General features: G+C 38.2%; 3 protein-coding genes across 4 annotated transcripts; 2 read left to right on the top strand and 1 right to left on the bottom strand.

Moving 5' to 3' along the window:
* The first annotated feature begins 11343 nt into the window (after positions 1-11343).
* LOC128744283 (cysteine sulfinic acid decarboxylase) lies at positions 11344-27919 on the top strand. The gene is made up of 4 exons (XM_053841140.1): positions 11344-12221; positions 18097-18253; positions 18312-18522; positions 26799-27919. The coding sequence occupies exons 1-4, from the start codon at positions 11508-11510 to the stop codon at positions 27397-27399; spliced, it is 1683 nt and encodes a 560-aa protein (XP_053697115.1). The 5' UTR covers positions 11344-11507; the 3' UTR covers positions 27400-27919.
* Positions 27920-28125: 206 nt separating this feature from the next.
* Positions 28126-30584, bottom strand: LOC128744284 (brain protein I3). 2 transcript variants are annotated; one of them, XR_008412381.1, is made up of 3 exons: positions 30443-30584; positions 29878-30366; positions 28126-29813 (listed from the first exon to the last, which is right to left on the bottom strand). XR_008412381.1 is itself a non-coding variant. In XM_053841142.1 (2 exons), the coding sequence occupies exons 1-2, from the start codon at positions 30510-30512 to the stop codon at positions 29978-29980; spliced, it is 459 nt and encodes a 152-aa protein (XP_053697117.1). In that variant the 5' UTR covers positions 30513-30584; the 3' UTR covers positions 28127-29977. The 2 variants fall into 2 exon arrangements, 1 of the variants encoding a protein (XP_053697117.1); XM_053841142.1 differs by having other exon boundaries at positions 28127-30366.
* Positions 30585-36781: 6197 nt separating this feature from the next.
* Positions 36782-55663, top strand: LOC128744346 (intermembrane lipid transfer protein Vps13D). The gene is made up of 10 exons (XM_053841267.1): positions 36782-37187; positions 38026-38759; positions 38921-41055; positions 41126-41265; positions 41492-41635; positions 43617-46300; positions 46821-47274; positions 49059-49840; positions 49915-55362; positions 55422-55663. The coding sequence occupies exons 1-10, from the start codon at positions 37091-37093 to the stop codon at positions 55491-55493; spliced, it is 12690 nt and encodes a 4229-aa protein (XP_053697242.1). The 5' UTR covers positions 36782-37090; the 3' UTR covers positions 55494-55663.
* The last annotated feature ends 919 nt before the right edge of the window (positions 55664-56582 follow it).

Below are 56582 nucleotides of genomic sequence, written 5' to 3'. Positions count from 1 at the left end.
GTCAAATATGAAATGGTTCACATTCTGAACTGATTTCAACCACTCAAGGAGAAATAACCATCGAACTGTCAAATTTTAACCAAAAAGTTAAAAATTTCGCGAAATGGTTCACAGCCTAAAGGAATGTAAATATTGCAGATTGCATCAAAAACGCGAAATACATGGAACTTGCAGACAAAATGCAAGTAAAATCCCAGCAGCGAGCTGTCATTGATTCATGTCAAATTTTTGCGAGCCGTCAAATTGGTGATTGCTAAACAGTAGACGCAGAAGAAGAGTGAGATAATAGAGACGTTTTGGGATCGTTTGATGGTTATTTCGAAATATACAACTGCAAATAATTCAACATGTAGTGCAAAGTGACCTAAATTTAACAAGACATAAATTCATGTTACGAAAATTCGGTGCCACTATGTTTGTTTACCAAAAGCTGTCAGAGCTGTTGTGCTCGTATCCAGTGATGCTAAAGTTTCGAAAAACTTTGGAGTAAAATATTGCATTAATGTAACAAACATGCTCGCAGCATAACATGTGATGTTTTTAGATTCTATCACACAATTTTTGTTAAAAATATTCTGAAAATAGAAAATAGAATGGAAACAATTTGATTGATATTGTTTGAAGAAGAAAAACGGCTGATACTATTCTCTATTATGAAGCACTGCAATGGCAATTTAGATCGCAGCACTGATTGCAGATCTTTGGCTGTTTCCTTGCAGTTGCTGTGCATTTAGTTGTTTCACTGCAACCTGCAATATATGTTCTGAAGTGCGGCAAACGGAGAACACAGGCGCGTGGAACTGAAGGGTAAAGAAGCGGCTAACATCTTTTTACGCTTCCTACACGTCCGATACAAAAAGAAAAAAAGCAAAACACCAACTTTGTTCGGGCGCTTACCAATACACAAGTTAGAGCGGGCTACTCACAAACACATTTCATCCGAGGCAAAGTTTGTTGTGGGCTAGATGAGATGTTGGCTACACGAAAAATGTATGGGAATGACATTTGTGACACTGGGGTATCATTTACGAATTAATTAGGTAATCAATAGTAATCAATAGCATGCGCAAGAAATATTTATACACAGGTACTATAAACAGCCATATTGAATTTTGTGCGTGACGTATGAAAGTTCAAAAAGCCGTACACACTTAACAAAAAGCACCGAATTCGGTAAAATTTTACCGAAATCTAAACAGCTGAACAGAGATGCCAGAAGTGAAGACATGTCTTCATTTTGAAGACATTTTTGTTACAAAAAAGTGAAATGTCTTCACTTGAAGACATGTGAAGACATGTCTTCACCATGCAATTTAAATGGGCGGAGAGCCGAAAGCAGACAAATGAAGACATTTTTCCTTGATTCGTGAAGACTTTTCAAAAAATCACCTGGCATCTCTGCAGCTGAACGTTCGGTAAAAATTTCGATGGTGCCAAACGACGTTTACAGATCATTAGTAATGTTTGGTGCAATAAAAAATTTTACCGAACGTTCAGCTGTTTAGATTTCGGTAAATTTTACCGAATCGTTTAAGTGTGTACGATTGCACTCTCTGTGATTGCACTGTGAGTTTGTTATTCGTGTTATTTTTTCATTGTTTACGGATATTTGTGTTTCCGATATATTATTACGTGATTCTCTGTTCAATTTTTAGCAACATCTCACTTGCATACAGCTTAATAAGGGTAACTATTGTATATTTAAAAACGATTTTGATCTTCGGTTTCATCACAGAGAACAGATATCCAGGCTGGCATACCCAACCTGTGTAAATTTTTGTAATTTCGAAATAACCCCTCGTTCACGTTAAAGTTACCCGAAGTTACCCCTCGTATTTGTTAGTTTGGCGATTCGTTTGATGGCGGCGCCACCCGCAAGCATCTGTCAAAACTGAAATCCAATATATTTCTTTCCCTTTTTTACTTATACAAAAACCAAGGGGTCGGACACTCAGCACATAGTGCCCCGGCACTGCAGAGATATCAAACGGCACACCTCTAAAGCCTTATAAAAATAACATTTATAGGGCTTTACACACCTCCGGTTCAATTTTACATATGAAATGGGAGCACTGCCAGTTGTCAAAATCATCTCGCACGGTTGCCAGATCTATCAGATTTTAACGAATTCAACAAATCTTGCAGTTCGGCACTTTCGGTACAGCATCGGCACAGCTCGGTTCGTTTCAAGTCGCCTAACATAAAAACGGCTGTGCCGAGTGACCGACCCCTTGACAAAAACCAAAAAAAACATCAAAAGCTCATCAGTAAACAAACCGAACGATGGGAATGGTACAACGGTTTGTTGATACTATCGAAACTACTGTTTTACCTGACTCACTGCGAATATGCGTATTATTGAAATAAAACGTAACCATACGCTTTATTCGTTTATAACGCATATGCAGTTAATATCGATAACAAACGATTTTTTGTAAGTTGTGCTTTTGTTATTGCATTTAATTTGTAAAAAGTTGCATAAATAACAATTCACTTTCACAATACAATTATTGCGTACTACTGGCACATGAAATATAACGTTTAAGTACGTTATTTTTAGTGATCAAAATTAACGATATTTTCGATACAAGGGCGATATTTTTCGAAACCTTTCGAACCAACACGATCCCGCGAATACAACGCATTTCGCAGTGAGTCAGGTAACACAGTAGTGTGGTATCGATAGTATCGTCAAACTTCATTGTTACACACACGTGGCAAAATTCGGTCTTCTTTTGATGTTATCGTGTTGTTATGCTAATTAGCATTATTATTACTGTTGATGTTTGACTAGTTTTGTTCGAAATAGTATCCATCAAATCTTCGATAAACAGCCCCGTAATATCGATAGTTATTTCAAGTGTTATCTCTCATCGTTAATTGACGGAAATACTTGACGGTGATTGATAGTCAATTTGGTTTGGCGCTTCGTAGGCTAGGCGGCGTTTGATAACTGTTGTAATTTTAACGGTTTTTCGTTTGAATTTTTACACAGAAAATTACGAAATATTTGTTCTAGCTTGGATGTCTGTTCTCTGTGGTTTCATGTCTTATCTGCAGAATCGTACGTTGCGCGATTGAAGATTTGTGCAAATTGATGACAAGAAAAGGCAGTAATTACAAAGCTAATACTACATTATTCCGCAGCTTCCCACGAAATGCTTTTGTCCGAAAATTTATCTGGAAAGGTTTATGAATAGACCGTCAAATACGGACATGAAAAACAGTAGAATCAATATATATAGAATGCCAGTGTCGCTGTTTTTCTACAGGACTCATTGTGGTAAACATGATGCTAACAATCTGTATTAAGTCTGTGAATCGGGAACTTCATTGTCAAAGTTGCTCATTGTTTTTTATCTGTTCTTTATCTGTGCGCTGGTTGGTGCTGTCATCAGTGCGTTCATCCCTGTGTTTTCATGCTAGTAAAATGTTTTCAAACGTTCTTTTTTTTTTCGTCCGGATGAATTGAATCCCACAACTGCGTCCTTTTGCACCGATTTTTCAGAAATTTGAAGCAAGCGAAGTTTCCAATCGCATTACTTGGCAGCCTTATTTGTAAACTGGTTGTCAAAGTTTGACAATGAGATTCCTCTTTTGATGTATCTCAGGCACACACACATATCCATATATAATGTAAATACATTATCTATACATGTGTGATGTTTACCACGCGCACTGCAGCGACACTGGCATTCTATATATATTGATTATACTTGAAAAACATGTCCATTTGTTTCAGACATTTTGCGCCGTCGAGTTTAACACATATTCAGAAGGTATTTCTGCGGCGTAAATTAGTTTACAACGGTAAATAATAATTCTTGCTATTCGTTTTATGAACACTACATTTTGTTTTCTTTTTGCAATTGCACGTGATAAGCGGTTCAAGCGATACCAATTGAAAAACTATAGCAAACGTTCGTGAAATCTAAATTTTAATGCAGAATCTTTCAATATTGGGGAATAAATCGTCAAAATTGTAGCTACCGCCCTGCCAAGAACCATCCTCGCCAAGTTGATAAGCGTACAAACAATTTAAGCAATAGGGATATGTGTGATTTTTTGTATAAAAACTATTTGTTTTTCATGTCGATACATTCGCTGTAACATAAAGATTCAAAATATAAGGAATCGAAAATAAAAATTCTTTGATTTTATGCAAAATTTAAAAAAATGTGCAAATCTCCATATAAGCATCAGGAAAGTTGAACTTTCATACGTCACAATGGACACCAATACGTGCCAATACTAATGCACGGTCGAGTCGATAGTACCTTTCTAATAAATATTTCTTGAAGCATGCAAACGTTTTAAGTTTGGCAAAAACATTCCACTTGATGGGATGTTTTTGAGCTAGGTTTGAAGCGAGGGGCAAGACACTGTTGAAAATATATTACTTTTTCTTTTCACTAGTTGTTTCCCTAGTTCCCAAGTTGGCACAATCTTTTGACATTTATTGGACGAGCGTCGAGTTCGCCCTGACGGAGTTACTATGGATACATTCATGATTGTTTGTTGTTCGAGTGTAAAAATGTAAACATTGTTTAATTTTGTAGATCAGCTGAAGTGGAATGCACTAAGAAGCACCGCAATAGGCGAATTCGAGCAAAACTAAGAGCAACCGTTCGCTACCTGGTTGTGATTATTGGAACTACAAAAAAGTGCAATTCCCAAAATGCTTGCTGGCACCTATATGGAATTCGACTTTAAATGTAATATTTTATTGAATTGCCAACAGATGAAAATGGATAATAAAGATAAGAAAAAGCATTTCCTTTCATTTGATATATATTGTTTCTGTTTCGGGAAATTATTAGAGCTTCGCAAGTGTATTTATGTTTACGAACTGATAGGTTATATATGTTTGGTTGTTGGCGCAGGTGATGCTAATCACGAAAATATATCCGTTAGCATTTGAAAACACATTAGAATACACTAAAGACTGAAAATAATTGGTGATTCTCTATCCAGGATATGTAAACTTTACAGCTGACTCTATGTACCTTTGTTTCATGCGGTACAAAATCAAATATTAACTTTTTTTGCCATAAAGTTGATTAATTCGAATATTTTCACTTACCTTAACGTAGAGAAACAAATTTCTTCCAATATTTCGCTATCTAAAATCCTGACAATTGAAAGGGTTAATCAAAAACTGCATTTTATTTCAGCTTTTTTCAAAAATGTATGGAGTTTGACAGCGATTTTACTTTTCATCAATTTTTTATGCAGCGCCTCTAAGCGGGCGATAGCTTGTCAAAAACGCCTATAGTCCTGTACTCTCGCTGCGATGTCTACCGTATAAAAAAGCTACTTTTTTGAAAAGACCTAAGTAAGCTGATGTATTAAAGTGCATTTGCTAGACTTAGCCTTAGTCTTAGCTAAATTTAATCGTCCAATACGTTGAGAACAATAATGAGAATCGGAAGCTACGCGACTTCAATTTTTTGAGCTAATCGAAGTTTCGTGAAGCGAAACGGGTAATATTCGGAAATTTTTCTTTTTTAAATAAACTGAAAATTTCAAAAAATGTTGAAAATTAACGCGAATTACAAGTTGATATACTTTTGCTTATCCCTTGAAAGAATTGACGACTGATTGTCAGTTTTAATTTGACAACCATTTTTGACATCCAGTTTCGTTCCAGCGAAGGCCCAACTATAACGAAGCCCAAGTATTAGAGGCCCAACCAGCGACTGCTTTCGCTACATAACTGCTTTCACATGCTTTCGTGTGCATTCCCAAGTAACATTTTTGTTGTATAATAGCTTACTAGGCACTTGTTTCACGAGAATTAGCTGAACAATAGTCTAATAAACTATTATACAACAAACATGTTACTTGGGTTCGTATGCGTTCGTGTGTTTTCGTGGAAAAAAGAGACTCGCTAAGTCGCTACCGCCAGATTCGCTAGTAGCTGTAGAAAGTATCATGTACGTGTTTGGATTTCTACTTCCATTTCTGTTCTGTGGTAAACTGTCAACAACTTAGACCACTGGATATATTCGTTATGTAGGCACTAATCGATCTCTTGTGCTCTCATGGAACTGCCATACGGAAAGTTTGTGAAGATTTGGTGCAAAGTTTTGTTTATCCTTTTCACTCTTTAACAAACCTGTGCACAGACTTCACAAATAGAACAAACTTGGGAAAGTGGCAGCACCGTTTCGCGCACATAGCGAATATTGGCTTCACTCATATCGTATACAAAAACATCGACACGTCGCATCCACGTGAAAAATCATGTAAAATTCTGTACAGCAACTTACGTGAACTTCATGTACTAATTAATGGGAAAATTAATAAAATTTACCGAGATTGAACGTAAACTGGTTAGTATAAGTGCGAGTTACCAACAATTCACGTGAATGTTACATGAAAAGTGTGATGGATGAGAATTACCTATGTTTTCACGTAAACTTGACGTGCTGATTTTTTTGAGTGTAGTCTTGCCAGTCTTGGTATTGTTTCGCGTTCACAAATTTGTGTATAAGTTATTAGCAAAAATGTGTAACACGATTTTCTCCGGAACCACACAACCGATTTCAACGATCTTAGTACCAAATGAAATCTGTTGCTATCATAAAGTAGCTATCATAAAGCTTTATTGAAAACAAACAAAAGTTTAAAAGTTATGCTTAAAACCATCTTTTAACCAGGTAAAGGTGATCGCTTGTTTCTCAGAGATGGCCCAATCGATTTATGCACTATGATTTTCATCGTTATTAGAATACAGGACAATTGCAGGGCTAGTGCAACGATCCTACTGACTCTACCTACACCACCCGGACGGGATTCAAACATACGCCGATGAGTGGTTTGTTAGGGGCGAGGAGTTTTCCTTATAAAGCTTAATAATATTAATAAAAAACTTACAAAAATATATTGTTATAAATTTTGTATATTATTTACTCATGAAGAAATTGAAAATTTTGTGCGACCAAACTCAAAATAGAATAGATATTATTGACGTGGGAAGACCATTTTACTGATATTGATATTGTTTTCTCGTGATAATCCACAGCAAAATTTTATTCGGAAACTGTTATTTATTTTATTAATTATTTATTTGGAAACTAAAACGTCTGACAAAATGCTCTATTCGCAACTTGATTAACAGACAGCTAAATCTATAAATCCAACATGGAAATCCAGTAATTTTTAATATTAGTAAACAGAATGTAGCACCTAGGCTTTGCTTCGCTTCTAAAAATTATTCCCTTAGCACGATTGTAATCACGTGCGCTGAGATAATTCACTTGTTTCTCGCAATCACGAATGTGATAGCTAAATACATCTGCTAATTCAATGTTAATTCATATGACCCCATCCCCATTCAAGTCAAAAGGATGCTTACTATAAATGAAATAATTGAAGCGCCTGTGATGCTTAAACTGTAAAAAAATAATGAATATCGAATTAGGACTGATACCTACAATCAATTATACTCGGGCTTGTGATGCTTTTCCTCTTCAATTTTTGGAGCATCTACCCAGCATTTCCGTAGATTACGTAGTAAATTAATGCCCAATTTTCCGTTAACATTAACATTTTTCCGGTGAAGGATGACGAGACCTACTTGATATTAGATGGTAACGACTGGCAAAGCACTGAGTACCATACACCCCACCAAGGAAGTAGGCGATGGCGTTGAATATACCTCCCATTCAAAGTTTCCAAAGAAGGTCCTTCTATAACTGACGATCAGCGGGAAGAAAATTTCCAAGGTGGTATTCTTTCCTTCGGGGCTCGCGGTGAACGGAGAGATATGCAGTATGAAGGGCCTGCTAGAAGTTACCGCCTGGAGGACGTAGTCTTTTGGTCAGCCTGGCCTCGCCCGATTATGCTAAAAAGATCACTGGAAGAAATTGACTAGCAAAAAGATACTCGTGGTACTGAATACCGTTTACCCCCCGACGTCCTCCAGCTGCAAACAATAGAACATTTTCATCGTTTTACCGGCCATGACTAAGGTTCCGGATAACTGCAGTAAGGCCGACCGGCAGGGCGTCGAAGCATTTGTTGTAGAAAGCCTAATAGAAGTAGCATTTCAGGAAAGAGGAAAATTTATTCCACTGAATCATTTTTTGTAGTTTATTTCATCGCCGTCCGTATTTTGCAAAAAGACATTAAATTACATGAAAGAAACAGAATTATATAAGCAATTGTAAACAAATAATGTAAATAGGGTGCTGGATGGATTCGTCTACTTTCCAGACAAGAATCCAACATTATAATCAATTTTGATGCAAATAACATTCAAACTAAACCTGATATTGATATTTATGGATTTTCTCTTCGCTATTGAGGAAAAGAATATGTTATAAAATTGCTATTTTTCACTCTGTTCGAAAAATAGAAGTCTTCTTGGTTTTTATACTAGTTTTGACTATGACGAAGAGAATCTGCTGATCGCTCGGAGTAACTACTTGAAATTTTAAGCTGTGATTCAAACTATTTCCACTTTTTTATAGTAAGTGGGTAGCTCTTCCACACGGCTCAAATAATACATGCATAGATTTTTGTAAATAATTGCTGTCTGTCCATGATAAACGAAAGAAATCTTGCTTATGACGAAGTGAATTTTCGTATGACGAACTCCCGCTGGAGCATCGAGCATGATAAATTGTTCCACTGAGAAATGTAAGTTCTGAAATATTTTTTCGGGCTGAATGGGTATACGTGTACAGGAGAGATGTGTCCGATTTATCTGGTGTAAAAAACTTGAGTACTTGCTGATTAATTCTTATAAAAACTCGCAATAAAGTATGGATCGTGTTTACGTATGACGAACAGGGTCCGTAACCCTACTATGCCAAAAGACACGAATGCATCGAAACGTCCGATTTTAAGTGCCTCTAATAAATAAACCAACCAACCAACCGCATTTTGTTCATTTTTCTAATGCATACGTTATCACCACGATTTGTATTGCTGTTCTTGAAGAACTAATTTAATAAATGTGCAACTTTAACAACAAAGAACTAACAACGAACAAAAATAACACAGGTATACAGCCCTAAGGGTTGTACGAAAGGGTGACGTAGTACTATATCAGATCATAGACTAATGTACACTGCATTTCTGGTATATATATATGTTTATAAGAATCAGTCAGTGCCATTGTTTAAGTGAATGTGTGAAAGAAAGAACGAAATTTTCAGATTCAATTCTTCATTGAATCCAATGGTGGCTTTGAAAATACGTGGACGGGGGTTCATAAGTACAACGCCTGCAACCATTGAGACATAGAGATTCCTTTTAAAAATCACTTATTGTGTGCATCAAAAAGGTTGAAATAGTAATGAATGACCAGCCCACGGATTATTGTATTAAATATGATTATGCGTAGTTTGATATGTGATGTATCAATAATTTTACTTTAACTCACTTGTGGCCTTTAAAATGGTTATTGGTTACAAATAACATTAAAGCCAAAGCATGTTCCTTGTAAATATGACGTGCCATTCGAATATCCTTCTCTTTTGACATGAATGACAACAGGCACGTAAGTTAGCGACGTCGATTCACTGTCTTTTGCTCAGAGACGGTTTTACTAGTTTCCTTTCACAGTTTACCGCTTGTTACATAGCCGAAAACATGGCACATATGCAAAACTTTCTGTTTTATTTGTATGAGAGTCCTTAACCTCCTGCCACAGGGGTGAGGGGACTCAAACCATCATAAAATAAATTCATGCCTCCAAAAAACCCCACATCTCGAGTTATGAAGGAATTTGTATTTAATTTGTATGGGATCCCTCCTTCTTAAAGAAGGCAAAGCTCCTAAATCACCATGGAAAAAATCCTTCCTCCAAAAACCTCCACATGCCAAATTTTGATTCCATTTGCTTGATTAGTTTTCGAGTCATGAGGAAATTTGTGTTTCATTTGTACAGGAGCCTCCCCCCTGTTAAAAGACGGATGGGTCTCAGCACACCAAAGAAAAAATTGCTGCCTTCTAAAACCTCCACATGCCAAATTTGGTTCCATTTGCTTGATTAGTTCTCGAATTTTGAGGTAATTTGTGTTTCATTTGTGTAGGAGCCCCCCCTCTTATGCCCTCCTTAAAACTGCTCTCTTACCCCTCCATAAAATTTGCTGGTTATTTTATCTATCCAACGACATATAAATAGTTCAGTTTCGTGTAGTAGTTTAGCAGTTATTGGCATTGGAAATCTTTCATTCAAACTTTACACTTCTATTTTCGTTTTCACAATGTGCTACCCGGTCCCACAGTATAGTAAACAAAGACGTAGTCCTACGTCAAAAAACACAATAAATTCCAAAACGCAATAATGAATGTACTAAACGTATAAAGTTTCCATTTTACCAGGCGCAAATCAATGAAAACATAAAAGCTGACACCACACAGTCTCGTTATACAGCTTATTTCATGAATGAAAACCAGCTCTGGTGGGCACGACTTGAAATAGAATTGTACCTATCACTTGTAGATCAATGATTATAGATAAAAAAATACGTCGTATCTGATCGTTAAATGACCACTAGGCTCTATTTACTGAGACAGTCTTGTTAGAGGATGATTATCATTATAGTACAACGTCACATACATACAACATACCCCTATTTTTTGGAGAGAACGTTCTCACGAGGTGAACTGAAATTGAAGCCTTTGTAATGGGGTGCAAAAAAGCGCTTTGTGGGCTCTCAATCGAGACACGATCACTCTCTGCCTCTCTGTACAGTTTCAGTTCCTGCCGCGGTTGATATTAGCATTAGCGTGTTCAGATTGGTAACAAGGGTGGAATAAAAATATGATGAATTAAATTGCTGTCATGTTTAATCACTATATAAATAAACATATACATACTGGTTAAATGGAATTGGCTTTCATTTCGTAAAAGTTAAAAATAAGAATAAGTTTTTGAGTTACTTTTTGCGCATTTTTTACAACTGCGCCAAAAACTGGCTCATTATACATTTGATTTAAGTAAAAGATTGAAACATTAATTCAAAATATAACCAAGTGCAATTATATTTTTTCAGCTAAAAAAATGCATAGTTGCACAATAATCCTTTTTCAAAACGGTTAATCAAATAATTTTCAACAATCTTATTGCAACGCTTAATTTAAGGCAGAAGCAGAGCAAAAAATAGTGTAAACAAAAAATAAAGCCTTCTGAGGACGCCCGTGATAGCTAGTATACAATGGTCAACCAACCGTATTCGCGTCTGATGGGGTGTGATTCAATTAGTAGACTAGAACAAGCGCCGCTGATCTCTCGGGGGTTGCACGCGGGTTAACGCTTGGACAGATATATAAAAGCACCCTCGATGCTTTAAATCACTTTAGTTCGTTTACTTCAAGCAAGACCAGTCGAGCAGCCTACGGACGGCAAGAAGCTTCTTATTCTCTATAATCTACGATATCAAGAGTAGAGGAAGCTAGTGATATTGTCCTTGACTAGTACACTGTGTTGTGAAAGTGTCGTTGAGTGCAGTTGAATCGGCAGTGCTAGAGAGAGAACAAAATCGTAAAAAATGCCTTCCAACGGAATGTTAGACGTCGCTCTTCAGGTCACCGATGACTCTAATGTATCCAGCGGATCGGATAGTGCTGGTGTTTCTGAAGACGAGGATGTGCACTTGTTCACAACAATCGATAACATAATATCGTCGACACCGCTAACAAAATCCTCGCTGCAGAATAAGAAAGGCGAACTCATTAAAACCAGTAAATCAAACGCGAAACGTTATGCAAGTCTGCCGAATCGTGAGCAACATCAAAAATTTTTGACAGACTTTCTATCAGAAGTGTTAAATGGAGCGATTTTCAATGCAACAGATCGTGCGAACAAAGTTCTAAATTGGGTAGATCCCGAAGAACTGAAACAAATTCTCGATTTAGAGTTGAAAAACGATCCAGATTCGGACGAGAAGCTACTACAATTGGCCAAGACTATCATCCAACACTCGGTCAAAACGGGCCATCCTTACTTCATGAACCAGCTGTTCTCGTCCTTAGACCCGTATGGATTTGCGGGTCAAATTCTGACCGATGCACTGAATCCTAGTGTCTACACCTTTGAGGTTTCTCCGGTTTTCGTGCTAATGGAAGAGGTTGTGCTCAGTGAGATGCGAAATATCGTTGGCTATCCCAACGGAACTGGCGATGGAATATTTTGCCCCGGAGGATCTATGGCGAACGGATACGCAATTAGTTGCGCCCGTTATAGCTTCATGCCAGATGTAAAGGTGAGTTATATGAAACTTGAAATGATTATCTTCACGTTCTAATTGTCGCAATTGTAAACTAGAATAATTTGAACGTTCTATTGTGTTAAACCTTAGCAAGTGAAAGCAAAACAATTATAGGAACCTTGTTGGCGATATGCTTTTCTAATGCCGCTCACCCTGTTGTTGCGCGTAGTGTCTCTCGGGGCATTCAATTTGTAAATTTACTATGTACATCTGATGCCGAACATAAAACTATGTTCAACTTATTCCAAGTAAAAATTTAAAATTAATGACTCTTCTGACTTTTGCAAGTAAAACTGATACAAGTGAATAATAATATTGTTAAATATTCTTATTTAAAAAACGGTTACACACATACGCATATGTTCGTCTGTCTAGTTTGAGTTTGAATATTTAATTCTGAACAATCTTAGAATTAACCCTCTAACGGGTAAGGCCGTCTGTAGACGGCCTTCGCTTTTGGAGCTCCAGAGTTTCATGCGAAATTTGCTTTGAATGGATCATTGAAGATAGCTGGTTTTGAAGTGGCAACGACTTTCTTTTGGCGCTAATTTATTAAGACGGTTCAATGTACACTAGCGCCAGAAACAAGCATTCGTCACTCCTAAACTAGCTCCATTCATTGATCCATTGACAATATGAAAAATATGTTCAGAACAGATTTCATGATATTTTCATAATAATCAATATCACAACATTCTGACTATGCATTCAAAAGTTATCATCTTTCAAAAACAAAAATTCAGAAAAATTTCGAAAATAATTAATGCATGCTGGCTGATTTAACTATTTAGCACAGCTTTATGCTTCAGAGCTTCACAAAACGCTGCGGAAAGCCGCATCAATTTATGATAGCTGCTGTAAAGCAATGAAAAATCCAGTTAGCATCGCTGCATTAACCTTCTGTCTGTACAAAAAAAAATACTTAGCCGCTATCCGTACATTGCAATGTGCAATCCTGTAAAATGCCACAAGTAACTTTGAAGATCTCGTGTTCGCGAATATTTTTGCAGAAGGAACCATCGCTCTAGGTGGTAAGGATTTCGTGATATGAACGTCACAAATCTAAAAAAATCCGATTTTTCCAAGTTTTCTTTACTAAAACCCCTCCTTGTAAAAGGTCCCCCCGCCAAGTCGCCATGCATAATTTTATCATTTAGTCCATTAAATTATCTTTCTAAAACATCTAAAAATTCGGAAATCCGTCAAGTCTTCGCAAAGATGTTGCAGTTTGAATTTTGGGGTCAAATTAACCCCAATGTTTCATGATATTTTCATAATAATCAATATCACAACATTCTGACTATGCATTCAAAAGTTATCATCTTTCAAAAACTTACAGACAACGTAACGCAAAACGTAAGTTTTCGAAATTTTTTGATCAAATAACTTCTATAATAAAAGATCTCCGGTAGACACACCTAGTCGCGAAGGAAGTAGATTAATTCATTGAAAAAAAAAGTTAAAGGGTTAAATAGGGTGCAATAAAACTATATACGCTTAACATTACACTTAAAATGTTTTTTGAACAACTTCTGAAAAATGTAGAATCCATAACCAAATGGATTTATAACAGCAATAATAATTTTGCTTGGCTGAGGCGTTAAATAAGCAAAATCGGTGCACTGATACCCCATTTTCTATATTTCCAAAGAAAATTCAAAATGGCCTATTTTGAGTTCCGGTAGAACCGACAACGAACATTCCGTAGTGTTCAGACCGGTTCAAATTACAACCAATTGTCTACACAAAAACTCGCGTTGAAAAATCCTGTGACTTGATACCCCATTTGCCTTATTACTGCGGAAAATTCAAAATGTCCCATTTTGAGTTCCGATAAACCGAGACTATAGATTACAGAGGCGACAAGGCACCGAAAAGCCGCTAAATTTTAAATCAAAGCGGAGAGCTACCTTTATTTATGCATAGAAAACTTTGTTTATAAAATGGAAAGCAGGTAGTGTCATGAAAAGATATGTAATATCTCGCGGAGACCGCCAAACGGCGACTGTGAGCATCAGAGGGTTAAGCAGATTTCTAGCTTTATTTCATCTGCTACCTAAAACGTCAAAATACTCTGCGATCTGGAATATCTCCGGGGAAATGGAACCATAGTTTACCAACTTGTTTTTCCATTAAAGGCCAATCTAATGTGGTGCTTTTAAGACTAATCGCAAAAAATCAAATGAAAATCAGTGGAGATGGAGCCAAACGTGGAAGTGTAACGTGATGTAATTGAAAATACCTTCATTTTGATGTCGGGTACGTAAAGGTTAATGGTGCTGAGGTGTTCAGGTTGTGAGTATTTTATTTCAAAGGATCAGCGTCGCTTGCTTTCGTGCCTCGTTCGTTGCAAAAACTTTCCAAAGCCGTGACTATTACGTAATTTGAAATTCGAGCCATCAGTTTTGAATAGTAGGTTGTATTAAAATTTACAATATTTGATTCGGGTGAAGTGCCGAATGTAGGAGTCCCCGGTCGTGATAGCCCGGCGTCCAGATACGTTATTTGCTATATTTTTATTATGGTACATTCGCGGGGCAGTAAAGTTTGTAATGGAACGGTTCGTAAACGAATTACAATGCATAATTTTGATAACCTCCTCGATATCGTTATGTTGAATTTACGGACAAATATTACATCAAATCAAAACATTTGCGATAAATCGTCAACCTGATCTAACGAGACGGATGCAATATTTTCCGTCTATACAGTGGCTTCGCGCGGGATTAGTTTAAATATGTTTTACTTCCACACAGTGGGATATTGTAAGCATTTTTTCCTAAGACCCTAACGTAAACGTAAACTTGTTTCTATATAAATTTGTGCTATATATGCAATCAAAAATGTTATGGAGTCAGCTTTGCAGTAAAAACTAGACGGGTTCCAACCAGCTTATTCGCGAACAGACATTGGCTGGGTGTTTGTTATTGAATTGTTATGTATACTCTATGAACAATGATTTAAAAGCGTTCAATTTTGGTATGAAATCATAGCCTTTTCCCAATGGGGAAGAAAAAACTCCACAACCATTTAATTTTTAATTACCCCGAGAGCAAGCTTAATGGCTCGAGCAGGTAGTTGAATAAGGTTAGAACTGACTGTTCTTACTGTTTCGATTTAGGCTGAATCATGGTGCTAGTCATTATGCAGCTTGCAACTCGGCTGCGAACAGCTGGTATAATTGACTCAGTCACTTGTGGCATTCGATATGACAAACTTAGGTATTTACAGCAGTTTCTCTTTATAATTCAAAGCTACTAGCATGATTAATTATTATCAGTACGATCTTATCGTATAGTTCTAACGTAATCTATATATACTTTGTAGTTATTCTATATACGGACGAATAAATATTACTGTAAAATTTTAGGTATTAAAGATTTCCCACGTTGCACTAGATATTTATTAAACAAGCTTGCTATATTAAAAAAAAAAGTGAACCATTTCTATTGACTACAGTAAACTAACATAGAACGCATGCTACCGTTATATGAACACCACGCAATCATCTTCTCGGCAGTTTGATTCACTGTGGCGGGCGAACTACCTGCTGTTGTTTGACAGTTCAATGTCATGCGTCGTCATTGCATCTACGATACAACTCTCGATATGATCGTACCGGAACGAATTTTTGAATGGTAAACCGGTTCCTTTTTTTCAGTTCAAATAGTAAATTAATTCTGCAAGCGTGTCCGTCCACGGCAATAAAAAACGGAACAAATCAATCAGGCATAACGGACACTAAAACTCGGGGGCCTCTGTTCACTAGCAGAGGTTAACGAAACAATTTTTTTCTTCCATTTCCTGCAAATCAGTTTGCAGGAAAGTCCTTGAAAGTATAATGGTACCATAGGAAATGCAACCAATTCGCTCAGATGCAATTAATTTGTCAGAGCAGCAAATGTTGTTTACCTATACAATATTGAAGCAAAATTAATAGAATAAAGGAGCTCGGATAGGTTAGATTATTTGATATATTTTTGAGACATTTTGGCAGAATGTGCCGGAGGGTTTCATAGTATGTACGATGTTTTTTAATTCATGCAGCTATTAATAAACAGAGGCTTTTAAATCTTGGAAAGGGTTGTGAGTTTTACTAACAGACTCCAATAGAAATTCTTCAATTTGTGTTATCTCTTAAAGTACACAACTCAAATGAAAAAACAATATTAATTTTTATAGCAGTTGGCGGTAGTCTTTCCAATAGATGAAGGGGATTGGTAGAGAAAAATAACGAAACAAAGGAAATTTATAGTATTTCCACGGCAGGACAAGATATGAATGAAAAAGAGTAAAAATTACATTAGAAAGGATCACTGAAGCAGTGCGCTAAGAAAGCTAAGAGAACCGACGGTTGAACTAGGTTATAATGGGAACCAATTATAATAGGATTCGAACCCAACTTTTCTACATGGAAATAAGCGATGTTCGAGAAAATCGGAAGATTTCTCCTGAAGCTTTCTGGGAAACAACTGATCCCGTTTTTTCAAATACTATTATCGTTCATGGGTCCATGAAATTCACCATTGCAAGAAAATCTAAGATCTTTCGTCCTATCTTGTACGATGCTTTAAAAATGTCCATTAGATGTAGACAGCAGGATGTACGAAACTGAATAAATCAGGTTTGTGTAAGTCGTGATTGCATGTAGTTTTTCTTGAGTATTTACGAAATGGGGAATATCAATAGAATGGCTTATGAATATTTTGTTTATCTTATTGCACAAGGCGATCCGCAATAAACAGTTGAATAAGGCCTATTTGAAAGTTGAAAGTTTCCTGAAATTGCACAAGCTCAAAATGGTTCAAAATTAATAGTAAAATCTGAAGTATTAGTAAAGTGCACATAAAAAAGGAGTTTTACTCTCATTTACGATATGTAAAGGATAATAGGCCGTGTGAATAAAATAGTTTACTTTACTTCCTTCAGAAGATTTACCCGGGAAAAGCAAAGTAAACTGTCACCGTAATTTTTGCGTCAATAACCGAGAAATCCCTGCGAGTTCCAGATATTTTAATCTATGCATATATCTCAAAACCTCGAGAAAAGCAGGCTAAAATTTATTTGACTAATACTGCTAAAAACAGATGTACGTCGTGGAGAAAAACCATACCATCGAAATTGTTATAAAAATATCTCTCTTTTGATACCAAAATATTAAAAATAAAAAAGATCGAAGAATCGATTCTAAAAATCCCTGCTAAACAATGTTTGGTCCTAGTGGTGAGAAAGAATTACGCCATCTTTTCTAGGTACATGACAATAGCAGCATCAGTTAAACAATCTAACTAAATCGAATAGTACCGCATAGCTGAAATTTACAGCAGTCGGCTTATTAGACCCATTAGTGCAGCAAATTACCTAGAAACCGCACTTGCCACAAGCCTATCAACCGGGAACCCTAATTACAGCTAATGCTGAAAATTCTGCATATACATCAAAACACATGATTATTTAATAAGCTCTAAATATTAGAATTTCCAACGCGGTTATTACCTCTGCTTTCGTCATAGCGGTGTGATCAGCTTCCAAGTGAATGATCGCTTATGATCACGAGCTACTGAATTAATCGGAAGTGTTCAAGCAACCCCAATGAAACTAGTTCTACTCGTTTAAATACAACCATTAGGCCGGGTGGAACAACAATTCAATCACGCTTCAATCTATGAATTGCAACGAGTAAATCAAAAAATTATCTGATTACGACAATGTAACGTCACAATAATTATCAAGTGCTTTCTGATGGAAACCTCGTTAATTGGGTTTTTGCGGTTTTACATAGCTGTAATGACTAATCGACTAATGCGCACCATCAAATGGATATTGAAGTATTTCAACTTCCTGATTTCTACTTTTCATCTTTCCATAGGCAAAAGGACTGCACGCACTTCCGCGGTTAGCAATTTTCACGTCAGAAGATGCTCACTATTCCGTGAAAAAATTGGCCTCTTTCATGGGTATTGGCTCGGACAATGTGTATCCCATACGCACTGATTCTATCGGCAAGATCCGTGTAGACCACTTAGGTAAAGTCCCAGACTCACAGCAATACTCAATTGCAGTTATAACACATTTAATTTGCAGAGTCTGAAATTATGCGCGCCAAATCAGACGGAGCGCTGCCGTTCATGGTCTCGGCAACCGCAGGAACTACAGTGATCGGAGCTTTCGATCCACTGGAAGAGATTGCTGATCTGTGCCAGAAGCACAAACTCTGGCTGCACGTGGACGCAGCCTGGGGTGGTGGTGCACTTATGTCTAAGAAATACCGAAAACTACTGAAAGGCATCGAACGGTGAGTAACAATTGATAGCAATTAGTATTGAACACTGTCCGCCCAGTAAACCACAAATCGTATAATAATGTGTGAAAATCATCTTAAATACCGCTAAACAAACTCGAAATCGTACATAAAGCTTAATAGAGCGCACCCTAGTATACATTTATTCGTACAAAATGATAGTAACTGATTCACATACGATTTTCGTCACAGAATTGTATAGCATTGTGGAACTAATCATGTTGAGTCGGATTTCATCGTATACAAATACTTATGAATGTGAATTGTTTTCATATAATTTGAAGTACGTATATCGCCTCCAAAACAGTACGCATATGCTGGTTTCATGCATCGAATGCGATTTTTCTAGATATATATCGGTACATATATCATATTTGTTACTTTGATATACGTACGAAAATGTTTGCTGGGCGTGTTTTGAAAACTTGCATATAGAGTGTGTATTTTCAGCAGGTTTCTAAATTCAGCCTATTTTCCTTTTCTTTCGCTGATAAAAATACTTTGCCGACATACAATTTTAATATTATACAACTGTTTGCTCAAAACATTTAGTAATCTACTGTTTATTAAAAGAATTTATTTATTTATAAACTTTTTTTATTGGGGCTTTTAACCAGTGGTTATTAAAAGAATGTCAGAGTCACCCGTGCTTCCACCAGAACTAGGCTACAGGCCGAAAAATTAGAAGCAAACCCTTAATGGGTCGAAAATACACCCCGTGCCCTTATATGGCTACTGACAACTTAACCTACTGGTTTTTAAGAATCTTTAATTTACAACTGATGCAACAAAATATGAGCAAAAATGAGAATACATTAATTCAATTTTAATTATAACCTGCAAAATGAAAAAACAATTATAGTGGTTCATAAATGCCAAATGTTTATCCATTTGTCTAAACAATACTGAGTATATTATCGTAATCAATACATATTTTTGTATTCTAGACTCATAAAAATCAGCAGAAACAATTCCTGGAAAGTGTAGGAATACTGGTAAAATTACTCTGTATTGATATTACAAGATAATTACTCAGATAAATAACTCCTTGTTCTTGAATACTTGTAAACTACAGTCGGTCTCTCGTTGATTATTTACATTACGTCAACTCATGATTTACGACAGTAAAACAATACTTAGGTACATACTTACATTCAGTGCATTATTCAGCAACGTCCATGTTCAGCATGCTTTATGCCCACATGTTAACATGATTCCTGATTGTATAAACTGGTTGTCGGTAAACTTGAAGTAAATAAGTAAATGATGCTTCCGATGGCTATGAAATACAAAAATAAAATGTACAAGCAGACAGAACTTCCTCGTCCTAGGTTGACTAAATCTATAACCAGCACCGACATAAAGCAAGTTTTTTCGTCGATACATTAGTTATGCTACAACTTTCAATTTTTATCCGTTTTTATCTTGTCGGTAAGAAACTCGCTATCCTATACACATTAGGAGTGATCTAAACAAGCGACCCTCAACAGACCATTCAAAAATCAATTCCTGGCCAGGCCCATGTAGAATTGTGCCGAGCAATTTATTGTAAACTGCGGTTCAACAAGTTTAATGGTTGGTTGGGGCTTTAATAAAATTGAAATTTTTTTTTACAGCTTCAAGCTTCAAATTGAACACGAATTCTACAGCTACAAGCTTCAAATTTAACACGAATTGTCAATACTAAAGATCTCATATTGTGAACATCACTACACGTAAAAAATAATAAAATATACTGCAATATAGCCCTTAAAAAACTGGCGAAATTATCGGAGTGCCGATAATAGTTAATTTCTATTCTAATTCTTTACTGGTACAAAATATAATCTTAATGATTAAACTAAATGCTCTTCTACCATACATAAATAATAAATATCCCTAGGGCCTCGCCAAATTGGCGAGCGTTTTATTAAAAATTATCAATCTGCACAGGTAAAAATTTTGACCTAAAAAATCATATAACCACAAAAGTAAAGATGTCAAAAGTGTTAGGATGTACACCATTGGCAAATTGACCCCAGGCCATTACATATGAGAAACTAGAGATTGATTACTTCTCAATTAAATAATCTACTTCTTTCACGACTGGGTATGTCCGCCGGAGATCTTTTATTACAGAAGTTAATTGATCAAAAAAAAATCGAAAACTTTGTAACGATTTTACTGAATAACTTTTTTCGCACACATCGGGAACTTATAAAATTAAAAACTAGAATAACTCAAAGTAATGTCAGGTTATAAAAAAAAAGTTAAATGAGTTGTCGTTAAAAGATTATCTATAGCGGAGGCGGCTTTGTTAATTTGTTAATTTAGTTGGTGATGCATTTTAGAAAATAATAACTATACTATTAAAGCCGAGCTTACGTTGGATATCTGCATCCCAGGTATTTTTTAATTAACCTTGTATATTACTTGTCAGTTGTCATTCATTTATCCACTCATCACTCAATGGCAGTGACTCAATGATTGATAAGGAAGGAGAAAAACACGAAGCTGATCTGCTAAGAAAGATTTGCTGCTCAGTCGATTCCTAAATTTATATGGGAGGTTGCTGTGTGCATTTAATTGCCAACCATTAAAGCCATGCTATAACTTTACCACGCAAACCGGCAATGTTGTGTGGCTTAGCCCCGACATTGGCACAGAAGTGCATTACTTCATACAACCATTCACGTACTGTATACAACTAATGGCGGCACCAAAGTGTGCTCCAAAGTCAATGTCAATTACGGAAAACGTGAAGGGGGAAAATAAATGAGTTGCTAAACTAGTAACTTCCAGCTGTTGCATCAGGAAATTTGGATGATATTATTGATTTAAAATGTCGCAATTACCTTGTCATTGTCATTCAAATCGCAAAATTAAAAATTATACTAAAAATCCAAAATAATATGTGATGATACACAAACTTTGACCGGGGCTAACAAACGTAAGGCTTTACTCGTATCATTTAAAAAAGGATGGGGTAGCTATCTATGTTATAAAAGATAATGCGAACGCATCGTTTTGATTCAGAACATAATAATTATGCATTGGTGTCTCTGTTGTTTATATACTCTGTAGGAATGTTGATCGAATATAATTCCCAAATGTACCGTTAATGACCTTTACTTTCAGGATTTTTCCTTTTTACTTTGGCAACTTATATCCTGAGATGACTTCTGCAAAGTTATTTAAATTCCGACCGGATGTACCTATGGGCAAATATGTAACTTATATATAAAAATGGAATTCTGTCTGTCTGTCGGTATGTTCCTTATAGAATTGACAACTACTGAACCGATCGGCGTGAAAATTTGCATGTAAGGGATTTTGGGGCCGAGGAAGGTTCTTATGGTGGTTAGAGACCCCTCCCCCACTAGGAGGGGGGGCTTCCATACAAATGAAACACAAATTTCAGCATTACTCGAGAACTAATCAAGCAAATGGAACAAAATTTGGCACGTGGGTGTTTATGGAGACAAGAATTTTTTCTATAGTGAATTGAAACCCCTTCTGTCTTTAGGAGGGGAATTATGACTCTTCCCCCTTTAAGAGGGGGGTTCCCACACAAATAAAATACAAATTTCCTCATAACTCGCGAACTAATCTTTCAAATAGAACCAAATTTGGCATGTGGGGGTTTTTGGAGGCAAGAATTTTTTCTAAAATGAATTAGGACTCCTCCCCTTTTTAAGAGGGGGGGGCTCCCATAGAAATGAAAAACAAATTTCTGTATAATTCGAGAACTAATCAAGCAAATGGAACAATATTTGGCATGTGGGTGTTTTTGGAGACAAGAATTTTTTCTATGGTGAATTGAGACACCTCCCTTCTTTAGAAGGGGAATTATGACCCCTTCAAGAGGGAGGGTTTCCATACAAATAAAATACAAATTTCCTCATAACTCGACAACTAATCAAGCAAATGGAACTAAATTTGGCATGTGAAGGTTTTCGGAGGCAAGAATTTTTTGTATGGTAAATTAAGACCCCTCCCTACTTTAGAAAGGGGGGGGCGCTACTATAACTCGAGAACTAATCAATCAAATGGAACCAAATTTGGCATGAGGGGGTTTTTGGAGGCCAGATTTTTTTCTATGATGAATTAGGACCCCTTCCCTTTTTAGAAGGGGGGCTTCCATACAAATGAAATACAAATTTTGTCATAACTCCAGATCTAATCAAGCAAGTGGAATCGAATTTGGCATGTAGATGTTGTTGGAGACAAGAATTTTTTCTCTGGTGAATTGAGACTTCAGGAAGAGGGGGCTCCTATACAGCAAACTGAATCAAATTTAACACGTGAAGGTCTTTGGGGGCAAGAATTTTTTTCTATGGTGAATTAGGACCCCTTTCCACTCCTAGCAAGCAAATTGAATCAAATTTGACACGTGAAGTTCTTTGGAGGCAAGAATTATTTTCTATGGTGAATTAGGACCCCTTTCCACTTTAGGAGGGAGGCTCCTATACAAATGAAATACAAATTTCCTCATAACTCGAGAACTAATCAATCAAATGGAACCAAATTTGGCACGTGGAGGTTTTTGGAGGCAGGAATTTTTTCTATGATGAATTAGGACCCCTTCCCTTTTTAGAAGGAGGGCTCCATACAAATGAAATACAAATTTACTTATACCTCTAGAAAAAATCAAGCAAATGGAACCTAATTTGGCGTGGGGGTGTTTTTGGAGGCAATTTTTTTTGGAGGTGTTTTTGGAGGCAAAAAGGCAACCCCTGTGGTAGGAGGATAAGGACTCATACAAATAAAACGGAAATTTTCGCGTAACTCAAAAACTAATCGAATTCGAGGGGTTTTCCTAGGTCTACTGGCCTCTATTATTTTCTTACAGTTGGGTCCGAACGAGCGACAGCGAGTAAGGAGAGGATCACCCTTGCGAAATGGTACTTTACACGAAAAGATTTTCCGTAAAATGGTACATCCCGCGTAAGGGTTTTCGCGAAATGGGTATTCCGTGTTATGGTCAACCGAGAGGTTGTATTCCGCAAAATGGTATCCGGCGAAATGTTATATAATCATGGCGAATATTTAAATGCTATCCGCTTTATTTTATCAGGCTAAGCAATGGGGGGAGTTGTTTTCTACTTTACTGTGAGGAAAATTTCTATATTAAACCACCCATGAACTCCTCAGAAACTTGCAAAACTCGAGATTGGGACAAAGGTCATCCGAGACTCACGATTTATGTACAACACAGTTTAATTTGTGGCAACAAGAAGTTTGTCGGGTCAGCTAGTATCATATAAAAGTGATACATTTAAAAATTACTCTCAAGCCTTTATTATCTGGAGTTATCTAACTATAGTTTTTTTTAATTGAAGAAACCGGGTCAATTTTTCTAGGGGGGAGGGCTATATCTCTCCTAGAGCTTACCCTGCCCTCTCTAGTTTCCGGCAATGTTTAAAATACTAAAACAAATTTTAGAAGCAGTTTTTGGGCATAAAGCAAAAGGTATGTTTTTAGAAAAAGTAACAGACGTAAAAATTTTTCGCGCTGACATTTTTTATGTTTTTTGATAAAATTCAAATGGATTAAAATTGGAAACTAATATTTTCAGAAGGGGTTTGTTTCGGATAGTCATTGAAAGATCAAGTGTTTTAATTAAATACTCACAAGTGGAGACGAATTTGAAATATTACGAATGCTGCTATTGAAAAATGCCATAGCCAAGACCTGTTTCTTGAAATCCCGGTGGTTTGGAGCCCCTAGAATGGCAGAGTTTTCCTGGTATTTGGCAACCCACAGTCTCATCACGGTAATGGTTGGATAGCCTAGCTGAAATTCTTCCGAAAAAAATATCCCACCAGAGCAACCCGTTTCAACCAACTACTTCAAAATTTACACATTACCACCGTTTTTGAACATCAACCAAGCTAGCAACACCACCTGCTACGCCGATAGACGGAACCACCAAACCAAATAGTATGCCGGACTTTAGGTCCAGTTTAATCATTCGACTTGAATCTGCCGTTCTAATGGACCAGAAAGAAAAATGAAAGTACTGGTGAGATCGCTTTAAAACTACATTATTTTTATGTTATTTTATGCAGCTATATGGAGGCAATAAGTAAATTTATTTACTTTATTATTGCTTCATTTTGTTGTTTAACAAATTAATTAGTAAATTCTATCATGTGCGTTGTGGTTGGTGTATTTGATCTATTTTAGAGAGCGAAATAAGGCGCTATAACCTCGGCTAATAGCAGCCGGGCTTTTGGAGTAAATGCCATAAGTTCATCCGCAAGCCACGAGAGTTCGGAGTATCACTTAACCATTATTAGTAAAGATACTCCCAACGAAAACAAAGTTAAAATTACTCAGGGACGGTTGATACGAGACGTCCCCGTGGCACCCTATGTTTGTCCATATATCTATATTTTTAAGTTTATTTATTGTTGTTATCAAATAAGCAGAGGTGGGCACCGCTAATCAGCTAACCGCTAACCTTTTAGCCAGCGAGTAGTGCGTTCGCTAGGTTTCAAATCTGTTAGCGCTTTCATTAGCTTCTGATAAGTTAAAGTGTCACTAAATAAACTACTAGCCGCTAATTTTTGAAAATAATAACAAAAATAAGTGTGCGGTTTCTTACAAATTGATAAAATTGCTCGCTGCTGTTCGCGACACGAGCAAATTTAGTTCATTCATGGCTAGTTGAACTATTTCCAAAAATTATTTTCAAAAATTAGTGGCTGGTAGTTTATTTAGTAGTACTTATGTTTATCGGAAGGTAATAGAAGCGCTAGCATATTTAAAACCTAGCGAACGTGCTACTCGCTAGCTAAAATGTTAGCGGTTAGCTGATTAGCGGTGCCCACCTCTGCAAATAAGTGACTAGTTTTTAGCTGGCCCGGCATATATTTTATCCACAAAACAGTTAATGCGGCAAAAGGTTAATTTTCCGACATTTCACTCTTTGTCTGATATAATTTTTATTTTGTTTCGTTTTCTTTATTTTTGTCGCCAATTTTAAAATATATAAGCCGTTTTTCTGCAGTAACAATGAATAATTTTTGTTTCTTTAAAGAATTCATAAAGGGTTTCGATAAAAAAAAATCGCTTTTTGTTATGTGACCTATTTTGCCCCGCATTTTGAACCTTCTTGCCCCGTACTTTTTGAAAGCTTAAAATAACATGTTTTTTAAATGTATTCACAAAAAATATATAATCCTCGAAAAATCGGACTTGTTGTTTTTGCGGAAGAGATTATTAGTGACTCCATCTAAATAAATGCTAAGCTGCATAAAATTGAATTCGTAGAAAAACGCATCGGGTACTTTCCTTAGGTGACCCGTCTTGCCCCACCTGACCCTATGTATGAATAACTTATTCACACAAGATTCAATTCATATAATCGTCTTTACGGCAATACTTCACAGTTGGCCTGGCCGATTAAACATATGCGATATATCTTTGATATTTTGCAAATGTTAATACTGACAAAAAATAATTTGAAGTATTTCTATGATTAGAAATAATTAAAATTATTTCCAAGAATCCTTAATTCTGGTTTTAGTTTTCAAAAGGTCGCATAATGCATGTAAAAGGGTTGATAATGCGACCTATGCTGTGATGGTATTAATTGTATAGATAAAATAAGATAAGATAAAGCAAAAGTTATGTTTTTAAAAATGTAGAAAAGAAAATTTATATCTTCCAAAAAAAAACTGCTTTCGAAATTCATAGAATCAATGACGACTAATTTCTCCTTAAATAAATTCCTAAAGTTAAACTAGCAAATTGCTGAAGATTAATATGACAGGTCAATATAACGTTATAATGAGTTTATAATCAAAATAAAGTATATGATGCGCCACAGAGAATAAACTTGCAGGCTAGTGAATACTATTAGAATTCCAGTAGTCCTCAGAGCCACTAAAAAAACACGCAAAGAGAATTTCTTAGCTTGAGTTGTTCTCTGTGCTTAAACTTGTGTGATTGGATTAACATATATTTTAAAGACGCTCATCTTGAACATTTTAATTTAATACGCTATACTCTATTGAAAAAAATAAGAGACCGATGGAATGATCTATGTATATATTTACAAAGCGCCTCCATTAGACGTTAATGAATGGAGTGGCATGTTTTTCAATCTAGGAATATAATTTTATTATTTAATTATTGAGCTCCATATGTCATGGAAGCTGGTAGTTGACTTGTTAGCGAAATCGACCTGATCTCATATTAATAATTTCATTTTCCATAATTTATTTGTTGTACATATATTGTTACACTAGAATGAAATTTTTTTCCCTAATATTTAATTTCAGATCAGACTCAGTCACATGGAATCCACACAAATTACTGGCCGCTCCGCAGCAGTGCTCGACATTCTTGACCCGCCACGAGGGTATCCTGTCAGATTGCCATTCGACGAACGCTACCTATCTATTCCAAAAAGATAAATTCTATGATACTCGGTACGACATAGGAGATAAGCACATACAGTGTGGTCGCCGAGCTGATGTACTGAAATTCTGGTTCATGTGGCGAGCCAAGGGTACTTCCGGTTTGGAACAGCACATTGACAAAGTATTCGAAAATGCCGAATATTTTACCAACAGTATTAAGTCTCGAACGGGTTTTGAAATGGTCGTGGAAAACCCAGAATGTACTAATGTATGCTTCTGGTATGTGCCGCCCAGCTTACGAAACCTGCCGCGAGATAGTCCTGAGTTCTCGGAACGCCTACATAAGATAGCGCCTAAGGTGAAGGAACGCATGATGCGCGAAGGCTCAATGATGATTACCTATCAACCGATTCACGATAAGCCCAATTTCTTCCGGCTTGTGCTGCAGAATTCATCGTTAGATAAATCGGACATGAACTACATTGTAGATAAAATAGAACAACTCGCTAGCGATTTGTAAATATGACCAGTAACAACTTCTATTAACTTTGGATTTAATTTATACATTATTATATTTTTTATCCATATTTATTGAAAGAACTATTCTATAGAGCTACTACAACATAAAATATATATCTATATTGTCCTATTTTATTGGACAAAAACAAGGGATATTTACAAATGGTCATGAAGTAAGGATTGTTTCCCATAACAAAGTATATTATATTAACTGCATCAAATAAATACGATTACTTTCGATAAAACTGATTTTAATTGCTAGTATTTGTATACATCACTTTAATGAATATGTAGACATGATCAAAATTTGCATCATAGATCATTATTCTGTAGAATCGGGATAGGCCAATGTGAAAATATAAAAACCAGCTGTTAATTATTTGTTCGCGTACGTATAAAAGTATGCATAGTTTGATCTACACACCTGTAAAAAATGTAAGTAAATATATTTGATAAAAATTAAAGGGCTGTTTGCACATAAATACACCCATAACAAAATGATTAAAAATTCTCAAAGAACGCTCCAAATCAAAACGGTCGTACGTACATTCAAATCGAGGCATTAATTTCTATATGGAATGAGAAATCCAAAGTCTCAATGAATTGTGGGTCTCAGGGATTTAATTTGAAATTACATAGCATCGTAGAACAAAAATGTTTGGATGACATATATATGGATATAAACTTTTTCTACTATTATTTGATTCAAGAGTTATAAATGTTTGAAATAAGCGATGTCCGTAAAAATCTGAAAATTCCTATTAGAGTTTTCTGGGAACTTCGAATTTTTAAAATATTTTTATAATTGAATTTATGGTCTAATGGAGAATTCTCAAATATGTAGAAAAACTCGATTTTTGGAATGCATTTTGCTCCTAAACTGTCCATATGATCAACACCCTACACCCATATGATGATCACTTTTGGTGAGAAAAAAATCTTCGTTTAATTACTAGAAAATATACATTAAAAGCTTGTGAAAATTTGAAACGGATCGACTCAGTCGTTTTCCGAAATCTTACTCACTTAATTTGAATACAGTTTTAAGAAAAACAGGTTCAAAGTTTCGCATTCAATCGCTTCAACACGTCGTTATAAATGAGTGAGTACTTTGTAGATAAATATTTGACGGATATGCATGAAATTTTCTCTGTGTATACTTAAATATGTATACATACTACGAACATGAAACAAAAAATATCTATGCTGGCCTCAAATAATGTATGCCTAACGGTGGGGAAATTGCGGATCGAGTAAACCAGGTTAACCAGGGTCGACTTTTGTCATGATTTAAAAGTAATGGTGGGAACACTGTTTCAAAGGAAACGGAGAGTACGCCACACTTCCTGTTATCACCTGGCTGTCCCATCAGACATGGGTCAAATTATATCCTTTTTTAACTTATGCGTCACTGGAAAATATTGAAAAAAAAAACATTAGCTTGCATCGCACGCAATACTGTAAGACTTCCGCAGCACCGTAATATGGTTATTCTGGAAAGCGAAAATGCCGTTAGGTTTTCAGGCTGGTTAGTAATCTGGTTAGTAATAATTAAATTGTGTGAAGTATTATACTACGACTAGGTACCAGCATTAAATGATGTGTTGAATTATTCTTTTGAACACTTTTGTAACAAAATGGATCAAATTCCAATTAACCTTAAATCAAAAGCAGACTCTGCGGCCATGATGACGGTTACATGAGCCATTGACACATTCCAGCGTTACGGAACACTATCCCAACTATGCAGATCGATTCCTGTTTATTTAAATCCCTGGCATTCTACTGAAAAATGAAGTACTCTTCAAACAACTTTTTTACAAGCTATTTGCCAAAAAAATGGTGAAACAGGAGGCGATTCACTCGATACCAATGGGTGTCCCGTAACGCTGGAATGTGTCCATTTCTATTGAATCACAACGCGTTTTGCCGAAGGCCAACTCCTACCGCAGATGAAAACTTGATTCGAACATCTGCTCCGGTCGTTATAGAAGGCTGTGTGAAACAAGCTACACGAAGTGATAATTCGTCAATTAGCTTTATTCAGCATATGGAAATGACGCTAGTACCTACCTACTTTTTCAACCCTAAGTTTCATTTATTTTAAAACAGGATACGTTAGGTTTACAGTCTGAAAGTAAGCAATAGAAATCTAAAGATTTATCTTTCACGAAGCGGTTAAATTTGTACGTTTTGTAACCGTTAATACCGTTTATAACCGCTTAATAAGAAGTACTGTAGAAACGGATCCTGGATGTGCTAACCAAAATATACCCAGAACGTCTTATACCCATGGTTTTATAGAACGTTTTCTACCCATGGCTTTGTGTTTGATAAGAAAAACACACATGAAAATCGGATAAATCTTTAACATTTTATATACATTTTGCATATAATAGGGATATATCCAAGAACCTGACATGAAAATGAATTAAACGTACATTACTAACTAGAACTCTAGATTACAGAAGAGACGTACCCATAGATGAGATAGTAGTCAATTTGCTTTGAGAGAAGATTCCGATCACATTCCAATATTTAGAGACAAGGAACTGGACACCCGTTTAGTTTATGGTTGATTAAAACTGTGCACCACAATTTGTGCACCGGCGGTTTTTCATGGCCAGACAGCAAAGTATGCCAATCGGGAAGAAAAATATAGCACAACATATACCGCAGCAAGTGTAATCATCTTCTAACATTCCAATTCGGCAAGCTGGACAACCACCAACGATTAAGATTTCTTGAGGAATCACCACGGTAGTTGTATTGGCCGACATTCCGCTAATGCCAGATCCAATGCCTGGTGCAATAACGACTGGCGATGGAGCGTTTGGTGGTATTTTCGGTCCGCTGTAGTCCATTGAGCCATAATTTGGCGCGGATTGCGAAGAAATGTTGGAATGTGGATAATACTGCTGTTGAGGATACGGAGCCGACGGCATTATCGAAACGACAGCTGGTATTTCTGGAATGAAAACAATGAACCGAATTTCACGAAAAAATGAGTCATACAAAACGAAGTATGTACACTATGTACAAACCTTGTACCGCTGGCTGACTATTTCCTAACATGACTTCGTCATACGTTGGTGGATTCCTTGAATCAGCCATGAATAGTATTTATAAACTATATATTTTTAAAAGCGGAACAAAAAATTAATCTACAAAATTGAAACGCACAAAGCTTTCAAAACAATCAGACAAATTAAAGATCATTTTGCGATGACATCATTTTGCCGTCAAATGACACCACTTGGTGGTTTGTTTACATGTTTTTTGTCACATCCAGCGATTTGAAATTTCGTAAAGGATTACCGTGGACCCCCGTTCGTTTGACCATTTTTAATCTGAACACTTTTTAATATGAACCCCGTTGGTTTGCACGACGTGCAAATTAAAAATGGTTTAAATGTCATACTCAACATGACATCATTTGTTTATGCAGACAATGCACATAAACACGATTTGTTTGTACTGACCTAGCGTGTTTAATCGGTTTCACATTTCGTTTTCCTAACGATTAAGATAGAAATCCGATCGGAAAATGCAATACCGTGGACCCCCGTTCGTTTGACCGTTTTTAATCTGAACACTTTTTAATTTGAACCCCGTTGGTTTGCACGACGTGCAAATTAAAAAGTGTTCAAATGTCATTCTCAACATGACATCATTTGCTTATGCACACAATGCATATTATCACGATTTTTTGTACTGACCTAGCGTGTTTAATCTGTTTCACATCCCGTTTTCCCAACGATTATGATAGAAATTCGATCGGAGAATGAAATATTTGCTGCTATCAACTGCCAACTAAATCAAACCATCAAAACAACAATAATGAGCAGGGCGGCCAGTTCATACTAGTTTCAGCATATTTAGGGTGGCCAGTTGTTCAAATTAAAAGGTAACCCCGTTAGTTTGCATGAGGAATCGTTCAAACGAACGGGGGTCCACTGTATTCGCACTTGCAACTGCCAACTAAAACAAACCACCAAAACAATAACAGAGAGCAGGGCGGCCAGTTCACACAGGTTTCAGCATATTTCGGGTTACCAGTTGTTCAAATTAAAAAGTAACCCCGTTAGTTCACGGAGAAAAATGTATGCTAAAAACAACCATATTTTAGGTTATATACATTGGACAAACACGTCGCAAATTCAAAATTAGACTGAGGGAACATAGGAAGGCTGTGGAGCACAGTCGATCATGTGACTCTAGTGTAGCAGCGCACAGTGAAGAATTACAACATAAAATAAATTGGGAGAGTGCGAAATTAATCAAAACCATTAAGAAGGTTTCACTGCTAAATGCATGGGAATCAATGTGTATCGCCAATGCAGAGAAACCTCTTATGAATGGAGATGATCCACCAATAATTTCCCCTCTCTTTGGATTGGCAAAAAAAAAGTGAGATCAAGTTAACAATTTCTCCCGCTCTTCGACGTGGATACAACCAGATAAACAATACGTAATCAGTTGGACATCGGCATCGTCCTGATGATAGGCTTAGAATGCCTGAAACCGGTCGACGCGTAGGTAAAAATAATTTCTTTTAATATTGTTTTTATCCTTAAATGTTGTAAGAGTGATACGTGTTTGTGTCTTGTCCACCAATTTTATTATATTTTAGGTTGTTTCAACCAGATTTTCAAATTGAAATTTGCGTAAATATATATTTGGTTACTTTGACAAACCGCGACGTTTGAAATTAACTAAAATATTAGGGATCATTCAATAATGATGTCCATTGGGGGAGGGGTGTGTCAATTTTGTGACAAGTTGTGACAAAGTGGGGGAGGGGGTCTAGGCAAATGTGACATTCGTCGAAAAAAATTGCATTTTCATCAAAAGGCAGCAAAAATATGTTTCTCAGTCATTCATCACTCATAGATTTATTTCGATCTTCGAACTTATTGTTCCAGCTGACGGCGCTTGAAAGTCAGGCACAATTTGTGATTGTTAACTAGATAGATCACGCGTTACATTGAAGGATATATGTAAATCAATTTCAGTTCATTTGCAATCAAAGTTTCTAGCTTTTTACTAAATATTGGATAGAAAAGTACAATGAACTCTAAAAGCTATCATCACGATGTAGTAAAACCGGAGCCGTGCACCTTCAATTGGGTCCTAAAATTTGTGATAAAAAGATTATTTTTCTAGAAGGAACGATAAAGCTTCCCATTATGATTACCAGAGTATAGTTTTTTCTTTTTTAAAAAGATGCAGAGCACTAAAAAATTAAAAAACAAAAATATTGTAATTTATTCTCCGTTGACATTAGAGATCTTCCTTGACATAACGAAAATAACACGTTTCTGGCAACAATGATAACTTTTTCTCACTGGCAACTCTGGTTTGACATTAGAGCAGCTGATCGTTTTGACAGTTACAGCTTCGCAGTTGTCTCTTGTGCTTGTCTGCGTTTTGCTGGTCGTGAGGAAGTGGAACATCAAATTTGTACTAGTTATCGGATAAAAGTTTTGATTCGGGCAATGTATTCCAATCCATCGATTCACGGTGCTAGACTTTGTCCAAATCTAGTTTGCGCTAAGAATGACTAAACGATGTCAAACTGATGACCAACAGTATAATCTCGGTACAATCGACCCCGCAGAACAGTATGAAAAAAAAACGCCAACCGAAACTGGCACCGTATTATCAATCAGATTGATATGTTCTGCTACTCCGATGTGAATCAGCAGTAGTACGAACGGCAGACCAAAAATTTCTGTGCGTTTCTAACCAAACACGAACCGGAAAATGAGCTGTAAATGCAGAAAATGTTAGGCCGCGATTGCCAAGCCATTTCCTGACTTTGCAACTTTTGACTTTTTGTTGACACACTATCACATGAACGTGCAGGTAAACAAAAAGCTTTCCGTGACATTTCAAGACATACTATGGTTTCTTTTTAGAATTCGTGTTGTCTAGACACCGCTTGACACAACCATGCACAACTATAGTTTGTCTATATAAGGTTGCCCAAATGTTTATTTTTTGTTCAAAATTTCACAAAATTAAAAAAAAGGTTTTTAACGGCAATAGCCTAAAAATAAAAAATTGAATATCAAAATATGTGTTCCTAACCCTAACCTCATCGATTCAAGCTAAAAACGACATAGGGCTTTAGGACCCAATTGAAACTAAAGCTTCATTTCTTCATTGATTTGTAACAATTTGCAATTGGTTGTTGTTCCCTTGAGCCCTTGTTCGCAGTTATTATTTGTTATAAATGGTTATTTTCTATATTTTTTTAATTATACACTAACTCTTAGAAGGTTACGATATTTTTAAACCACTTTTTACTTTCAACATGCTTTTCATTTTTATTTTGAGTTTGTGTGACGTCCAAAGGAGGGGGAGGTTGAGTTTTGTGACACAATCGGACAGAGGGGGGAGGGGACATTCTAAAAAAGTAGAAATTTGCTGGACGTCATATTTAAATAGTCCCTAAATATAAACTAATTTTTTTATCATTATCTGCCGGACAAAGATAAAAAAAACTAAATTCAAACTTTAACACCATGTAAACAAACCACCAAGTGCTGTCAAATAGTGTGGTAAGGAGCTCCCGTGTAATGTTCTATTTATTTGTTAGCTACACTGAGAAAACTTTTCGTATAGTTTCTATATATAGACCAAATCAAGGTGACGTCATCTGGCAGATACTGGCACCCTTGTTTACAAACAGACCGCAGACGACGGGTACAGACGGGCGAAACCGTCGCCAGAATCGTCGCGAGGGCAAGAATCGTTTATTTTGTCAAGTGAATCAATAGCTTACGTGCTAGACAAGCATAATATATACTTATTACTTACATACAGCTAAGCAGATTCTTTCTGTGACGATTTAAAGCTACAGTCAACTTTCGTTCGTTGGGCTATATTTAAGTGGGCCCATCTAAAACGAAGTCAAAGTCATTTCTGACAGTGTATTTTTTCTTCCGTGGGGCTCTTGAATGAACTATTTCATATGACCATTTTTAAGCTTGACTCTTCCATTTTTAGCATCACGGCGAAACAGTTAAAAATGTCAATATATGTTAACATTGTCGTATGAAATTCTACTTTTTACTTGTTAAACAATCTAGAAATAAATTTCAACAATGAAAAGATTAAATTTCGCTTTTATTCCGTGTTTAATAAGGATATATATTTTTATAAACCTTTCTGCGACGAGTTCGACAAAAAATCAGAGGGGTTGTGTACAAGACACGACCGCATATATATAGGTGACGCAGGACTACGTAAGTCTCTTTGTAGTGATAGTGGCATGTATTCATGCTTGTAATCATTCGATTCATCATGTATACATGCTATATGCAACATATATACATGCTACATGCGTTGTATGTAACATTTATCAAAGTAGTAGCATTGCATACGTTCAATTCTCAAAAGATTGTGCATTTGAAAACAATTTAACAAAATCAAGAACACAAACTATTGCTTTCCTGCTACCTTACTGAAATTAAAGATTCCATGGTTTCCCACGTTGAAGGGATTTTACCAATTCGAACCTATTTTATCAACAGCACATCTTTTCACTACACTTCTAATGAAACGGCAAGCATGCGTGTTCATACAGAGTCCTATTATAACCGAACAGTACAGCTGTAGCACATTTTTCCAACACAGATATCAAGTTCGCCGAGGTTTAATCGTCTCGCAGTAAAGAATTTGCGATCTGTTGGAACAACGAACTTCTGTCATTTTTTCTAGCACAATTCCCTAACCAGGGCTTCGACCGATCCTTTTTTTCTACCGCAGTCCCACCAACGCGCATTCAAGTTCACACCGTCCGTTTGGTGATGGAATACGAACGCTATGCATAACACAACTGGCAGTTTGCTCAGTCAAACGCCGATGGCACGCAGTAGTATGAACGCATTCTAACGCTTTTTAACATTTTCGTTTCAATCAAGTTGCCTTTACCGTTTGGAGCAGCGAATGACTGCAAAACAGTCAAATGACTGGCAGTCACCACGCTTACGAAAAGCAACCGCACAATCGTATGATTCAATACTACAAAAAAACAACCACTACATGTGCATGGAAGAAGTCGGTCGGACTCCGCCCAATACAAACGAATATTTTGCTTGCGTCGGACCGACGTCCGGGTGACAAACTATTACTGTGAGCAGCCGATTTGGAGACAAAAAGAGAAACGAAAAAATACGTCACCGTATGCTTCCAGTCAGTTTGCAGTTTATATTCTCAAAGCGCAAAGCAAAACGGGAGATTGACTGTTTGCTTCTGCAGAGATGCCGCATGAATTGTAAGACGGCAGCAGCGCAAGCGGCAAATTGACTGAATCCAAAAAAACAGTCAAATGATCGTTCAAAAAGCGGAGTTTGAATGCGGAAAGTTCGCATTCACGGCAGTCACATTCAACTTGCGATCCCTTTTCAAGCCCTGTCCCTAACACAGACATCAAATTGGACTAGGTTTAATAGCGTTCGTAAGAAATCTGTTGGCACGGGAGGGGCTTTGATACTCTCTCTGGCGTACTTCTCAAGCAAGGACATCAAAATGGTCTAGGTTGAACCGTGGTGTTAAGAAATCTTGTTGAAATTAGGGAACTTTGTCACTTGTTTTGGTATACTTCCCAAGCACAGATATCAAATTGGTATAGGTTTAGATCATCGTAAAGAATCTTCCAACCAATCACGAAGCGAGAATTCTGGTAAAAGATAGGTTCATTATTTTCAATAGTTCAACATCAAGAATCCATACTTTTTTTCATTTGGGTCAATTCTTAGAAGATTTTCCGATCGATTGGTGTAAGAATATTGAAAATCGATCGGAAAACCGCTGAGCTATTAGCGCTCAAAACCTTTCATTTTTCGTGACGCTCGCATTTTTCGATTTTTTGGAATGACACCCTATCTCAAAACTTGCCATAAGACGTAGTCCTACGTCAAAACAATCCATGTATCCCTCGGTTTCGAGAGCGCAGCCCAACTAACGAAAGCCTTTCACTAAGTGGGCTGTGCTATGAGCTTAGTGCAATTAGCGAAAGTTAACTGTATTAAGTATTCTCCTGCGAAGCAGAATATCCTAAGTTTCTTCAACTACCACAGGTGCAAAACAATGTGAGCTGTTGGCTCGTGCCAAGCGGTGAATCGGTTTCTTTTGACGGCTCTCAAAACCGCAAACCGTTCGCCCACCCCTTAATTTTACATCGGCACGTCTATATTAAAGTGTCTACGTAAACAGCTGTTTGCTGTTGCTCTGTCAACTGACAGTCACAAGTAGCAAACACAAACATGCACCAACACTACCACACAGTCTTCTTTCGCACTTCTTTTGTTTTTCCGTACGCTCGGTCGGTCGCGAAACAGCATTTTTCATACTATTTCATCGGAAGCAGAAGCTGTCTTTCGAGTTATTATAAAGAAAACATTAGAAAATATTGGAAGTGTAATATCGTTATTGCAATAACATATGAAAATTATAAATTTTCAACAATCTATTATATTGAGTCGGAACTAGGATGTGTTACTGTTACGTAATTGCTCGATGATAAGAGTCGTCATAGACTGTGGAATTCGTGATTCATAGGTGTCGAATTTTGTAAAAAAAATTAGTAATGCGGTTGCATAGAAGCTAAATTTGTTCGTTTGGGCATGAAACTACAGCGACAATAAACTAAAATAACAATACAAGTTCCGGATTCTGAAAAAATGTTACGCGAGTTAACTGCTTGGGTGCTGAATAATTACCTAGGAAAATATGTAGAAAACCTTAATACGGCGCAACTGACAATTGCGTTGTTGTCTGGTAAGCATTTAACATTAATTTTCACAGAGATTTTGCGTTTCTTACCGTTACACACTGAGTGATTGGACCATAAATTACAATATTATATGTACATGATTTGCAATATTGCATGACTCAACATTTCATAATAAAAGAAATTAAACCGGATATAATTCAAACAATGACAACCGGTGAATAACCAATAATATTTCTATAAAATTGTTTATATTTGAATTTATTGAATAGATTTGAATAGTCTGGAACTCATTGTCCGCAAAAAATAAATTTTATAACACGAAAGTTATACGAGTCTCCTTGCAGTTGTTAAAATACAGTAAGGTTTGGTCATAACCTTCGCACGACGCATCGCTGAACATTGAAAGTTACTCATTCGGACCAAATCCATGTCTTCGCCTCGCAAACGTACTTGAGACGTATAGGCTAGTTGCTTTGCTTCGTGCTCAGTGAATTAATTGAGGTGACGATCAAGCGTTACAATTACTCGGTTGCTTGTGGAATGTTGCTGGATAAGTTAATCTTGTAAATTTCTGGTTAAAACAGCAAAAAACTTTTGCTTGTAAAGCCATCAGACCAAACTCGTGTTTTTAGTCTTTGGCCTTGAAATGTTACGTTTAATGGTAAGACTTGCGTAACGTAATTCCTCAATCTAATTCGGTCCATGGTAGCTGGTCCCCGGTTCCGCAGACACCCAGCAGTATTCGCCAAATCTCGCTCCACCTTGTCCACCTGCAACTACAGGATGATTGATTAAACGATTGCGAGATAAAGTAGTTTTATTATTATGTTAGATTAGTTATATTCTTACGTGAAATATTTATTCTGTTTCATGTTTTTGCAGGGCAAGTTGAACTCGAAAATCTACCGTTGCGTAAGGATGCTCTTCGCTATTTGGGACTTCCACTGCAAATCATCAATGGCACAATCGGCAAAATAAAACTTACTGTACCAGTGCGCCAATTTCGTACCGCTTCTTGGTGCTTGAATATCGACAACGTTAACGTAATCTGCGGACCAATTGATCTAAATGAATGGAATTCGGAAATTGAGCAGCAAACAGAGCTTGACTTCAAAATTGCTGCTCTCGATCGCATCGAAGCGAAATGGCGAGCACTGCGAGAAACCCCTGTAACTGAGGGAAGCTATTATGCATCTTCTTATTCTGGATGGCTCAGCTACGGAACATCCTTAATAACAAACATAATTGAAAATTTGCAACTTAAAGTAAACGGTATTCATATACGTTACGTAGACGGATTAACTATTCCCAACCAAACGTTCGCCTGTGGGATTAACATTGAAGCACTCTCGGCGCAGAGCTGTGACGCCAACTGGCAACCGGGGCAGACCTCTAACTGGAGCCAACAGCAAGTAACGTTCAAACTTGTAGAATTAACTAACTTTGCCATCTACTGGGATCCGCTCGCTCGGGAAGAACAAGTTTACGTAATCAGTCCGATAAGTGCAAAAGCCCAGCTGAAACGTGACCGCAGTGACACTCCATTACGGACGCGCAGCCGACCGCGGCTGGTATGCGATTTGATATGGGATGAAATAAAGATAACGCTCAGTGATGTAAGTATCAATCTAGCACATTGTATTTATACCTCTGGTCAAGTTCAATTATCATCTTAGTTAGAAACTTTCCAAAATAGCTAACGTAGTTGATGTCAGGCCCAAATGTTCACCAATTAGTTAGCTTAACATCATTATACCCACCAGAGTATTTTTCGCAGGTCCAGTATAATCAAATGATGCAATGCGTTCGAGGATTAGACGATATTGCAAGGTACCGTCGATTCAAGCTGTATCGGCCGAATTGCAATGTTGCCGACGATCCCAGAGCATGGTGGCGTTATGCGATTCGCTGCCATGGACTCATGCGATACTCCGAAGTTGATCCATTTGTCAGAATCAAAGAAAACATGCGTTACATCAACGTATATAGCCGGGTGGTTAGTAATCCGAATGAAGTGTTGTCGATTGAAAACAAGTCTTTCAAAGATCAAATAGAGCGGGAACGCGATTTTGATGAATTACGATTGCTGAGAGATGTCTGCATGATGCGAGTTCCTACGATGACAGAAAACTCTCCTGCACAGATCAATCAAGGTAAAAGTATGTTGGTACATTTTTTCCCACAATGGTGGGGATGGTACAACAATAATAATGGAAGTCCAACTGATTTGATATCGAATGATCAAGGCGATGAAAGCTCCGAAGCAAATTGGAGTAAAGATCAGGAATTCAATCCCAGCAGTAGTTTCGAAGACGAAATTTTGAATGCCCTGGCCGATTCGGTAGATACAAATTCACTGTTGAAGAGAGATGCAGTTTTTGGAAAATTCAATTTTGTCTTGAAGCGGGGAACAATGGACTTTTGCAGCGGGCTTGGGATTACTCCAATGCTGCAGTTCCAATTTCAAAATCTCAAGCTTGACGTAGAAACAAGACCACGTAGTGGATCACATTACCTTAGTTTATCGTTAGGATCTGTTTTGATAAAGGATTGCCTGACACAGAATTCGCAGTTTGCTGACTTGGTAAAGCCTCAAGCAAAAGAAGAACAGCTACCCCTTAATCCAAAGATAGGGCCGATCAGGACGAGAAGCCAATCTATGCAGCAGGGTACTATTGCAGAGCCAATTTTTGAAGTGCAATACGAACGAAAACCTCTTTCGTACGATACTGATTATAGGTTGATGGTTAAGTCGCAATCGTTAGATATCGTATATAATACTGAAGCAGTCAAATGGTTGATCGATTTCTTGATAAAACCACACCAGCAATATGATACTCGACGTAAAATAGAAGATATGAAAAATAAAACAAAAATGGAATTCGTGCGTAACTGGAAGAATATTCTTGAAGGACACCTAAATGCAAGAAAAACATGGACTCTAGAATTTGACATATTCGCCCCACAGATTATTTTTGTGGACAACTTTGCTGATCGTCAAAACAGTACAATCGTGGTGGTAGATTTCGGTCGTTTGCAACTTACTAACGGAAATAGACCATTTACGGGGGCCACATCTGATAAGATAAATAATGCCACTACTTCCCCTGAAGCGAAAACTGAAAACGACGAAGATGATGCATTTATGACACCTTGTTCAACACCTCCTGGGTCGGAAGCGAGTACAACCAACTCACCAACATTGGAGTCTGCCTTTTCTGAACTACCAGAGATAAATCCAGCCGGCGCTGACTCTTTGGACGAACATGCCCTATATCAGAAGTTGTACGACCGATATCAGCTTCATCTAACAGATCTTCAAGTATTGGTATGCCGCGGAAAAGAACGTTGGAATTTCGCCAGTACTAAAGGCACATCAACACTACACGTATTAGATCGTTTCAGCATATCTTTACAAGTTGAAAGGCGTGTGGTCTATACAAATGATCCCCAGTATCCGAGTTTAACGTTATCCGGTACACTACCAAAGTTGAACGCCCACATCAACGAGTATAAGCTGTCTACACTATTTACTTTAATCGATACTCTCACAAAAGCGGGTACGTTGCGAGTTGGTGGCGATGTACCGGATGCTGCGGAAAACATTGTTAGTGATAGTGAAATCGATCCTAAATCGGAAGTTTATGACGGTACTGATTCAAGTTCAATCCAACGGCAAGGGTCCTCTAACATTATCGTATTCCAATTCACCATTGATCAACTATCGCTGGAAGTACAGTCACGAGGTAGAAGTATCGTGGAATTGCAAGTAACTGGCGTCAAAGCTGGTTACAGTAAAAGGCCGGAGGATGTGACATTAACACTGTCCGTTCATGGACTTCTGCTGGCCGACGCCATGCAATCATTTGGACCAGATTTTGAACTACTTATCGCCAGCCATAGACATGTGGGGTAATTATTCCAGACATATCATTAAACTAGCAACAAAATTTGTTAATGCAATTTGCTTATTCCTTTTTAGAATGGATAGCCTGTCCGGCAGCCTTCGACAAAGTGAACCATGCTCTCCATGTTCCCCTGGTTCGCCAGATCCTAATACGGAAAATCGCCGACCAACTAGTCCGCTCACGATTTCGAAAGCGCTAAGTAATCTACAAAGAGGTACATTGTGCATTTCTGTTTCAATTTACTATTAAGTTTTTTACCTTTCTTGATTATTTTTGTTTTAATTTTGAAAAATTTTATCTGGGTTCGAATAACTAAACTGTATCAATATTTTAAAATTCGTTTCGTTTATTTTTATATATTTTTCGTTTTTATTTTTCATTTATCTGCTTCACAACGCTATTTATACGTTGATATAAAATGACTTTAACAACGAAAATAGAAGTAACTTCTCCTACTTGGAACGCTGCTCAATTTGGTGATCTAGATGCACTCATAACGGTCGAAATCATATTCATCAATAGCAATAACTTAGAGGACAAGCTGCAGGTGGCCAACATCCAGTTTAATAATTTGGATATTATAGGTGAGTAACCGTTGTTTGTAGAATTTATTCTCTTTTTTTAAACAAACAGCATACAGTATAAAGCGGAAAACGTCCGATGAATTGATTTGCTCAAGCTTATGCCTCGAGTGGCAAGTCAGCTTCGATTTGGTCGAACTATCAAGGCAGTGTGCTTGGCCCGCTCATCTTTATAATTTATATTAATGACCTGGTCGAGCTGCTGTCATCATCGAAATTATCGTTTGCCGACGATCTAAAAATCTTTCGGGTGATTGGTGCCCCTGCCGATTGTGTCGCATTACAGGAGGATATTAATCGTCTGCTAGTCTGGTGCAGTGACAACGGCATGCGTGTTAACAGCAATAAGTGTAAAGTAATATCATACAGTCGCCGTAACACCGTTTTTCTTCATCAATACAGCATGGGACCGGATTGTCTGGAACGTGTTAACTCTATTCTCGACCTAGGCGTTACTATTGACTCTAAATTGAGGTTCGACGAGCATATAAGTAGAGTCACTGCTAAAGCATACACCGTGCTTGGTTTTATGCGACGCCATGCGTCTGGATTCACTGACGTTTATTGCCTCAAGACGCTATATTGCTCTCTCGTACGCAACATTTTGGAGTATGCTTCCCCGGTTTGGGCTCCTGCACACGTAACACAGATCCTTGCGATTGAGCGGATTCAGAAGAAATTTGTGGGATTCGCCTTGCGTCAGCTACCGTGGAATGATCCAGTCAATCTTCCCAGTTACATAGACCGTTGTCAACTGATTAGCCTGGATACACTCGCAGTCCGGCGCGTCAAACAGCAGCGTCTATTTATATTCGACCTAATAACAGGCAATGTGGATTGCCCGGAACTCCTGTACCAGATACCGTGGAATGTACCTCCACGTCGGCTTCGCAATCCACCGTTATTGGCCATCCAATTCCACAGAACAAATTATGGTGTGAATAATTGTTTTAATGTCTGCTTGCGTTCCTTCAACGATGTTTGTAATGTGTTCGATTTTACTCTGTTTAGCCTCTGTCATGGTGAAATAAATTAAATTAAATCTAGCACATTGAGCCCCGCTATTCCTGGTGCAGGTGGGGTCCTTGCTTGAACAGTTTTCATCACATATTCGCAACGAGGCCGGCCACCGTAGCTTCCCAACTTTTGTCAGGTGTACGATGAGAATCCATTTAAAGAATGCCTGCAGCTCGTGTTTTATACATCTGCGCAGCTCTCGTTTCTATTCTGCCAAATATATACCTTTCGTTCGAATCTTAGTCTTTAGTCCGTAGCACTACCGGTCTGGCAAGCGTTTTGTATCATTGTCAGCTTAATCTTACTCGTGTTGTCGGTGGTGACGAGATCTCAAATACATTAATTCATTAGCCATCTATTGGCGCATTCCATATCCTCCTAGCCCCCGCTATTAGTCTGGCATCTAAGTTGTCCGCGGAACCCAGGAATTACTTCTCGCTTCTACGGCCAATCGCTGAATCACACCCTCAATGACGATGTTGAACAACAAACAGGATAGTTCATCTGCTTGCCGCAACCCTCGGCGCGATTCTAAGGGACTCGAGAGTGCTTCAAAACCACTCATTCTAGAATTCCTTTAATCACTTGCGTTTGCCTGGTATTATCCTACGAATTCTCTTGCTATTCAGGATAGACAACGTAGCAAGATCCGGGAGTGCCTTGTAGGTGACGTTGTTCAGCGTAATAACGCAAGAATTACAGCAATTATACCGCTCCTTCCATTCGTTCCTCCAGTAGTTTCTCCTCGAACCAAATTTCAGAAATCATCCAATAAAATGCCGTTATCAGTGGTTCCTTGCCATGTCCATCGAATTCTGCTGGGAGTCGGCCCTTTCCTTGATTATTTATAGTAGTTTCAAAATTATATAAAGCAGAAAAATAACTTACTTCATAAACGTTTAGTTACCGTATAATTAAAATTTACTAGTGTAAAGTTTTCTAAACAAACCTTGATGTTCTTTTGCAGCTAACCAAGAAACTATCGTGGAACTGGTTGGATTCATTAAACGGGTTATTCCGAAGGCACCACCGAAACCACCGGACCAAACGGGACCAACACAAAAGTCTGAAGATATTCAAGCATCTACTGCATCTCTGGCACCGATGGTAGCCATCAAAAATGAAACAGATACCAGCATTCCAGGTCGAACCGAAATTACTTTTGATTTTCACCGACTCAACGTGCTAATTTTGCGAGCATTGATGCGTGATAACTACCTAGTAGGACGCAAAGTGGGAACTTTCACCATGTCCGAAGCAAAAATTCATGCTTCCCTTGGAACTCTTATGGCCGTAGAAGGATCACTGGGAGGTCTTCAAGTACTGGATCTAACGCCAGAAGGCATCAATCACCAAAGGATACTTTCAGTGGGAAAAGATCCACTTACCGATCCACCCACGATTCGACGCACTGGACCTGATCTGATGACCTCACTAACACAAGAAGTCTACGGCAATCAATCAAAGGATTCTATGGACGGATTAGTCGAAGAAAGGCAAGCGCTTTCCTTTTCGGTTTCTAAAGACGCTAATGCCATAATCGATGTACGTGTCAAAATGGCTTCGGTGTGGTTTATTCATTGCGCTCGGTTTATGCAGGAGCTGAGCTGGTGCGCTTCAGAATTCAAACATTATCTGAAAAATTTGGCTCGCTCGATCCGAGACAAGGCAACGGATATGGCACTTGGCTTGGTGCAGTCTAGAAGCGACCTTTCAAGCAGTCGACCTGAGAGTATCTATAATTCACCACGTAAAACTAAACGTCAGAGAACAGTGTCACTATCAAAGACCCATGAAGTTTTGCTAAACTCTGAATATACACTGAAAGTCGACATCACACTTGAGACCCCTGTGCTGATATTACCGAGATCAAGTAGCAGTACACAAGTACTGGTGGCTCATCTCGGGAAGATCACGGTGAGTAATACCCATGAACAACAAAATGGTCATGCAAATACTAGTCAAAATAACATTACAACAATAATCGCCGATGTAGATAAAGCTATGTACAATCTCAGCGATCTTGATGAAATTTTTGAGCCATCCGCTGAAGAAAATGGTTTCAAAGGAATTCGTTTTGGCAAGGACGAATCAATGGAATTTATAGATGATGCACCACAGAACTTTGAGTTGTACAAAATCGATATAAAGAATATTAATCTTTATTCGTTAGATACGATGAACAGAAAAGGTTTTCGATATTCCGCACTGCCACGAGCGGAAGAGTTCTATTCGTGCAAGGAAAATGCCATTCCAATTATACATGACACAATCTTCTCGCTCGAGATATCTAGAGATAGTGCCGAGAACGATAACGATGGTTTTCGAGTCTTCGGTTGCGTTGTAAAACCTCTACGATTATCTCTAAAACGACAACAGTACGAACAACTGCTGGAAACCTTCGACAATCTTTTCAAAATTCCCAAAGATTTGACTCGTCCACCAACGGAACCTTCAACATTGGCCGATAGACATCCAGAAATTCTTGAAGAGTCAACATTCAATGCTTTTCCCATTACGGATAAAGTGCGTCGTGGTCTGATGTATCAAAGCAGCTTTGAAGAGAAACCTTCTTCCCTAAACATAAAGTTGAATTTTGAACTTCCAACATTTATTATACAGCTGAACGACGGAAACAATGTACCTCAAATACAAATCTCCTTCAAAGATTTTTCCGTAATCTTCGAGAAACGTAACATTTACGAAACGCATCTTAAAATATCTTTGCGATCAATCATGATGGAAGATCTACTTCAACCCGACACAGCGAAAAATCGTTATATGGTAATTTCGTCCTCACAAAACAATCAATATGGTCGACCAGCGTCATCATTTGCTTCACACTCTTGTCCAAATTTGGCCGGACTTTTAACCAACATCGAGGAATTACCAAGCTCCTTGCCAAACAATCTAAACGACAAAACATGCTTTTATTTCCTAACAGCAAATAAAACACTTTGTCCTGATACCCCTCCACCATCTCCCTCAGTACAAAGACAGCAAAACAGAACCGATATCGGTGAGGAAGCTAATCTTGTCATTTATACATCGCTAATGGTTGATCCAGGATGTCCGACGTTCGCCACTCAATTCAACTCTCTGCAACAATCCAGTTCTATTGACTTTAACAGTCTCGATCTTATCGTATCAGTGGAGAGTTGGTTCGTGCTGTTAAATTTCTTTGGCTTACTTAACGATGACGAATCTTCAAGTGGTACGCAGAAGTCTTCATCTGAGCAAACGAATCGCGAAAAGAATTTCAACCGTAGTCATACGAAACTAGACATTTCAGTGCGATCGCTGTCGCTAGTATTGGCTAAGCCAGAATACGAAATAGCGAAAGCCAACGTGTCCAATGCCAATTTCACCGTATCCCAGCGATGTCAAACGAAGCAGGTCGAAGGCAGACTCGGATCGATTACTTTGAGCGATCTAACGCCGTATGGTTTTATGTATCGTGAAAAATTTATGACCACTGGTAATGAAGCCCTGAGTTTTCTGTACATCCGAGATGCGGCTAAAACCCATGCAAGGACGCTTCAGAAGGATGCTGTTTTGAAAATAGAAATGTCTTCGGTACGGTTTGTACACACCAAACGGTTTATTGCGGAGATACAATTGTTTTTCAAGGAGTTTTCTCAACTGCAAACTGTAAGTAACGTAACATTTAATTATAATACCTGGTGACATTTAGCGTTTCGATTCGAGTGACTTTTGTAATCTAAGATACGTTAGAGTGACGTAGAGAGTGATAGAGTGACGTAAAATTCATCCTCGATCTACATTTTTTATTGTTGAACCTAGGTACTACGCCGTCCGAAAAAGTTCAATTTTAACAAGAGATACGTTCGACACGTTTTCGAACAAATTGCAAATTTAAATTTTGATCGAAGCCGTCAAGAACGCTGTCTATTTCTATTTTCCAATTTTATTTCTTTCCATCAATCAACTTAACTGTTTCTATTTTGTTTGATTTACAAAAGTTCACATTTATTTTGCACCACAATATGTATATTTATATTATTTTGCTTGATTGATGTACCAAAGTACATGAAGTTTTATACATTCCTAAACTAAGCTGTTAAATGTTACCGAATTATAGTTACGTACATCGTTTTTTTTAAGTTTTGTTTATCATTACACGTAATAATTATGGTAATGTTTTATACAGCCGGTAATGCGAAAAATTAAAACGACGGACTCTAAGGCTAACCTCAATCAACGACCAACGCAGCTAGGATTGGAGATCAATGCTGGAGCACCAATTTTAATATTTCCAATGGCGTTTAATAGTGAGCACGTCATCGTTGCCGATTTGGGTGAATTCACGCTAAAGAATGAATTCCGAATGAGTGATGATCCGGAAGTTATCAGTGTTTCCTCCAGCAGCACGATCAAGGAGGTTTTGGATGTAATGCACATTAATTTATTCCATACGAACATCTTCGCTGCTCGTCGTGTGTTAAAGCCAGATGAAGACCCCCAAACGACGCAATTTGATAGCGACATTACGATTGATATGAAGTGCTATTGGTTAGTGAAGCAAGGACCAAGCTTGTTGAAGGAAAAATGTCACCTAAAGCTACAAGTCGAACGAAATATGGATTCATGGAATAGTCATTTCGGTGAGTTTTATCGTTGATCATTATTTTTTTAAACTCAAAGTTGTTTCATCTGCATGGCGTTTAAAAGTGTTAAACATTCAAACTTTAAAGTGCTTTGCAGACGGAGTGATAAGCGACATGGCCGTATAGGCAATTTGTGTCCGCCTCATGCGCATAATTAGAGAAATATAGTTAAAAATACATTACATAGGCAGTGTATATTTTCGAGGCGACAGGGTTTGAAGCAAAGACACAAACCACACGCCTACGAATTGCCTATTTCCAGCGTGTCGTTTGTCGCTCCGTGGGCAGAGCGCCTAAAATCAAAGTTTAAAATTAAATGGTACGTAGGTTTACACTTTTTACTTTTAATTTCTGATGAGCGGAGTAAATGTTTTCGTCAAGAACGAAAAATAAAAATATGAACGAAGCAGAACAACCGATCGTGTGTGTTTCCAATTATACCAAGTTTTTTTTCTTTTCGTTCTCCCACTTTGTTCGTTCTTTATAAATAACTCATCACACAGCGCACTTCTACCATTCATTGACGTAGGAGGTGCCTTCCAAAAAAAATTTTCGTCAGCAGTAGCATAAAGCCGGGTGGCCCGAGCTGTTTCAAAGCAGTCGTCTCCATTCAAATAACTCTATCTGGTGCCACTCGTCGCCCATTTCTCAGTCGTCTTAAGAAAGTCGCAAATCACTTTCGACCTGATCGAGATCGAACCATCTTTCACATCAAGCTTTCCTGTTGCTGGTGCCGGTGGGTTGTTGAAGAGAACTATTTTCGACGCATTGTCGTCCGGCATCCTTACGATGTGTCCGCCCCACCGAAGCCTACACCGATTTTCACCATATGTATTATGGAAATCTGTCCAAAAAGCAAAGCCTTGGGCTTACCAGGGGTGTCAAAATTTTGCGGACTAAACATCCATGGATGGCGCCAATTTGGAACCAGCCAGCTTACCGAAAATAACAGCTAATATTAGTTAAATTATAGCTAAGAGGCTGTGTTTAACAGATTTCTAACTAGTTTCATTTGTTTTAAAATGAATCAACCTCTAAGTAGGCACCACAACCAAAAGTACCAAAACCAATGAGTGGGACATGTACAATGTATATGCAGTTTGACAGCCACACCACCCCGCTGGGGCTTACACGTCTTTCTAAGACTTGACCCTTCTTTATCGACAGAGTGCAACAATCCTACTAACTCTATTTAGCAGCACCGCCTAGCCGAGATTCGAACAAACAACGACTGGCTTGTTAAACCAGCATCATACCTCGAAGCTAACTGGGCGGTTAAAAAAAAAGGAAATCTCTCCTAGCAATGCCTGTAGTTCGTGATTGATATTTCCTCCCAAATCTTGAAAATGAACTAGTGTAAGGCCAGCGTTTCTCTGCCATGTTTATAAAGCTCTGCTCTGCCAGTAAAGGCTCCTTACCAGCACCAGCGGCTTGATCTTTAGCCACCCGATGTCTTGTTAGATTTCTCGCACTCGTTTGTGTTTATATTCCTTCCCTCGTTCCCACACATGCCACACATGTCAAATTTCAGTGGGTAGCCCTTATGAGTAGGTTTTCCGACAACCTCAAAGACTAATGGTTGCCGATTTATTGCTCTTTAAACCCTCATTTTATGACGCTAGCGAGAAACTAATATATTTCGGAATAACAGCGGTAAGACAAGTTTGAAACAAGTGAGAAAAGCAAACCTAGTGCATAATAATTCATTATTCAAGCAAAAATACGAATTTCAATCCCAAATGCAATGATCGAAAACTAACCAAATGCATACATTATTTTAGTTCCAGACATCAGCGTGCACGGAACACTATCGAAATTAGAAGCTGTACTAGATTTGCAGCAGTACCGACTGGTACGGGGATTCTTATCGTACAATCTAGGTGAATCATTGGATGAGCTCTATCTTCGGCCGATGTACATTGCAAACAGTAGCTTAAGTTTGAACACTGATAGTGATCTGATTGAAGAACCATGGAAAAATCTTTCCATACACCTTGAACTGCAAGACGTTTCTGTACGACTGGAAGCATTGAATACCGATGGAAAACCTACACCGCTAGCATGTATTAATTTTATAAAATCCAAACTACTGGTAGATTCACTCAGTGACGGAGCGCAAGATATTGATCTGGTTTCTCAGGAAATACTAATCAAAGACACCAGATCCGATGAACCCTCTTCCCGTGATGAAATGCGAAATGTTTTTTCCAATATACTGCAGCCAATAGTAAGTGATTTCACGGATGGCCAAGTGCAAGCGGAGATACATAGCAGACGACGAAAAGACTTAACAAAATTCACCATCCTTTTGAATAATATGCGTATGATGGCTATTTTGGACTGGTTGGAGAGTGCCAAAGATTTTATATTGCAGCAAGAAGATCAACCCCAAGCTGGATTACAGCTGCAAAACAACGAACGTTTAATTTCAGTAGATGCAAGCAAACGAACACCAGTGACTGCAGAGATCAATCGAATAGAGCTAAAGTTAAATATAACTGACTCCGAATTAGTACTGGTAGAGAAAACGGATCAACACGACTCGAATGCTGTTATTTTAAAGGTCAGTGCTTTGTGTCATTTGATTTAGAGTGAAAATATAATCCAAAAATCATAATCCATTTCAACAATTTTTAGAGTACAACCGTATTATCATACCGACCATTTGAAAACTCTAGGATATTGTCCATCAATCTGAACAATTTAGAGGTTTTTTCCTGCGTACTTGGATCAGAGGAAGGCACTGCACTATCGATCATTGACCCGATCACTGTGAATATGGATCTTCGGCAAGGCGTGCTGGATATGCAAATGCAGAAACAACTGTGCATCCGCCTGTCCTATCACGACGTCAAAATGTTTCAGCGAATGCTAGAATCTCTTCCAGGTCAAACCAAGTATGCCCGAGATAGCAAGCAAGCTAGCATCGAAGAAAGCTCCGAGGCAAGCACTGCTGTCGAAAAGCTCGTTCTCTTAGGATTTAACCGTGTTGACTGCCTGAGTGCTTTGGAGAAGTGTAACTATCACATAGATGATGCGGCTCTTTGGTTGACGCAAAATTCGGAACCGTTAAAATATACAGCAGAAACCCAAAAAATGGTGGAAGCGATAGAGTTGAAGGCACCGTGCATATCAATATGCATTATCGATGATTGTCGGGATGCAGATGTGCCCTTTGTTGAACTTTCCTTGAACAAGTTGGATCTTAGGCAAGAAATGGGTCAATGTTCACCTGTGGCTGCTACCGATGGAAACGACGGCGATGCTACTCCCGCTATAGAGGCATTCTCAACGACTTTTTCTGGTTATAAATCAGGCCGTATGACCGGTGTATTTGCAAGTGATTATTATAACCGAGCTTTGAGTGGCTGGGAACCGTTAATAGAAACCTGGAAGGTAGAAGCTCATTGGGGCTACAGTTTGGGACAAATTGGAGCAAACCGAAACCGGCTTAACCTAAAAATTGAAAGCAACGATACATTAAGACTGAACATCACTAGCACATTAATAGACCTTTATCAGTTGGTCAAAGAAAACTGGATTCAGGATTATTACAACTCTGCGAATTCCGCTTGTAAAAGTCCGGTAAATTATCGAAGAAGGACTCCATTCGTCCCATTTGCCATAAAGAATGATACAGGAGTAAGATTGTGGTACACAACAGTCTTATCGTCAGAATCAACGAGATCAACTGTACTGTCAGATCGGGACACGCAATGGAGTCAGGTTGACCCGGGAGGAACAGCAAGTTTCTCCTATGCTTCAAAAGGTAAACAACGTCACCGTGATACGCACAAATTGAACCTACATCAAATAGCTGTGCGTGTCGAAGGTTGGCAAGAGGTTGGGCCAATATCCGTCGATCGAGTTGGAACGTTTTTCCGACATGCACGACCGGACCTCATTGAAGACTCACAAGCGCCGCGAGCACGAATTGTATTTGCTGTTTCACTCGAGGGCTCGGCTCAGAAATTGATTACTGTGCAATCTGCGCTTAAGTTGACCAATAAGCTGGATAATGCGGTGCTGGTAAAAATGGAACACTTGTATGGTCATTTGAATATTCGTAACTGGCCTGACACGAACACGCAGATACTTCATTCGAATGAAATTTTAAATATTCCTTTAACTCACGTGCATGCAATTCTGTACTTTCGTCCTCTACCGGCAAATGTTCCTTTACTCGAAGACGTTAGTGCTAATCAATCACGCTCGGAGGAATTAAGCAATTCCAGTGATGGCTGGACATTATTACAAAAATTTGACATTCATAAATCATTCAACAACAACAATGGATTTCAGTTTACTGATAAAGGAATCCGATGGAACGAAGCGATTGAGACGAACGAGCTCTACCAGGAGTTGCGAGCTTGTCGTGGACTACGGGAAAGGTCATACAAAATGTTAGTTTCTATTCGAAAAGAACCTTACCCTTCCAAAGATGTCATACTACTTCCTGGTCATTCTATAACCCTGTGGCCACCAGTCAGAATTCATAATCTGCTACCGTGCGATTTACTGTACAAACTACCGTCTGGCACTCAGGGCAGAATACCTGCTTCCAAAACAGCAAAAATCACTGAAATTGATATGGAACAGCCGGTGGGATTGACTTTAACTTTAGACAGCTATCCGGAAGCAGGACAAATTAGTATACCGGCAGGTTTTTACGGATCAACTGAACTGGATGTGCGACTTTTTGATACAAAGTCTAGAATGTTGAAATTACGAGCTTGCATTCACATCGTTAGAGGTCGTGGAATACAAATATCAGTCAGCGCCCCGTTCTGGCTAGTAAATAGGACAGGTATTCCCTTGGTATTTCGCCAGGATGATTTAGACAGCGAATGCTCCGGTCAATTTTCAGAAAACGAGCAAGCTCGCATGATTTCCCCGTTCATGTTTGCGTTTTCTGATCCTTCCAGTTCGGGATGTCTTACTATGCGACTCGGAAGGCGCTTCGGTCAAGGCTTGCAATGGTGCCAACCATTTAAACTCGAGCAAGGTATCAAACACAGACAGCTTATCTGCGGCAAAGAATCTTTCATCATTGGAATCGAAGTACGGCGAGCGCGCGGTCGTTATAATCAAACTGCTATCGTTACCTTCTCCCCCAGATATCAGTTGTACAATCGAAGTTCCTTTAAACTTCAAGTTTTACAGAAATGCTTTACAGATACTGTGTATGACCCAGCAGCAAAATCAGCTTATATAGAGGCTGTTCCTGGATGCCATATAGCTTTTCATTGGCCACGTTTAGACAAGGAGCAGGAGCTGTGCGTTCGCTTACCCGATGTTCATGAATGTCTGTGGTCTGCTGGAATTCCTATTTTCGAAACACAAAGTCTATATATCAACATTCGAACGGTAAACGGTGCGATGCAATTTCTTCGGTTAGAAACAATTCTTCAAGGCGCGACTTACTTCATGATATTCAGTGACGCTCAGTCGTTACCGCCACCAATTCGACTTGATAATTATTCAGAAGTACCAATAAGGTTTCACCAGGCAGCTGTAAAACTACAATTCAAAACAACAGTGCGACCAAGAAGTTCAATAGCTTATGTATTGGACGAACCACTAGGCAACAAGTATCTACAAATAGAAGCACCTGGTGGCGATTTCGAAAACTGCTCTCTAAACGGGTTCGACAATTTTCGACTAACTTACGAGAATTTTATATACATCGCCTTCAGCCAAACCTTCGAATCAACGCCTTCCTTTGAATATAGGACGGCCAGTGACTTGGATGTGAAATCACAGCAACTCGTTCTAGCGGTTATCGACAACCGGGTAGTTCTTACCCGCAAGCAAGCTGGTGATCGTTCTCAACTGTGGAGAATGAATCATGAGAAGCAATTGGAGCATGAAGGTTCCTCCCCACCAAGTGAACCGGGAAAAAAGCAGACAAGATTTGTATTAGATTTAGAAAAGCCACCTCAACCGATGCAATTCATCAATTTGGTAGTCAGGCCATCCAATAGACAGCGAAGATCAACGCAAACGTGGCGCTTTACGGAAGAAGGCCGGTTGATGTGTGAGCATTCAAATATGTGCGTTCAGGCGAAAGGAGGTATCTTCGGTTTGCAGAGTGGCTCGGAAGCGGTACTTGGAATGTGTGTTTCGGAAACGAAAGCTCTGAATCGCTTTGGTGTACCTTACGAGCAGGCAATCGAGAGGCAAAAACTGAGGCCTGGTTCAGGTTGCCTTTCCGTAACATATCGCATGGATGGACCGATAAAATGCATCCAAATAAAAGACGTGAAAAATTTGTCAGGAGGTCCCCTTGCTTTCGACAATTCCTGGAAGCATGTGTCACATATTGTTAATGAAACGTCTGGAAACAATTCGAGAAACGAGCAGAAACAATTAGCCTATGAAAGGCAAGAATACTATATTGTTGTCAAACTACGTAAAGGTATTGGGGTTTCTCTTATTTCCAATCAACCCTGTGAGGAATTGGCATACGTTACGCTAGAGGATATCAACATGGAGCTCATCTCTACCATGACTGTTTTTTCACTTGACTTCAGCGTGGGAGATATGCAAATCGATAATCAATTGTTTGAAACGTCATGCCCTATAGCCCTATACACAATACCACCGGTGATAAACGAGTCAGCTAATCGGTCCAGCTTATCATGTCTGCAACTGAATGTTAAACTTTTACCTAGTCCCAACACAAATGCCGTAATATTCGAACATTTTATATTAAGCATTCGTCCGGTTGCCGTGTATTTAGAGGAGCGACTGATATTACGTTTGGTTAAATTTACTGGGTTAGCTAAAAGTCCCATTGACCCGACCGCTCTCCCGGATGAGTCAGATTACGAAGCGCAAAAGATCGTCTACAAGGTCCTCGACGCCAATGTAAAACGATACTACTTTGGAGATCTTCAGATCGTTCCAAGCCAAATAAGACTGAGTTTTATTACAGCTTCCAAACTAACACCTGAGTTTGCTGAAGTGAAACGTAATTTAGGGTTTACTTTTATCAAATTTGAGGATGCAATTATCAATTTTGATAAGTTTACGCACAAATGCCACTTCGAAACAATGGACGCGTATTTGAACGCTATTAAAGCCCATTACAAACAGGAATTGAAATGGCAAGCTGCGTCTATTCTAGGATCAGTAGATTTTCTCGGTAATCCACTTGGTTTTGCAAACGACCTAACCGAAGGAGTTTCTGGGCTATTACTGGAAGGATCTATATCATCGCTAGTCAAAAATGTAACCCATGGAATATCGAATTCAACAGCTAAGCTCACAGAGACGATATCGGACGGGTTAGGTAAAGTTGTTTTTGATGATGAACACGTCGAGGCCCGACAGAAAATTTTGGATGTATCTGGAGGTAGTGGAAGCACAACTGGTGATCATTTAGTAGCTGGGTTTAAAGGATTTACATTTGGATTGCTCGGTGGAGTAACCAGTGTAGTTAAACATACCTACAATGGCACTGTAAATGATGGGTTTTCAGGATTTATAACCGGCCTTGGAAAAGGGCTGGTAGGAACGGTAACAAAACCTGTCATTGGAGTGCTTGATCTAGCATCGGAAACGGCGAATGCCGTTCGAGAGCAGAGTAAAAGTTCTAGTAGAATTCTTCCCGAACGGAAACGCCATCCGAGGGTCGTAACTGGAGCACCTGGTGGCTTACTTCCGCCATATTCTAGTCTTCAAAGCAAAGGTCAGCAATATCTGTTTTTAATTAACAAAAGAAATTTTAATGAACAATTCATGGCATATGAACCGTGCCTGTTGGATACCAAAGAATCAAAAATGCGCCTGCTTGTCTCCGCCGAGCACGTGTGGGGTTTTTCGAAAAACGAGGATACTACTACGATAGTTTTTCATTACCGCTTAAGCGAAATCATTTCCTGCCAAGCGGTTACTGTCCCTCCACCGGGAACTTCCAACGAACCAAATGCCAATGCTACGCGAACGAAAAAATCAACGACCTATATTGAATTTTGTCTTATGCTACCATCCAAGTCTCTTACACCAAGTGCACCAGAAATGGTGAAACGACCACGAGTACGCTGCCAGAACGAAGAGATTGCTAAGAAAATTTGTCATCACGTAAGTTACCTCTATTATTATAAAGATTTTCGATTATTACATCAACCTTTTCATTTCAGATAAACTTTGCAAAATGTATCTACGATGAGCGCGAACAAACCTTAAACTCAAATACTGTGATCGAACCATGAGGGGACAGATCTCCTCTTGTCTACTACACTAATGTAACGATTTCGTACCGAAGGGTATGTGGCTACTGGCGCCTCTGGAAAACCGAAGTCGTTTAGCTTACGTCTGTTAATATGTTCTAAGCCAAATTTATTTCCGTTTAAAGAGGCAAAACGAATTATACTATATTTGTTGGAAGAAATTAGTTTAAATTACATTTTATTAGAAAACATCAGAGTGTTTGTTTGTTGTGTATTAGAAAATCATTTCTCTGACTTTGGTGTTTTCACCCTACAGTGGTTCTCAACCTGTTCTTAAGCAACCCCTTCTCGTGGTACTAGCGGGGATGCGAGCAATCTTAGTGTAGATCTCGTAACCAACCCCGATAGAAACCAGCATTACCATACCACAATCGTATACTAACAGGAAACGGGGCACTCGTGCGAATTCTGAGTGTTGACACTAGGATTAGCCTTAACCTTGTTCACATCAGCGTTTCATCCCATGTCAGGTACGGCAATTGACGATGATTCCACTTTCTCAACCTACTGTGAGTGACTGCACTCCATGTTAGGAGCGGCTTACGACCGTTTCTGACCCTGAGCGGTTTCAGTAATGTGTTCGGTAGCTGATGCGGTAGTATGGTCCCAGTAACGCAACCTATCTAAACTAAACTGCTCCGAACAATCACGAAAATTGGACACCAAACATTCGGCATAGACCTATAAGGTGCAAAATAAGGACATTTTATTAAAAATGGAAACTTAATACCTGGAATTGTCGATCGCTAAATTTCGTGGGTGGCGAAAGGCTGCTCGAGCTAAAGTAGCTAGAACCCTGATTGTTCGGCATTGTGGTACCGTTGACTACCATTTCGTTTGAACGATTCTTCATGCAACGACTAACGGGGTTAGCTTTTAATTTAAACAGCTGGCAACTCCAAATATGCTGAAACTTGTATGAACTGGCCACCCTTCTCTTTGTTATTGTATGAATTAAACCACCAAAATTTAGTTGGCATAATAAGGTTTTGCAAGGTGACGTCACGAATGAACCGGAATGAACGCAATTCACCCATTTGACATCCACTCGTGGTTTGTTTACTATTTGTT

This window comes from Sabethes cyaneus, chromosome 3, assembly GCF_943734655.1.
Source record: "Sabethes cyaneus chromosome 3, idSabCyanKW18_F2, whole genome shotgun sequence".
Classification (NCBI taxonomy): Eukaryota; Metazoa; Arthropoda; class Insecta; order Diptera; family Culicidae; genus Sabethes; species Sabethes cyaneus.
The sequence above is the reverse complement of the archived record's forward strand: the minus strand, read 5'-3'. Positions and strand labels throughout refer to the sequence as shown.

Excerpts from the sequence above, each read along its gene's own strand:
- LOC128744346 (XM_053841267.1), top strand. The coding sequence starts at position 37,091 with ATGTTACGCGAGTTAACTGCTTGGGTGCTGAATAATTACCTAGGAAAA. Across the intron at positions 46,301-46,820 it reads AGTTTTCTCAACTGCAAACT|CCGGTAATGCGAAAAATTAA; the intron begins GTAAGTAACGTA and ends TGTTTTATACAG. Across the intron at positions 49,841-49,914 it reads CGAATGCTGTTATTTTAAAG|AGTACAACCGTATTATCATA; the intron begins GTCAGTGCTTTG and ends AACAATTTTTAG.
- LOC128744284 (XM_053841142.1), bottom strand. The coding sequence starts at position 30,512 with ATGGCTGATTCAAGGAATCCACCAACGTATGACGAAGTCATGTTAGGA. Across the intron at positions 30,367-30,442 it reads TAGTCAGCCAGCGGTACAAG|AAATACCAGCTGTCGTTTCG; the intron begins GTTTGTACATAG and ends TTTTCATTCCAG.
- LOC128744283 (XM_053841140.1), top strand. The coding sequence starts at position 11,508 with ATGCCTTCCAACGGAATGTTAGACGTCGCTCTTCAGGTCACCGATGAC. Across the intron at positions 18,254-18,311 it reads GATCCGTGTAGACCACTTAG|AGTCTGAAATTATGCGCGCC; the intron begins GTAAAGTCCCAG and ends TTTAATTTGCAG. Across the intron at positions 18,523-26,798 it reads CTACTGAAAGGCATCGAACG|ATCAGACTCAGTCACATGGA; the intron begins GTGAGTAACAAT and ends ATTTAATTTCAG.